The sequence below is a fragment of the Oncorhynchus clarkii genome, chromosome 1 (genome assembly GCF_045791955.1).
Source record: "Oncorhynchus clarkii lewisi isolate Uvic-CL-2024 chromosome 1, UVic_Ocla_1.0, whole genome shotgun sequence".
Lineage (NCBI taxonomy): Eukaryota > Metazoa > Chordata > Actinopteri > Salmoniformes > Salmonidae > Oncorhynchus > Oncorhynchus clarkii.
Window position 1 is genome coordinate 15,887,678 of NC_092147.1, and position 68,139 is coordinate 15,955,816.

Below are 68,139 nucleotides of genomic sequence, written 5' to 3' on the forward strand. Positions count from 1 at the left end.
CACTATTATTCTACAATGTAGAAATAGTACAAATAAAGAAAAGCACCTTCTATGAGTAGCTGTGTCTAAACGTTTGACTGGTTCTGTATGCCAATGGCACACTTTTCCACTAATTTATGTGAATTTTAAAAGTTGGCATTTTAGCCAACATTATTGGGTCTTTGCTGACTCAGTAGTGTAAATTGTTTGATAACATGCTTTGTTATTCTTATTCCTGGCATCGCATCCGGAGAATGCATTCCATCGTGAAATTGTAGCATTTACGTCAACATATTGGATACAAATCTGTCCATTCATCACAGGAATTCTGTTGACTGTGATGTCAGTCAGTAACATTTGTATTATCATGGGGTCTTGTGCCCTCTACTGGTATAATATGATTGCATGAATTCTGAGTATAGGAATTCTTTGCTCTGATATCTTAAGTTCAACTGAGTGCTGGCTATGCTGCCTTATCAGGCTATTTGGTAAGTCTACATATTATAATTAAGTCCAAAACATGAAAAACAAGACTACTTTGTACAGTATAAAAGCGTTTGCATAGGACCAAGTTGTGGTAGCACAGATCATTGTTTTTTCCCCCCCAATTTAAATCAAGCCTGGATGCTTCATGGATAATTTTATGACAAGTGTAGACACCATAGTGTAGACAGCCAGACACTTATGAGATAGTAGCTATCAGAAGGTCAGAGTTTGCTATGAATGCAGCATCAGAGACCACTCTATAGATAGTATAGGGTAGCGTAGGCGCCTATGAGCCAGACGCCTATGAGATAGTGAATAGCAGATGGTCTCAACATGCTTCAAATGCAGCATCATAGACAGGGGCTATACAATATGTGATGTTTCAGCGAGTGGCAGGCTCCTGGAAGCAATGTTACGAGCCAAATGAGATGGTGCAACTGCTGTTTGTATATGAGATGCACACTACATTACGGTAGTCATGAAATAAAGAACACTTCAATATTGTAACAGCACAAACTTGTATTTTTGTCATTGAATTCCACATGTTCAGTAGATTTGGTAATGTTCACAATTTAACATTGACACCATATTCCCTTTTTGTTATATTACACAAACTACTGCATAATAGTTGTTGTATTCTCACAATTGAAAAACAAAGTAAAAATACATGTAAACCAAGTAAACAGTACTTTCCAGAACAGTGTTTGGTGGATGCATAATAAAAAAAAGAACACAAATAAAACGATTAAATAAATTCCAAAAACAAGCAACACTTTGGGTGTTTTTCTAAAATTACAATACCTTCATGACAACGCAAACCTTATTGGTCGGTTTGGAAACACAAGGTTGCCTTCTAAGCAAAGAATAAAAACATCAGCTCAAAAATACTCTTATAGTACTTTTCAAAATTTACACTCAAGTCAAATGTTTGTAGTTGTTGTTTTTTTGTAACTTTGGTGCCATCTCTGATACAACATTTCTCACCACAAACGCAATAAATCCACTAATTCAGTTCTATACTACCTAGAAATAGGAGTGAGGACAAACTGACCCGACACTTTCCAAATGAACCTGAGGTACTAAACCTTTAAAAATAATAAATATATTAATCATCAAGTACGGAATTGCTATTCGTATTGTATTGCTTTGTAATAACGAAAGTTACAGCTTTTTTTTCCTTTTTGTTTTGCAAGCCTGGAGTCAATACAACGCAATCCACACATTAAACATATATACTGTAACTAAAATGTATTTACAGTTTGTTTCATAGAAAGGAAGACCGCATTGGAAAGGAGGAGGACAGTTTACAGAGTGGGATCTCTGGATACTACTGAGAACTCACAGCCATGTGGTATAGAAAATTATGTTGAAAATGTATACTGAACTGCAAGGTACTCAAGTTCACGATGATCCGATACTGTTGTTATTGTAATTGTTACTACAGTAGTATTATCCCTATTATTAGTGTTACACACTTACCATTATTGTCCCACATCAAAACTTTGGTGGGACTCAATGAAGTATAAATTTGACCTCTTCATCTATTGAGGATGATTGAAAGACCTGTGTAACTGTTTCGCACTCATCCGTTCTCTAGTAAAGGCCATTGAAACAACCATTGGTATAATATAATGAAAGGCTTAAGGGAGATAGTGGTTTCGATCACATACAATTAGTAATATATTCTCTCATTTAGATGGAAACGTGCCTGGAGTGAGACCTTGGACTGAATAACCAATTCACAGACAAGAGGCAAAAGGTCATTCATATTTTTCATCCCTAAATGAAAGTTTACTAAATAGCATTTTTTTTAAAAACCTGTTATTGTACAGGATGTGTGATAGTATGATTTCTCTTTTTAATCTTATCTCACTTGTGCACTCATTTAGCCTATTTCAAGTCATATGGAGGCAAGTATTGCCTCTGATGTAACATGCACACTGCAATTCATTATTTCTCCCAAATATTTGAAACAAGATAATTGAAACAGATGTAAACGGTGAACGATGCTGACACACTGCAGCTATAGTATGCTCTGCTTTTGTGGCTTCAGCCTTTTTCCATGCAAACTAGCATTCATCTTTACTGCTATTAGTGAGTGTATTTGTACATATCTGAGGGGCTAGTAGGAGCTGAGAAGTTATGTTTAAATGGGCTAAAGGGGGGTGACAATGAAATTAATTAAACAATACATAAATGGATCCAGAGAAAATATACAACATTGATCTCTCATTTTTGATACATCTTCATAGATATTTTCTTTATACTAAAAGAAAAATACATTTTTTGAAATGTATACCATAGATATCTTGTAGTGCACATTATTTACATAAACATTTAAAACAAAAATAAATAAAGAGGTGTCTCTGTGTTTTTTTAACTCATCTATAATTTGTTCGTTATTCCCTTACAGGTTTTTTTTATGTACGAAAAGCTTTAAAAAAAAAGAAAGAGGTACCAGTATACAAAAATAAAAGCTGATTGGACAAAAAATTTGAGACTGGAATAAGGAATGGTGTTAAAAAAATCTGTTGTTTCCTTTTTGGAGGCCAGGAAGAGGAGCCTCTGCCTCAGCAGCAGCTATTTGGGGATTCTAATAAATACACACAACAACAAAAAACAATGACTGATGTAAATGAAATATGTTTACTTATATTTCGCACAGAGAGGAGGGACAAGACCAGTATATATGTACTAGGCTTCAATATCAACACAATGTTTCCAAATTATTGACCTTTTTATGACAACACATAGTTTAATATGGCATTCCCATCAGTCCCCAACAAAGGCTGATATCAGAAAAGCATTCATCTGAGAGAAAAAAAGGCAAACAATGATAAGGATTTGGGACAGACTCTGGATAGAGAACTCCATCATGACCACAATCAGGAGAAGAGTAAAGAGTTGTCACTAGTTGTCACTGTCATCCATTCTATTGGCCAACATGCAATCATTGGAAAATAAAATCGATGACCTACGAGCAAGATGAAACTACCAACGGGACATTAAAAATGGTAATATCTTATGTTTCACCGAGTCGTGGCTGAACGACAACATAAATAACATACAGCTGGCGGATTTTACACTGTATCAGCAGGATAGAACAGCAGCCTCTGGTAAGACAAGGGGTGGCGATGTATGTATATTTGTAAACAACAGCTGGTGCACAATATCTAAGAAAGTCTTAAGGTTTTGCTCGACAACACTATCTACCTAGAGTTTTCATCTGAATTTTTCATAGCTGTCTACATACCACCACAGACAAATGATGGCACTAAGACCACACTCAAAGAGCTGTATACCGCCATAAGCAATCAGGAAAACGCTCATCTAGAGGCGGAGCTGCTAGTGGTCAGGGATTTTAATGCAGTGAAACTTAAATCCGTTTGACCAAATTTCTACCAGCATGTTAAATGTGCAACCAGAGGGAAAAAAAACTCTAGACCACCTTTACTCCACAAACAGAGATGCGTACAAAGCTCTCCCTCGACCTCCATTTGGCAAATCTGACCATAATTCTATTCTCCTGACTCTTGCTTACAAGCAAAAATTAAAGCAGGAAGCACTAGTGACCCAGTCAATAAAAAAGTGGTCAGATGAAGCAGAGCTAAGCTGTTTTGCTAGCACAGACTGGAATATGTTCCGGGATTGAGGAGTACACCACATCAGTCACTGGCTTCATCAATAAGTGCATCGATGACGTCGTCCCCACAGTGACTGTGCGTACATACCCCAACCAGAAGCCATGGATTACAGGGAACATCCGCACTGAGCTAAAGGTTAGAGCTGCCGCTTTCAAGGAGCGGGAAGCTTATAAGAAATCCCGCTATGCCCTCCGACGAACCATCAAACAGGCAAAGCGTCAATACAGGACAAAGATCGAATCGTACTACACCGGCTCCGACACTCATCAGATGTGGCAGGGCTTGCAAACTATTACAGATTACAAAGGGAAGAACAGCCGAGAGCTGCCCAGTGACATGAGCCTACCAGACAAGCTAAATAACTTCAATGCTCGCTTCGAGGCAAGTAACACTGAAACATGCATGAGAGCATCAGCTGTTCCGGACGAATGTGTGATCATGCTCTCCGCAGCCAATGTGAGTAAGACCTTTAAACAGGTTAACATTCACAAGGCCGCAGGGCCAGGCGGATTACCAAGACATGTACTCAGAGCATGCGCTGACCAACTGGCAAGTGTCTTTACTGACATTTTCAACCTCTCCCTGTCGGAATCTGTAATACCAACATGTTTCAAGCAGACCACCATAGTCCCTGTGCCCACAAACACTAAGGTAACCTGCCTAAATGACAACCGACCCATAGTGCTCACGTCTGTAGCCATGAAGTGCTTTGAAAGGCTGTTCATGGCTCACATCAACACCATTATCCCAGAAACCCTAGACCCACTCCAATTTGCATACCACCCTAACAGATCCACAGATGATGCAATCTCTATTGCACTCCACACTGCCCTTTCCCACCTGGACAAAAGGAACACCTATGTGAGAATGCTATTCATTGACTACAGCTCAGCGTACAACACCATAGTGCTCTCAAAGCTCAACACTAAGCTAAGGGCCCTGGGACTAAACACCTCCCTCTGCAACTGGATCCTGGACTTCTTGATGGGCCGCCCCCATGTGGTAAGGGTAGGTAACAACACATCTGCCTCGCTGATCCTCAACACGGGAGCCTCTCAGGGGTGCGTGCTCAATCCCCTCCTGTACTCCCTGTTCACTCATGACTGCACGGCCAGGCACGACTCCAACACCATCATTAAGTTTGCCGATGACACAACAGTGGTAGGCCTGATCACTGACAACAACGAGACAGCCTATAGGGAGGAGGTCAGAGACCTGACCGTGTGGTGCCAGGACAACAACCTCTCCCTCAACGTGATCAAGACAAAGGAGATGATTGTGGACTACAGGAAAAGGAGGACTAAGCACACCCTCATTATTAGGGGCTGTAGTGGAGCAGGTTGAGAGCTTCAAGTTCCTTGGTGTCCACATCAACAACAAACTAACATGGTCCAAGCATACCAAGACAGTTGTGAACAGGGCACAACAAAACCTATTCCCCTCAGGAGACTGAAAAGATTTGGCATGGGTCCTCAGATCCTCAAAAGGTTCTACAGCTGCACCATCGAGAGCATCCTGACTGATTGCATCACGGCCTGGTATGGCAACTGCCTGGCCTGCGACCGCAAGGCACTACAGAGGGTAGTGCGTACGGCCCAGTACATCACTGGGGCCAAGCTTCCTGCCATCCAGGACCTCTATACCAGGCGGTGTCAGAGGCAGACCCTAAAAATTGTCAAAGACTTCAGCCACCCTAGTCATAGACTGTTCTCTCTGCTACCGCATAGCAAGCGGTACTGGAGTGTCAAGTCTAGGTCCAAGAGGCTTCTAAACAGCTTCTACCCCAAAGCCATAATATCCCAGAACATCTAATCTAATGGCTATCCAGACTATTTGCATTGGCCCCCCCATACGCTGCTGCTACTCTTTGTTATTATCCATGCATATTCACTTTAATAACTCTACCTACATGTACATATTACCTCAATTACCTCGACTAACCGGTGCCCCCGCACATTGACTCTGTACCGGTACCCCCTGTATACAGCCTCGCTATTGTTATTTTACTGCTGCTCTTTAATTATTTATTACTTTTATTTCTTATTCTTCTTTTTTTTAGGTATTTTTTTTACTGCATTGTTGGTTAAGGGCTTGTAAGTAAGCATTTACTATAAGGTCTACACCCGTTTTCGGCGCATGTGACAAATAAAATTAGATTTGATTTAGTTACCACAGTCACAAAGACAAAATTGGCTAATAAAATGTATGATTGTTTTTTTTTTAAGCTTTTTGGTCTTAATTTAAGGTTTGAGTTAAGCATAAGGTTAGCAGTGTGGTTAAGGTTAGGTTAAAAATCAGATTTGAAGAATTTACATTGTAGAAATAAGTGGGGTTTAGCCATAATTATGACTTTGTGTCTGTGGTAACTAGTGACAACCAGAGTAAAGGGTGCAGAGGGCACAAGAGGATCATGGGAAAAACAGAGTGAACTTCGCCCATTCACCCATATGGAGTGATAGGTTCATTCGGGGGGAGATGGGTGAGTGGGGGTTGTGAGGGTGAGGGGACCTGAGGATGGGTTGATGTGGGGGGTCGTTAAGCTTTAGCATGCACAGTCCTGTTGGGGGGCTGCGGGCTGCTCGGTAAGCTGGGGCCCTTGTTTGGCCCCGGTGATGGCCGGGTCGGCGGCGTCCAAGCTCTCAGACATCTTTTCGCAGATGATGTCCACCAACCGCTCGAACGTCTGCTTCACATTGATGTTGTCCTTGGCACTCGCCTCAAAGAACTCGAACCCTGGAACATGGTGTCAGAATTTGGATCATAATGTGGTGGAGGTAGTTTGTCAAGCTAGCCTCATGTTTTATGTAATCTTGCCCATTGGCTTCTAAAGCTAATGTCTGGGATTAAGCTAAACAAGATAACTTTGTATTGCCATTGTGTCATCCCTGTATGACATTTGGTGTCAGATGTGAGATCTGTGTTCAACAAACAATTAGGCACAATTATAATTGTTTGTTTGCTTATGCCGCTGCTCCGGCATGCACTCTGGATAAAAGCAACTTCTACTAAGCGATTGCAACCAAATTATACATGTTATTGTTTAGCTGACAACTCAGACGATATAATCAAATCATCAGATAAGTTGCAGCATTAACATCACCAGTATCATTGAATGTACCTCATGTAATATCCATACATAGCTAATGTAGTTGTGGTGAGACCTGTGAGTTGGTGTTGTGTGATGTAAACTCACCCAAGTGTTCAGAGAGCTGCCTACCCCGGTCTGCTGCCACCACCCTCTCGTCCTCCATGTCACACTTGTTTCCCACCAGCAGGACCTGCGCGTTGTCCCAAGAGTAAGTCTTGATCTGGGTTGACCTGTGGCAGCCATACAATTTATTTTTATTTAAATGTACATTTAATTTGATTTAACCTTTATTTAACCAGGAAGGGCTCATTGAGATTTAAAATCTATTTTTCAAGAGTGGCAGCACCAAGTAATTACAAAAATTACAGACAGACAACATGAAAAACTACAAGTAATCTTGTAAAAACCATAGAATTCACAAGAGAATAACAAAATCAAAAACAGCAAATTAAAAACATCGACGGGTCAGGGAATCAGCCTCAAAATCCTTCATCAGTGATTTAAAAATACCAATCGGGACAAGTTCTTCCAGTTTAAAAGTATTTTGTAAGGCGTTCCAAGACGGTAGCGCAGAGTACATAAAAGCCCTTTTACCAAATTCAGTTGGGACATTTGGAACAGTTAGCAGGATAAAGTCCAGCGAACAAAGAGAGTACCCACCACATTTCTGAACAATAAAAATGCCCAAATAAAAAGGTAGCAAACCCAAAATGGCTTTGTAAATAAAAGTATACCAGTGCCTGAGCCTACGAGTGACTAGAGAAGGCCAGCCAACCCTGGTATACAAAGTGCAGTGGTGCGTAAGGGTTTTGCAGTTTAAAATAAATCTCAAAGTGCCATGTTAAAGGGTGTCAATTGATCTTAAACACTGAGCGGAAGCATTCATATATAAAATATCCTCATAGTGTAGTAAAGGCATACATGTAGCTGATACTAGCCTCCTTCTGGCTTCAAAAGAAAAACAGGCCTTATTCCTAAAATAAAATCCCAATTTCAGTTTAAATTTTTTTGTAAGTTGTTGAATATGCAATTTAAAAAGAGAGGTCGTCATCAATTAAAATTCCAAGATATTTATATGAGGTTACAACCTTAATCTCCCTGCCCTGACAGGTAGTAATAGGTGAAAGGTTCAGAGGTCTATTTCTTGCTTTTGAAAACACCATTAGTTTAGTTTTGTCAGTATTGAGGATAAGCTTCAATTGACACAAGGTATGTTGAACAGTATAAAAAGCAGTTTGCAAGTTCTGGAAAGCTTTTGTAAGAGACGAGGCACAACAGTAAATAACAGTATCATCAGCATAAAAATGAAGTTGCGCATTTTGGACATTTTTGTCTAAATCATTTATATAAATAGTGAATAAGAGAGGAGGACCAAGTACAGAGCCTTGGGGCACACCATTAAAAACAGACAATTTAACAGACCTAAGCCCATCAAATTGAGTGCACTGAGTTATATCAGACAGATAGTTAGCAAACCATGCAACTGCATGCTCTGAAAGACCTCCAGCTTTGAGATGGGCCTATAATTATTTAAAAGAGTTGGATCTCCCCCTTTTAAAAGTGGTAGGACAAATGCTGATTTCCAGATTTTCAGAATCTCATTTAATTCCAGGGTTAGATTGAACAGATATGTAAGTGGTTCAGCTATGAAATCAGCTGCCAGATTTAAAAAGCAGGGATCCAAAAGATCAAGACCTGCAGGCTTTCTCTGATCTAAGGATTTCAGGGCTTTATGCACCACCTGCACTGAGAATGGCAAAAAGCTAAAGGTTTGACCAGCTCTCACTGGTTCATCCACACAAGGTTGTATAGAGACAGAGGACACTGAATCAAACAGCCTACCAGATGATGCAAAGTGCTCATTGAAACAATTCAGCATTTCAGTTTTGTCATATACAGCAACAGAGTCCTTCAAAACACATGACGGTAATTCATTAACATTACTGTTACCAGACATAGACTTAATAGCCTTCCAAACTTTCTAGGGTCATTCAGGTTATCAGTGGTAACAGACATAAAATATTCAGACTTGGCCTTCCTGAGAAGAAAATAACACTTGTTTCGTAACTGCCAAAAAATAAGCCAATCAGCATCAGAACATAATTTCCTGGCTTTAGCCCAGGCTAGATTAGATTACGAAGACAGCTCAGAAGAAAACCATGGATTATCCGCCCTTTAACCCTGAACCTGCAGAATGGGGCATGTTTGTTTACTATTTGGGAAAAACCATCATGAAAGAATTTCCAGGCAGTTTCCACATCAGGGATAAGTTCAATCTTGCTCCAGTCAAAATAAAACAAATCATAAAAGAAAGCCTGCTCATTAAAACACTTCAAATTTCTCTTACGAATAAAACGTGGGTTTGTCTTAGGAACCTTAGTATTTCTAACAGCAACAACAGCACAATGGTCACTTAAATCATTACAAAAAACACCAACCACAGAATATTTATGTGGAACATTTGTCAATATCAAATCAATCAGGGTAGATTTATCTGGGTATTTAAGATTTGGGCGAGTGGGTGAGTTAATCAACTGGGTAAGATTCATAGAATTACAAAACATTTTTAAGTCATCAGACACCGGCTTTAACCATCACCAGTGGAGATCACCAATCAAGATCATTTCACTGTAAAGAAGTTTATGGTTAAAAAAATGGTTCACTATAAGAAAAGAACACACACACACACACACACACACACACACACACATCCAGTGGTTATGAGCAGGTGCGTGAGGGTCAAAGAGACCCAATGAAGACCTCAGGGTCTCAACATTGTTTTTAATAAACTACTATTAAGAGCATAGATCCAGTATGCAGTCTTCTTTTGTTTTCAGCAACCACACAGAAACAGAGATATGGTCCACTGTAGAGCCATAGATAACTTGGGTGACATTTTCACTGCACTGATTCACCTTTCAAGGGTTATCCAAAATGAGTTTGGAATACTGCAGCTTGTTCATTTTGGGTTATTGTGAGTAATAGTGTTTTTGCATAGGATTGGGGATAGTGATTAGGAGTAGAAAATGCCGCTTGGTGTCAACAGGGTCCCTGTTACAATCATGAATCTTAAACAAACTAGAAATATCTATGTGGCTCAAGTTCACTTGTTTTTATTTAGAAAAGGTCAACAAATTGTTATCACTCTGTTGTTCTTTCTGAAGGAAAGGTTGACAAACCAATTGAACCTCCTAGAGTCAGGCCTGTACTGTATCAAGGAATACTGATCTATTTTTGTCCACCACTGTTGTAGCCTACTATTAATTTGCCACATGGTCACATGACCACATTCCTGCGCAATCACTTACCAGTCCTGCACAGCGTTAAAGGACTCCTCATTGGTGATGTCATACATGAGGATGAAGCCCATGGCTCCGCGGTAGTAAGCGGTGGTGATAGTCCTGTACCTCTCCTGCCCTGCCGTATCCTAGAAACATGACACGCGCACGCACATACACACACACAAACACACACGTTGCATTACAATGAACACCACAGTTAAATTGACATGCACACCAATCATCTTGCACACCGATAACGACAGAACATTAAAACCTTCCAGTGATATCAAACAGTCTAGCGGCAGACTACTTTTGCTGCCAATTGATGATGATTGCACATCAGTAGCTTTTAGAGACCCTTTCGCATTTCCGCTGTGACTTGCCAAATATCTATTCCCCTCCTTGGTTGGCATGTCAGAAGGGGCAGATTGAGTTACGACCTAAGCTCTAATGAATGCTCATGGAATGAATTAGGCCTCCCTGATACCCAATACTACACCTCTCTGAGCTGTTGCGCAACATCAGCCTCTATCCCCATTACAGATGACAAAACTCGGCTGGTTAGGCTGTATGTTAGGTTTAGGCTGCACGTTATCTGTTAAAAAAGTCACATTTCTGCTTTGTTTATTTCTAGCGTGCATAATGAATCGGAATGCACATGTAAATATGTAAATTGGGTTAAATATGCACAGTATATTGTGTGAAACGAATGCTTTTATGTTTTAGGTCAGCCGTACTCTATAGGCGAATCGCGGTCTGGATCCGGACCCAGAATGGGGTCAATATGGACCACAGGTCCCAGCAACGTCAGCATAGCCAGCTTGTTCAATTTTACTACACTTGTGTGTGTGCTGAGCTAACTGTACGCTGTTCTGTGAAGAAGGGAATGGGGAGCAGTGAGTATGTATATGTAGGAGGTGAGGGTTATGCACTCAAGGGGAATGTGTAGTAATGGGGAAGGGTGCCCAATCAGTCATCACCCTCTGTGTTTTGATTGGCCAGCAGCCTTTCTCACTGAAGGCCTGGGAAAGGCTGACAACAGAACAAGCCTTCCCTCGTCACAGACACACACACCAACCCACTATAGCACTGTCTGATGTACAGTAGAGACTGTTCATGTTGACGTAAATGCAAACTCTACTGTACTGTACATGCCCACAATGATGTACTCCAACACATACACTGAATGCACACAACATTAGGAACATTTTCCCAATATTGAGTAGGCCAGCATTCCACAGGGATGCTGGCCCATGTTGGAATGCTGGCCTATGTTGACTCCAATGATTCCCACATTTGTGTTAAGTTGGCTGGATGTTCTTTGGGTGGCGGACCATTCTTAATACACATGGGAAACTGTTGAGCGTGAAAAACCCAGCAGCATTGCAGTTCTTGACACACTGATTGGAGTTAACACATGACATCAATAAGGGATCATAGCTTTCACCTGGATTCACCTGGTCAGTCTGTGTCATGGAAAGAGCAGGTGTTCCTAATATGTTGTCCACTCAAGGTAGAGTAAGAGATCTAAGCAATGATGTATTTCATCCTCATGCCTCTCAGAATGTACTATATTCAAGCTCTGTGGAACTGGAACTATGCCTTTTATTACACCTAGAGCAGTGATGGGCAACTCTAGTCCTCGGTAGCCGGAGTGGTGTCACACTCTTTCCCCATCCTAGAGATACACAGCTGATTAAACTAATTGCATTTTTAACTGAAGATCATGATTAGTTGACTATTGGAGTCAGGTGTGTTAGTTGGGGCTGGGGTAAAAATGTTACTCTAAACAGGCCCTCAAGGAATGGAGTTGCCCATCCCTGACCTAGGGGGTATAATTACCAGGTGAGCCTTACCATGGTTTTGGTAATGGTTACCAAAAGTGTCGTTTTTGTCAGGGGTCTTGTTACACGGACATATCAACCATATGAAAGGAGCCATCTCCAAATCTCACCCAGATCTGTAGCTTGATCCTCTTGTCATTCCTGTAGATCGTCTTCACCTTGAAGTCGATACCCACCGTGCTGACGAAGGCCGGCGTGAACGAGTCGTCAGCGTAGCGGAACAGGAAGCTGGTCTTGCCCACGCTGCTGTTTCCAATGATGAGGATCTTGAACATGTAGTCAAAGTTCTGGTCTGAGGACTCCTTCTGTCCATAGGTAGCTGTAGCTGAAGCCATCTGAAAGAGTAGAAAGAGTTTGTCAAACAACTGAAATTATCCCTTGTAATTGGAAATATCATGGAAACAGTGCCGATACTGATTCTTGGGTGATCACAGAGCAGTACTATTATTACATTGTGTTTCTATCAGTGGAGGCTGCTGAGGGGAAAACGGCTCATAAAAATGGCCAGAACGAAGCAAATGGAATGGCATCATACACTTGGAAACCATGTGTTTGTATTTGATACCATTCCACTGATTCCGCTCCAGTCATCACCATGAGCCTGTTCTCCACAATTAAGGTGCCACCATTCTTTGGTTTCTATAAATGGCCTCTGGCACATCAAAAAGGCATACTTCAAAAGTTCTAACCTAGGATAAGCAGTGAAGGCCATGTTAGAAGTACAGATGAAATGATACAGAATGCCAAATATCCACCCAATTGATTTAGCACCATCAAGGCCTGCTTAAGCCCTTGCCAAACACAACTAGCATTAGTGGGAGAAGTACCTAATCATCGTACTTCAGTAAAAGTAAAGGTATATTAATAGAAAAAGACGTGCGTGAGTTTAACAATTTTACTGTCCTGCTAAGCATTCAAAATGTAACGAGTACTTTTGGGTTTCAGAGAATACGTATGGAGTAAAAAATACATAATTTTCTTTAGGAATGTGTGAAGTAAAAGTTGTCAAAAATATAAATAGTAAATTAAAGTCCAGATACCCCAAAAAACTACTTATGTAGTACTTTAAAGTATTTTTACTTAAGTACTTTACACCACTAACAACTAGTACAAAAAAGGGAGCAACCTCATCCATCACCAAGTGCAATTCATCAGTGTTCACCAAGGAGGAGTGGAATTAATTGATCAGAAACTAAACTCTGGAACATCGATAAACCAGAGGCACAAGACTGCATTGCATCAAGAACCATTTCATCAGTTCCCATCAAATCAAATGTTATTTGTCACATGCTTCGTAAACAACAGGTTTAGACTAACTAACTAACTTACGGTGCCTTCCCAACAATGCAGTGAGAAAAAATAAATAGTCTAATAATAACACAAGGAATAAATACACAATGAGTAACGATAACTTGGCTATATACACAGCATACCAGTACCGAGCCGATGTGCAGGGGTACGAGGTAATTGAGGTATATATGTACATATAGGAAGGGATAAAGGGACTAAGCAAAAGGGAGAGATAATAAACAGTAACAGCAGCAAATGTGATTAGTCAAAAGACTTAGTGAAAAAAGGCTCAATGCAGCAATTCTGGGTAGCTGTTAACTATTTAACAAACAATTTAGCAGTATTATAGCTTGTAGGTAGAAGCTGTTCAGGGTCTTGTTTGTTCTAGACTTGGTGCATCAGTACCGCTTGCTGTGCGGTAGCAGAGAGAATAGTCTATGACGGGTGGCTGGAGTCTTTGACAATTTTTTTAACTTTCCTCTGACACTTCCTGGTATAGAGGTCCAGGATGGCAGGGAGCTAGGCCCCAGTGATGTACTGGCCAGTACGCAAAACCCTCTGTAGCGCCTTGAGGTCGGACACCATGCAATTGCCATACCAAGCGATGATGCAGCCAGTCAAGATGGTCTCAATAGTGCAGCTGTATAACTTTTTGAGGTTCTGAGGGCTCATGTCGAATCTTTTCATCCAACTGAGGGGAAAGAGGTGTTGTTGTGCCCTCTTCACGATTGTGTTGATGTGTGTGGACCATGATAGTTCCTTAGTGATGTGGACACAGAGGAACTTGAACCTCTCGACCTGCTCCACAACAGCCCCGTTGATATGGATGCTGGCGTGCTCAGCCCTCCTTTTTCTGTAGTCCACAATCAGCTCCTTTGTCTTGCTGAAGTTGAGGGAGAGGTTGTTGTCCTGGCACCACACTGCCAAGTCTCTGACCACCTCCCCATAGGCTGTCTCATCATCGTCGGTGGTCAGGCCTACCACCGTCATGTCGTCTACAAACTTAATGATGGTGTTGGAGTCGTGCACTGCCACGCAGTTGTGGGTGAACAGGGAGTACAGGAGGGGACTAAACACGCACCCCTGAGGGGCCCACATGTTGAGAGTCATTGTGGCGGATGTGTTGTTGCCTACCCTTTCCACCTGGGTGCGGAGCGTCAGGAAGTCCATGATCCAGTTGCAGAGGGAAGTGTTTAATTCCAGGATTCTTAGCTTAGTGATGAGTTTGGAGGGCACAATGGTGTTGAACGCTGAGCTGTAGTCAATGAACAGCATTCTAACGTAGGTGTTCCTTTTGTCTTGGTGGGAAAGGGAAGTGTGGTGTGGAATAGAGATTGCATCATCTGTGGATCTGTTGGGGTGGTATGCAAATTGGAGTGGATCCAGGGTGTCTGGGATGATGGTGTTGATGTGAGCCATGAACAGCCTTTCAAAGCATTTCATTGCTACAGATGTGAGTGTTGTTAATTTAGACAGGTTACCTTGGTGTTCTTGGGCACAGGGACTATGGTCGTCTGCTTGAAACATATAGACTACAGACTGGGTCAGGGAGACGTTGAAAATGTCAGTGAAGACACTTGCCGGATGGTCAGCATCGGTTCAATGTGACAACAAGATATTCCTTGGCGAGGAAATAGTCCACTGACGATTCTCTGGCACCTGACAGGTATCAAAGCTTTTTACACAAAGTGGAACATTCGGAACTCCCTTATACTTACAACACCTATTTAATGATGGGTTGCTGGTTTTACATACCAATCATTCTGTCTCTCAAAAGATGGGAGCCATTGTCTATAATTTATTCAGCTCTCAACAGTGCATTCTAGAAAGATAGAGAAGTCTGTGCCACATGCAACAAAAATGACTTCAAATGAATGTGACTGGGGCAGACGGATTGACTGACAGGTCACTCGTCCTCTCAGGACATCTTCCCCTGTGGTAGAACAGTAGTGGGACTGTGATTGGTCATATCTGAGCAGAAGGTTACTCTGTAAGAACTTTTGGCGGGGTCACTTCTAATCTTTAGGGCAGCCCATCAGGAGTCGAGGTCCCTAAGGCTCTGTCTATATTTGGACTGCTATCTCTACTTGGCTGCTGCATTGGAACACTAAAACTCCCTGAGATAACGTGTAAACAAGACATGCCCCGTATAATAGGTGCTCCGACAGATCGGTTTACAGAAAACACAGGGATGCTCTCTTTAATAATGGAACATGTTATTTTTCATGAGTCATGATTCTATTTTTTACACAAGAACCCTGAGCTGCTGGTAATAGTACTTGATTTGGATCTAAGTACCTAATAAGGACTTGGCATTCATCATAATTGCCATGTGTTAAATTTGATACAAGTTACAGGGAAACAGGCAAAGGACAAGAAGAATGTCCTGCACATTCTTCTTCCCTGTTTCACTGTATCAGGGCGAGCACACTGCACATTTTTAACCTTAGTGCACCTGTCCCCATAATGTCATTAAAACAAAAAGGCAATAATACTCTTGTTTTGAAGATCTACTGAGGCACTGTTCATATTCAACAAGGGTCTCATGGAAAACGGATTCAGCTTTTCAACACAGGACTCTTGTAATGAAAAAAGGAAGCACAAATAAGGTCAAGAGCGAAAGCATGCCAGGTATTTATATGCAACCTGATCAATACTGCAAACACAAAATACAATCTAAATAAGTATTGATAAATAAACTGACAAAATGGACTATCCAACCTTCAGTATAATACATCACAAATGGCCGGAATCTGATAGATGCTGGTTTAAGTGTAATCCCTAACAGGTTTTGGTTAAAGTGTAATCCCTGACAGGTTCTGGTTTAAATGTAATCCCTGACAGGTTCTGGTTTAAATGTAATCCCTGACAGGTTCTGGTTTAAATGTAATCCCTGACAGGTTCTGGTTCAAAAATAATCCCTGACAGGTTCTGGTTCAAATATAATCCCTGACAGGTTCTGGTTTAAATGTAATCCCTGACAGGTTCTGGTTTAAATGTAATCCCTGACAGGTTCTGGTTTAAGTGTAATCCCTGACAGGTTCTGGTTTAAATGTAATCCCTGACAGATTCTGGTTCAAGTGTAATCAAACACTTTTATCTTTGAACACCTTGGTTATGAGTGAAACAAGCTTGCGTTTGGATTTGTAGACTGAACACTAGTGTCCACAACATTCAAGCCATGTGGTTTTTACTTTTATTTCTGAGAAACATGATTTAGATGACAGGATGATAGGCCTAGACCGACCAGTAGGCCATAATTTCTCGATCTTACAAAGGCCTTATTGGAGGTGTGTAAACCCAATCATCGTTATTGAAGCCTCCCTTTCAAGAGATTGAGCAATTAGTCTAAATGTAATTAACAAATGCTTTCTAATCAACTATTGACTGAAATATGCTTCTTGCAATGTCATGCCAGGACTTAATGCTCCCTAGACTCCCTATGCCTTTCTAAGGACACAAGTCTAGCTGACCAGGAGAACTAATCACACAACTTGGACACAAAAAGATGATATTCATCATGATGATCGTACTGTATGTTAGATGAGAGATGCAGATTCAAAATAACTCCAATCAACACCATTAACCATATACTTTTCAACCTCTACCAACTGAGGACAGGAAGAGGAGTAGCTGCCTGACTAAAGACAATCATGTTTGTTCCTACATGGTTTGATCCCTTGTCTTTGAGAACACAGAGCGACACAGAGCGACCTGTGTCTGACGGGAAGAGGAGTATCTGTGGCATCAACTTGTGTCACTTGTTTTATCAGCCTAAAGAGATTGACAACATAACAACAGGTGTACAACTGGGATGATGCTCTGTGGCTACTCTGTACTGTACTCCACTCAATATTTATTTTTGTTTGAACTACATTGCTTGTAATGACTATACGCTGTCTTCTTATAATATGTACCATATTCTATTTTTTCATTTTTGTATATGCGAGTTAAGTTGTTTTTTGTCCTCTACATTTGGGATTCCATTAAAACACTACAGTGAATGTTAATGTTTGTCTCTTCGTATTGGAAAATAATAAACAGATTATAAAAAATAAAAAACAGTTGTGTAATGTCAGCCGGGCCTAGACTGTGTCGGTGCACTATGAGTCAAACACCATTGATTAGTCTTTTGGATAGGTTCCCGGTGGCAGCTCGTTAATCCAGTTTTATTCCAGGATGATCCCAGAAAACCTGAGAGTCAGACCTGGGCATGTATTCATATAGCGTCTCAGAGTAGGTGTGCTGATCGATGATCAGGTCGTCCATGTAATCTTATTCATTACTCTTACTCTGAGACTCTTTATGAATACAGGCCCTGATCCAAACACCTTGAGATTAGGCAAGCTAATGAGAAAGGCAGCTGCAGTTTACCTCAGCTTAATCTGGCCCAAATGAAACAAAACAAGATTTTAGTGAAAGAAAATTGGGCAGCGCTATACATTACGTGGGCATTATTCCAGGGTAACTATAAGGGAATAACTTCCGTGAGTTAGTCAAGTTAAGTACAGGCTGTTAGCACTTATTTTCTTACATTAAAATAAAGCACCTAGTGTGTAAAAATCATCTATCCTCGGTTGCAACACTCACTACCAAGTTCCAAACTGCCTCTGGAAGCAAAGGAAATGGGTTCCCATGGCTGAACAGCCGCACGCACACAAGCCTAAGATCCCCATGTGCAATGCCAAGCGTCGGCTGGAGTGGTGTAAAACTCGCCACCATTGGACTCTGGATTAGTGGAAACTGGAACAATGGTCGGAGGCTGTTTTTCATGGTTCAAACTAGGCCCCTTAGTTCCAGTGAAGGAAAATCTTAATGCTACAGCATACAATAACATGCTAGACGATTCTGTGCTTCCAACTTTGTGGCAATAGTTTGGCGAAGGTCCTTTCCTGTTTCAGCATGACAATGCCCCTGTGCACAAAGCGACGTCCATACAGAAATAGTTTGTTGAGATCGTGTGTAAGAACTTGCCTAGCCTGCACAGAGCCCTGACATCAACCCCATCAAACACCTTTGGGATGAATTGGAAAGCCTACTGCGAGCTAAGCTAAGCTAATCGCCCAACATCAGTGAACAACCTCACTAATGCTCTTGTGGCTGAATGGAAGCAAGTGTCCGCAGCAATGTTCCAGCATCTAGTGGAAAGCCGTCCAAGAAGAGTGGAGGCTGTTATAGCAGCATATTAATGCCCATGATGCCCATGATTTTGGAATGAGATGTTTGACGAGCAGGTGTAAACATACTTTTGGTCATGTAGTGTTTATATTAAAAAAAAGTGGTTCTGATATGAGGCCTATGTAATGTGAGGCAATATATAATCGACTTAAATGTTAGGACTTTAGAATGTCCATAATATTTTTAGAACCCGTCTACTAAAAACAATTAATCTATTGAAGTGAGATACTTTAATTGATTTTCCCAGCTAGGCAGCCTGAAGAAGAAGCCATTGTGCTTAAGTAGCATTAAACATTAATTTTCCAAACCTATATCATACCCCAGGTGAGCTATAAAGAGTTGCTTGGTTGATCTAATTGGTAACTATCCTCCTAATTTGCTAATTATTTTGGTCTGCAAATTATTTTGGATTGAATTTATTTTGATTACATTTATTTTCTTCCAAAATTAATAACATTTAGGAGTATTTAATGGTATTATAAGCAATTTTATATTACTTTTCATGATACAAATTGTTCATAATTATAAACCTTTAATTTGTTACATTCACTTCAAAAATGTTCTACATTTAATCTCCAAGATAATGTGAATTAATGGTGGTCCTCGGAATGGAAAAGGTTGTGGACCACTGCTCTACAGTCAACATATTGCATATTGCTCAAAAGAAATTATACTCCACAACAGACACACACAGCAGACATTTCCAAGTCAACTCCCTGCATTCTGCTTCAAGGATGAGTTGAATTAATGAAACAAAAAGTGATGCTTCATTACTTGTATTGGAAAACTAAGCATAAGAGGGGGAACATTTTTTTAAAATTGACAGTGGACTGAATTGGACTGAATCAAATGACATGATAATTCATAGTGAGACACAAACCAGGGTACCAAAACATCCTGATAGAAGATTGTCTAAGATGGCATTTTCCCCCATCCAATCACATTTCCCCTTTTCTAAGAAGAATAGGAGCTAAATATAGCATATTTTTAGAGCAGAAGATATTATAAACCTGCCAGAATCACAATGTAAGCCTGCAATTAAGAGAGTGGGGCTGGGAGTTGTTTTTCTTTTCATGGGATGGGAGGAAACAAAAATGGATGCAGTGTAATCTAATGGATATTGTAGGACAGGCAATTGTGGCCACTATTAAAATATTGAACATTGAAGATTCCTTAAGACTTTTTCTGGGATGCCTTTCCCACAGAGTCCAGCAATAACATTGGAGTATAATCTATTTAAAGTATTTACAAGGGAAATGCTCACACCAATTTAGACATGCCTGTATATAATATTGCCATGAGACTCAATAAATCACATTTGCAATAATATAGCCCTCCTGAAACATTGAATAGGCCAGCCACATCATATCTGTCATACAATCTGTATAGTAGGGCTAGTAGCCTAAATGCTCACAGGTTTCTTATCATATAGTGTGGTATATCTACTTTCTGGCATTCAATTTATGATTATTTCAAATGGTCCCAATCTAACATGCAAAATGCTCAAGTAGCCTGTTTTAAATCAGTATTTCTTATTAACTGTCAAATTTAACATAGCCTGCTGTCCTATGTTGACAATTCATATAAAATGTAGATTTTTTTTTTTTACATTGCATCATCATCGTCCGAAAAATCAACAATGGTGACTTGGGTGAGTGAGCTGTCCTGAGATAACATTCAATAGGTAACTGACAAAGAGGCCCCCACCGCTGCTTGCTGATGTGGTCGCATTCACACACAGCATTATGATTCTCTCTATAGGTTTTGTGCTGTCAAAGCTGTGGTTATATGAAGACATCAAGGATTTAAATAGCCTACAGAAAGAACATTGTAATGCCATTCAGCCTGTACGATCAAAGACGACCATGTTCGTTCCTGCATGGTTCGTTCTCTTTCTGAGCACAGAGCGACCCGTGTCCTATCTACAGCGCATTGGATTTTCCATATGGCATGCTTGATATCAATTCACGTAAACTATACATTGTTTCCTTGATGTAAGAATTCTCTCGCACTACAAATTAAGGATACATACAATATCGAGAACCAGACATGCTACTGTAACCGCTGGGCTATTTTAGGAATGCGGATGCTTTTATTTTTCTAGGCTTGAAGTGTCATGTATTACCGCATAATTGTAAGCAACCCATATGGAATATTATATTTCTATGCTACTGCAATTACATTTCTCTCTAAAGCAAGCATATTATGTCAAATTAAGGATATTGTTCCTCCTTTATTCTATTTTGTCAGCTATTTCCACATGAAATCCTTAACACGCGTAACTCTACACCAAGTATAACGTTAACGGAGAATAGCAGAATTTCCTTACCTTTAAATATTTATTTTAGACTCTTATTACACCAATGCACCACCGCGTCTAGCACCTGCAGAAACACCGACGTTATATGACTGGCTGACAGTTGACGACTGAGGTGGGCCGGACCTCAATTTTGGTGTGGGTTGATTGATATTTCAAGCCACTAATCCTGGACCACGTTCACCGAAACGTCCTAAAATATTCAAGATACGTTAAACCCAGACCTATTTATTATTTATCCTCCTAGCTTGACCTTCTCTATAATTTATTTCAAAATAGTGTCAGGAAATCATCAATCGAATGACTTTACATAGCCATGATCTTCAACAACAGCAGTTGATAATAACGAAAGCTTTTTGTTATCTCTCTTTCAATTTATTTGAATAATGATGTCTCTGGTGTAAATAGCTTTAGGTATTGGTTGGGTCTTATTATTACTTATTGTGTATTTGGATCATGTAGAGTCTACCACAGATTGCAATAATTGATTGTGGCCTTCACTGTTTATTGTGTTGTAATGGCTATGGATTGGATAGGGCTGCAGGTAGCCTAGTGGTTAAGAGCATTGGGACAGTCACTGAAAGGTCGCTGGTTTGAATCCCTGAGCCAACTAAGTGAAAAATCTGTTGATATGCACTTGAACAAGGCACTTAACCCTAATTGCTCCTGTAAATTCCTATGGATAAAAGTGTCTACTAAAATGTAAAACATTTCTAATTATTCTGAGCGGTGATGAGGAGAGAAACCGGTGGTGCTGTACCTCTGATTCCATAACTCCTCTGAACAATGATAGCAGGGATTTGATTTGGGACTGGGAGAGTGTCTGCCTCTGAATGGATGAGGAGCAGAGTGAAGGACAACTGTGGCTTTGCAAACCCAATCTGGGAACAAATTGGCAATGTAATTGCTGAATTGTAGATATGTTTGACCACAAACCCTTCCAGCCTGTGGTTAAATCATTGGATTAAACCCAAGGATGGTAGGTAATGGATTAATTTGCTTTACTACATTGCAGAATGTTACCCTTTAATATTGCACTAGAGCTCGCGTCAAATAGAACCCAATAGAATAGGTTCATTCGATTTTCTCTTGCGATCCCATTTTTCAATACGATATCCCATACGGAGACCGAAAGGGCCTGTTACATTTCACAGTTGATTTGTAGCTTCCCATGGTGACATATCGGAGGACACTCTATGCCCACTATCATAGAGGTCCAGGAGCAGTCTGGCTCTTCTGCCGTCTGTATAAAACTCTTCGGGGAGACAGAACAAGATTTAAAAAATGTTTTTGCCAAATGATGATGCTATACTTCATTTATCACCACAACACATTCAAATGTGCTCTCAAAACACGTTTTACATGTAAAAATGATTTTACTTTAGGCACTCTGTCCCACCCCAACCTATATAAAGACGCTAATCTATATCAATAGACCTTCGTGCACAGTAAGTCAAGTTAATTCACAGATTAAAAATATTATTGTATTGTTGAGCTGGCCACTAGCTAGCTGCAAGTGCAGTAGGGCCTGAAAACAACAAATGTAACTGTCAACACTAGGTGGCAGTGTGTGATTTCAGGACATCAAATCTGCCTGGAACACAGGGAAACTCTGTGGTAGTTACATCACTGAGGTATAAAGTTACATGTGCTGATGCGGAAGTGAGTCAGTTCTCATTCACTTTACTTACTATTTTAACTCAACTAGTGTGTCAGCTAAACTGCTACATCAGATGGGTTCGATTTCGATACTTTCAAAAGTAGATATTGATTAGCGTGTGATCAACATTTGCCAGGCATGCACGAGCCAGAGTTAGCTAGTTAATGCGTTGCAGATGACTGGTCTCCTGTATATTAATCATGGTAATTCCTCGAGGTAAAAATTTTCTTGTGCGGATTTCATTCTATTGGAAACCACTGTTACAAGGAAGATTGCTCATTTTAACAAACACCCTCAGTGGAGGTGTTATGTTGTCTCTGGGAGATATCATACAGCAAACCAGGGAAAAAATGAAAGATCCTCAGAAAATTCGTGACTGGAGTCGCACAGGTGAGAATATCCAATTGGGTACAGTTGCGGTCTAATATATTGGCACCATTCACTGTTTATTATAAAGAAAGTTGAAATGTAAAACTTTTGGTGTTCGTTCACACGTGTATTTGTTTTGAAAATAAATAAAATGGCAATTCAACCCCCAAAAAACAGCGTTCTTCTCCCTTTGCATTATGAAATTCAAGTGGTGCCAATATATTTGGCTGCATCAGTAGGCCGAGTGCAGCTACCACCTGTTCCATTAGCATTGGGCTCTTGGCACAATGTTTATTTTTATACTAGAGCTGACATCATACCCCATCCTTGATAGATGCATGTAGAAAATATTTTGAGGTACTTCTGTCAATAGTTTATTTTCTATTTTCCCTAGGGCATATGTTTGGAGTGGGTTGCTCTATGGGACCTGTCCTCCACTACTGGTATTCATGGCTGGATAAAATCTACATTGGCAAAGCCTTGCACACTGTAGGCAAGAAAGTCCTAGTGGACCAGCTAGTTTGCTCACCAATCCTTGGAGCTTGGTACTTTTTAGGTGAGAATGAAATGCAAAAGCTATTTTGGTTTACATTTATACAAGGTATAATTTATTTTTGCATTAAAATAACTTCAAATAACATTCTCATGTGCAATATTTGATTGTCTTAGTGCAAGAACAAATAGGCCTTCAGCCTTCCCTAGTTTTGTGTATCTATAGGACTTTTCACATTGGGATTAGGATGGGCTCGGGGGTGAAATGTTCTGAATGTGAAAGCATTGTGTGTGTTTACCTTAAGTGTGTGTGTGTGGAGTCAGTTTAATTGCATCAAGCCACTAGTGAGGTATAAGGGTTTGTGTACCGTACGTCAATACTAGATGTTAAAGAGTGGGTCAAAGTTTGCCAAGAATATGACAAATGACATTAAGGTAACAAATAACTGATATGGGTAACAAACCCTTACTATTGTGATTGGATGTTATCTGTAGCCTATGTGTTTCCATTTTTATACTGACTAAATACTGTTTAATCATTTGGTAGATATCCCAGACTTTCATGCAGTCAATGCACCCATCCTTCACCTTTGTTTATTGCAGGCATGGGAGTAATGGAGGGACATGGTCTATCAAAAGGCGCGCTGGAATTCAAAGAGAAGTTCTGGGAGTTCTATAAGGTAAGTACTACAGTCCTGTATGATGTAGAATGTATTCCTTGTTCAATTTTACCATCTTATATGTTATGCTGATGTATCTATGATGACACTAGAGAATACAGAGGGTTGATTTGACTGAGGTTATGATATTTTTAATTATTAATGTCTTTCTTACCGTAGGCTGATTGGTGTGTCTGGCCTGCCGCACAGCTGATCAACTTCTATTTCCTTTCACCCCAATACCGGGTCCTTTATGTGAACACAATAACCCTGGGTTGGGACACCTACCTGTCTTACCTCAAACACAGAGTAAGTCGGACTGTAGTCAGAGAGATATTGGAATCAATAGGGAAACATAGCTCCCTTTTGCCTGGCTACCCAAACTCCTTGCTCCGGGCCTCCAGCCTGTTCCCACGGAATACCCGGAAGGTAGTTTCTTCTCTGCAATGATTCTAGATCTGAGTACCTCCCAGACAATTTCTATTATGGAAATCCATTCTAGACCATCTGATTGGTCCCAGAAACCGATGGGTTGGACCAGAGCCAGAACACATGTAAAGCAGCATTTCGAAAATGTGTTTTTAGCTTTGACACACTGATTGGTTAGAGATTATTTAATTGCTGATGACCTTGGTTTTATACAACCCACCCCCTCATTTTGACGTCACTACAAACGACTTCAATGATGGCAGTCTCAGACCAAAATATGTAGCGAACAATAGAGCAACGGAAGAATTCAGTTTGACTCGTCAGGCAAAACCCCCTTAATTAACTTCTGTCAAATACATTAACGCATAAGGACAATACACTGATAGAATTCTAGTACATCCTGCGTGTATATTTTTAATCCATTCTAAGGGTCTTTTGACAGGAAGATGATCAACCAGGAGAGCTCGTTCTTGACAGTGGTGTCATAGAGGTGACCCAGGAGGCTGTTGGGCCCATCGCTCCAGCTAAACGGTTTGAGGAGTAGGTTTAGGCCTAGTACTGAACTCAATACTGAACTCCAAATACACTGCTCAAAAAAATAAAGGGAACACTAAAACAACACAATGTAACTCCAAGTCAATCACACTTCTGTGAAATCAAACTGTCCACTTAGGAAGCAACACTGATTGACAATAAATTTCACACGCTGTTGTGCAAATGGAATAGACAACAGGTGGAAATTATAGGCAATTAGCAAGACACCCCCAATAAAGGAGTGGTTCTGCAGGTGGGGACCACAGACCACTTCTCAGTTCCTATGCTTCCTGGCTGATGTTTTGGTCACTTTTGAATGCTGGCGGTGCTTTCACTCTAGTGGTAGCATGAGACGGAGTCTACAACCCACACAAGTGGCTCAGGTAATGCAGCTCATCCAGGATGGAACATCAATGCGAGCTGTGGCAAGAAGGTTTGCTGTGTCTGTCAGCGTAGTGTCCAGAGCATGGAGGCGCTACCAGGAGACAGGCCAGTACATCAGGAGACGTGGAGGAGGCCTTAGGAGGGCAACAACCCAGCAGCAGGACTGCTACCTCCGCCTTTGTGCAAGGAGTAGCAGGAGGAGCACTACCAGAGCACTGCAAAATGACCTCCAGCAGGCCACAAATGTGCATGTGTCTGCTCAAACGGTCAGAAACAGACTCCATGAGGGTGGTATGAGGGCCCGACGTCCACAGGTGGGGGTTGTGCTTACAGCCCAACACCGTGCAGGACGTTTTTCATTTGCCAGAGAACACCAAGATTGGCAAATTCGCCACTGGCGCCCTGTGCTCTTCACAGATGAAAGCAGGTTCACACTGAGGACATGTGACAGACGTGACAGTCTGGAGACGCCGTGGAGAACGTTCTGCTGCCTGCAACATCCTCCAGCATGACCGGTTTGGCGGAGGGTCAGTTATGGTGTGGGGTGGCTCCATGTGCTCGCCAGAGGTAGCCTGACTGCCATTAGGTACCGAGATGAGATCCTCAGACCCCTTGTGAGACCATATGCTGGTGCGGTTGGCCCTGGGTTCCTCCTAATGCAAGACCTCATGTGGCTGGAGTGTGTCAGCAGTTCCTGCAAGAGGAAGGCATTGGATTGGCCTGCCTGTTCCCCAGACCTGAATCCAATTGAGCACATCTGGGACATCATGTCTCGCTCCATCCACCAACGCCACGTTGCACCACAGACTGTCCAGGAGTTGGCGGATGCTTTAGTCAAGGTCTGGGAGGAGATCCTTCAGGAGACCATCCGCCACCTCATCAGGAGCATGCCCAGGCGTTGTAGGGAGGTCATACAGGCACGTGGAGGCCACACACACTACTGAGCCTCATTTTGACTTGTTTTAAGGACATGACATCAAAGTTGGATCAGCCTGTAGTGTGGTTTTCCACTTTAATTTTGAGTGTGACTCCAAATCCAGACCTCCATGGGTTGATAAATTTGATTTCCATTGATAATTTTTGTGTGATTTTGTTGTAAGCACATTCAACTATGTAAAGAAAAAAGTATTTAATAAGAATATTTAATTCATTCAGATCTAGGATGTGTTTTTTTTGTGTTCCCTTTTTTTGAGCAGTGTAGTTGAAGATCAATGTTTCATTCTTGGAACAGTTGTCTCTTGCGCACTGGAAGGTGTATAATTTCATGCGTGTATAATTAGTTATGTGTCATGTAACTTTTCTGGTTTAATTATTTCCAGCCACATTAACTATAATCAAATACTGTTATCCTACTGTTTAAGGTACCAATCTTGCCTTAAAAGTGATTCACTACTGCCTAATATTTGTCTCAGGATTTCAAATGGACCAATAAGTTTATCTGAATAATGAAAGATATCAATTACTCCAGTATTCAATGTTTTACTGCAAGATGATTGTTCTAGTGACCTCTATGGTTAGTCACAGAGATGTAGATGTTTTTCACAACAATTTAAAACTTGAAGCAATGATGGTTAAATACATGTTCTATTACTTTTGAAAGGATTTACATATTCAACAGTTAAATGAAGAATGCTATGTATTTATTTACATATTTGGTAAGTTATGGCAAATGTGTTGAATGGAAACGATAGATTGTGCACAGTCCGTTCATAATACATATCAATCTATGATCTCTTATTTGCATAGGTGGGTGGAAAAAAATCTGTAAAATGTTGTGATTAACATGTTTAATGTTTGTTTGTTTTTTAAATACAACATTTTAAAATGTGTGTAGTTGTCTGACCTGATTACTCTTAAATAATACATTACAACTGTGCTTTTTAAAAAAAATGTAAAAAAATATTGAAAGGGATCAAAGGATATGTGACACAGGTTTTTTTTTTAATGACATTTTTGCAGTAGTGCAAAGTACTTAAGTTGTACTTGAAAGTATTTTTACTCAAGTAGTTTTTTGGGTCTCTACTATACTATTTATATTTTTGACAACTTTTACTTTTCCTTCACTACATTCCTAAGGAAAATAAATGTCCTTTTTTTGCTCCATACATTTTCCCTGACACACAAAAGTACTTGTTACATTTTGAATGCTTAGCAGGACAGAAAATGGTCCAATTCACATATTTATCCAGAGAACATCCTGGTCTTCCCTACTGCCTCTGATCTAGTGGACTCACTAAACACAAATGCTTCATTTGTAAATGCCTTGAGTTTTGGAATATGCCCCTAGCGATCTGTAAATAAGAATATAAGAACATTGTGGCTACTGGTTTGCTTAATATAAAGTATTTAAAATGATTATTTTAGTTTTGATACTTAAGTATATTTAAAACCAAAGGCTTTTAGACTTTTACTCAAGTATTTTACTGGGTGACTTTCACTTTTACTTGAGTCATTTTCTATTAAGGTGTCTTTACTTTTAGTCAAGTATGACAATGGGGTACTTTTTCCACTATTGCGTTTTTGGTAGATAAGTGGTTATACATTCAGTATTATAAAATATTACCCATAAACACTTGTGTGTAGTGAGGAATTCCTCCCACTGTTGATTTAAGAATACCGACAGAGGCTTAACTTTGCATCCAATTTGCAACAGATTTTAATTTAAAATCTGCATAAAACAATATGGACATTTTCCCACCAGAGATGTTTCCATCAAACGGACTTATTGTGCATGAAAGGCTGCGCGTGTTGAAGTGTAAAGAACAGGAAGGCCCGCACACTGATTATGCACATTAAACGTTAAAATATTTCACCTCACATGACCATTTTGCACATGACGCATCGTTGGTGTGGAAACAATTCTATTCACTTTTGCATAGTCAATCATAATTAATCACAGAGGTACATATGGTCATAAAGGGTTATATACATACAAATAGTCCAAGTTAACCTAGGTAACTATAAAAAAAAGATCACGTTGGAAACTGTTGGAATACCCGTCCAAAAGACAATTACTCGTTACAGTGACCTATTTCAAAAACAACTTGTAATTAATATCAATGAGATGGACACATGTAGGGCCTAGTAGTTACAGAAAATCTAATATGTACAACATGACAAAGTGGGGACCTGGATGGCAGGACAAATCAACTTAACATGTAAGATATGGTCTGATATCAAACTATTGGTTCAGACCTTTAGGAAACTCGGTGGACAAACGGTGAATCCAATACAATTCTATGCTCAGTAGAATGTATCTCAGAAAGTTGATGTTGTGACGAGCCGCCATGACATGCGCAGCCACAGGGTTTCTATGGTCAAGAGTCCTGATATTACTCCTGTGTTCTGCTATCCTTGTTTTCAGAGCTCGTTTCGTTTTTCCTACATAGCGTAGACCACAAATACAATTGATCAGGAATAGTACATTTTTTTGTGGCTCACACAATGGTGGCCTTAATCTTAATGGCCTTGCCCGTGATAGGGCGATTGAACAATGTGCATTTGTTCGTAAAGTGACACTGGATACATCGGCCACATCTGTAATTATCGTAGGTCACATTGTCTAGAAAGGTGCTATGTGGCACTGCTGGAAGATCAGACCTCACCACCATGTGACTGATGTTGGGGGGCGTCTGAAGACCTACCCGCGGGGCTTCTTTCAACGTCTTTTCCTGTTGTGGATCAGTGCTCAAGATGTGCCAGTGTTTTTTAATGATATGGTCGAACTGTTTGCCAAGTGGGGAGTATTGAAGGAAGCATTAAACTCGTGTGTCAGGGGGCGGGGTGATTTGGGCTTGAGGCTGTCATCCTGGTTCATATTCTTGTAACGGTCCCTTGCGTCATGAAGCCATTCCTCTGGGTAACCCCGCTGTCTGAAACGCCCATCCACACAGTCGGCTTGTTTGTCATAGTCACTGTGGACTAAAGATATTGCGTACGCGACTGTATTGGCTGACAGGGAGGTTCTTTTTCAGGGATGTAGGGTGGAAGCTATCTCTGCTTAACAGGGAATTCCTGTCTTTCGGCTACCTGCATATGTCCATGTGTGTTACTATCTATGTTGGCCTGGTATGGTTCCCAGTCAGAGGCAGCTGTTAATCGTTGTCTCTGATTGGGGATCATATTTAGGCAGCCATTTCCCCACTGTGTTTTGTGGGATCTTGATTTGAGTTAGTGCATGTCGAACCTCTTACGTTACGTTTCGTTGTTTGTTTCCTTTTAGTTTTGTAAGTTTCAAAAAAATAAAGATGTGGAACTCAGAGCACGCTGCGCCTTGGTCCATCTCTCCACACAGCCATGACAGTACACCTGGCGACCGTGTCAGAGTGCACTGCGCACGGCCCGCCACAGGAGTCGCTAGTGTGCGATGAGACATGGATATCCCTGTCGGCCAAACCCTCCCTATCCCGGATGACGCTGGGCCAATTGTGCGCCGCCCCATGGGCCTCCCGGTCGCGGCCGACTGCAACAGAGCCTGGACTCCCAGAATTCCTAGTGGCACAGCTAGCACTGCGATGTAGTGCCTCAGACCACTGCGCCACTCGGGAGGCCCGGATATAGATACTTTTGTACCTGTTTCCTCCAGCATCTTCACAAGGTCCTTTGCTGTTGTTCTGGGATTGATTTGCACTTTACTTTCATCTCTAGGAGACAGAACGCGTCTCCTTCCTGAGTGGTATGATGGCTGCGTGGTCCCATGGTGTTTACACTTGCGTACTATTGTTTGTACAGATGAACGTGGTACCTTCAGGTGTTTGGAAATTACTCCCAAGGATGAACCAGACTTGTGGAGGTCTACAATTTTTTTTCTCTTGGCTGATTTCTTTTGATTTTACTGTGATGTCAAGCAAAGCGGCACTGAGTATGAAGGTAGGCCTTGAAATACATCCACAGATACACCTCTAATTGACTCAAATTATGTCAATTAGCCTATCAGAAGCTTCTAAAGCCTTGACATAATTTTTAGAAAATGTACAAACTTTTTAAATGCACAGTCAACTTTCTGTATGTAAACTTCTGACCCACTGGAATTGTGATACAGTGAATTATAAGTGAAATAATCTGTCTGTAAACAATTGTTGGAAAAATTACTTGTGTCATGCACAAAGTAGATATACTAACCGACTTGCCAGAACTATAGTTTGTTAACAAGCAATTTGTGGAGTGATTGAAATACGAGTTTTAGGTAGAGTGTTGGAATACAACCTAAGTGTATGTAAATGTCCGAATTCAACTGTACCTAATAACCATCATATCGAAGTAAATTTGGAGTCACGCGATGATATGGTGTGTGGTCCTCCCACGATGACTTGTTAAACCATACAGTTTATTTGGCTACAGATGAAATAAATTATGATGAACTTCACAGGGTGTTGGAAGTGCACTGTGATCTTGATGCACCTTTTCAATATCAATCAACGGTCTTATTCTGGTGACATGATGATCAATGCTTGAATGCCGTTTGACAAATAAACCTATTATTTCAAGCTTGCGTCCATAATAATCTCATCATAGACTAGCCTACCCACACAACCTACCTGCACTCTATCTGCCACCTGTTAGCTAATGAGCGTACATGCCAGGACCAGATATGTAGGCACATTCAGTGGCGATTTTAGCATGTAAATCTAAAAAAAATACAAGTGGGATGCATGCCAGCAAAGCCACTACACAACACAACACAAAACAATACATTAATTGCACTATAACGGTGACAAACCGTGCCCACAAACTGTCAGAGCTACATACATTTCTCCCAACATCTTATCACTGCTACACCTGGCTATCAGCGGTTCTGACTTGGTGTACAAGGAGAACACTGTAAGAACAGCACATGTTCTGAAGTCTGTCTCTGTACATTTCAAAAGTGCAGCAAAACAGTCTGGAAGCGAAACAGTTCATTCAACCTTATTTACTGCCTTTTTTAAAACATAGCTGATATGGCTGACTTGCTTAAACATACTGTATGTGGTTTCTAATGACAATTGAGATGTAAAAACTATGGCATTAAGGGACGATAAACGAATAAGAGGCAATCCGTAATTTCTTTTAAGACATTAATGAGTGAGCTAGGACGGACGTAGTCAATATAACTAGTTGTTTAGCACTTTTGTATTCGGTGCATGTGACAAATACAATTTTATTTTATTTGAGCATACAATACATTTTTGGACTCACATTGTTGTGCTGTGCTCACTTCAACAGGAAGGTGGTGCCGCGGTCCTTCGTGGACAAATTTTGTCATCAAAGTCTTGCATTCTCTGGATTTATGGTACTTTCAAAACAACTGGGAACTCGGAAAACATCAAGGTCAAATCATGATGACATCATTGATCTTCAGGTCTTACCTCGTTTATTCCCGACTTCCCAGTTGTCTTGAACTCACTGAAGACAAGTTTTTGCAGTTCCGAGTTAACAGTTGTTTTGAGTGCGGCACAAATCATACTTCATTGACAACATGGCCAATGTTGAATGTTTATAATTTTAAACTTGGAAAAGAGCCCCTTAATCCCAGTTTTGGGACCACACAGCCATTGCCACTGATTCCTTCCTAACCACTCATTTTTGCATTTCCGATTTCCAACTTGAGCACGGATATGTTTTATCTATAATTTCTCTTCATTATTTTTCTTCATATGACAAGTATTTGCCAGAGATGTAACCTCTCTTATCATCACTCAGTGCCTGGGCTTACCTCCACTGTAGCAACACCCCACCATACCCCTGTCTGCACATTATACCATGAATCTATTCTACCACACCCAGAAATCTGCTCCTTTTATTCTCTATCCCCAACACACTAGACGACCAGTTTTGCTAGCCTTTAGCCGTACCCTAATCCTACCCCTCCTCTGTTCCTCGGGTGATGTGGAGGCTAACCCAGGCCCTGTGTGTCCCCAGGCACTCTCATTTGTTGACTTCTATAATCGAAAAAGCCTTGGTTTCATGCATGTTAACATCAGAAGCCTCCTCCCTAAGTTTGTTTTACTCACTGCTTTAGCCCACTCCGCCAACCCTGATGTCCTTGCCGTGTCTGAATCCTGGCTTAGGAAGGCCACCAAAAATTCTGAAATTTCCATACCCAACTACAACATTTTCCGTCAAGATAGAACTGCCAAAGGGGGAGGAGTTGCAATCTACTGCCCAAACAGTTCGAGCTTCTAATTTAAAAAATGAATCTATCCAGAAATAAGTCTCTCACTATTGCCACCTGTCATAGACCCCCCTCAGATCCCAGCTATGCCCTGGACATCATATGTGAATTGATTGAACCCTATCTATCTTCAGAGTTCGTTCTGTTAGGTGACCTACACTGGGATATGCTTAACACCCCCAGCAGTCCTACAATCTAAGCTAGATGCCCTCAATATCACACAAATTATCAAGGAAACCACCAGGTACATCCTGAAATCCGTAAACATGGGCACCCTCATAGATATTATCCTGACCAACTTGCCCTCCAAATACACCTCTGCTGTTTTCAATCAGGATCTCAGCAATCACTGCCTCATTTCCTGCATCCGCTATGGGTCCGCAGTGAAACGACCACCCCTCATCACTGTCAAACGCTCCCTAAAACACTTCTGCGAACAGGCCTTTCTAATCGACCTGATAGCAGATGTTCTGAAAGAGCTGCAAAACCTGGACCGGTACAAATCAGCTGGGCTAGACAATCTGGAACCTCTCTTTCTAAAATGATCCTCCACCGTTGTTGCAATCCCTATTACCAGTCTATTCAACCTCTCTTTCGTATTATCCAAGATCCCTGCACCAAGATCCCTCTTCAAAGGGGGTGACACTCTAGACCCAAACTGTTATAGACCTATATCCATCCTGCCCTGCCTTTCTAAAGTCCTCGAAAGCCAAGTTAATAAACAGATCACTGACCATTTAGAATCCCACCGTACCTTCTCCTCTGTGCAATCCGGTTTCCGAGCTGGTCATGGGTGCACCTCAGCCACGCTCAAGGTACTAAACAATATCATAACCGCCATCGATAAAAGACAGTACTGTGCAGCCGTCTTCATCGACCTGGGCCAAGGCTTTCGACTCTGTCCTATCACTGTATTCGTATCGGCAGACTCAATAGCCTTGGTTTCTCAAATGACTGCATAGCGTGGTTCACTAACTACTTCACAGACAGAGTTCAGTGTGTCAAATCGGAGGGCCTGTTGTCCAGACCTCTGGCCGTCTCTATGGGGGTACCACAGGGTTCAATTCTTGGGCCGACTCTTTTCTCTGTATATATCAACGATGTCGCTCTTGCTGCGGGTGATTCCATGATCCACCTCTACGCAGATGACACCATTCTGTATACATCTGTATACATCTGGCCCTTCTTTGTTAACTAACCTCCAAACGAGCTTCAATGTCATACAACACTCCTTCCGTGGCCTCCAACTGCTCTTAAACGCTAGTAAAACTAAAAGCATGCTTTTCATCCGTTTGCTGCCCGCACCCGCCCGCCCGACTAGCACTACTCTGGACGGTTCTGACCTAGAATACGTGGAGAACTACAAATACCTAGGTGTCTGTCTAGACTGTAAACTCTCCTTCCAGAATCATATCAAACATCTCCAATCCAAAATCAAATCTAGAATCGGCTTTCTATTTCGCAACAAAGCCTCTTTCACTCACGCCGCCAAACTTACCCTAGTAAAACTGACTATCCTACCGATCCTCGACTTCAGCGATGTCATCTACAAAATAGCTTCCAACACTCTACTCAGCAAATTGGATGTAGTCTATCACAGTGCCATCTCTTTTGTTACCAAAGCTCCTTATACCACCCACCACTACGACCTATATGCTCTAGTAAGCTGGCCCTCGCTTCATATTCATCGCCAGACCCACTGGCTCCAGGTCATCTATAAGTGTATGCTAGGTAAAGCTCCACCTTATCTCAGCTCACTGTTCACGATAACAACACCCACCCGTAGCACGCGCTCCAGCAGGTATATCTCACTGGTCATCCCCAAAGCCAACACCTGTTTGGCCGCCTTTCCTTCTAGTTCTCTGCTGCCAGTGACTGGAACGAATGACAAAAATTGCTGAAGCTGGAGACTTACATTTTCCTCACTAACTTTAAACATCAGCTATCTGAGAAGCTAACCAATCGCTGTACACAGTCCATCTGTAAATAGCCCACCCAATCTACCTACCTCATCCCCCATATTGTTTTAATTTACTTTACTGCTCTTTTGCACACCAGTATCACTACTTACACACCATCATCTGCTCATCATCATCTGCTCATCTATCACTCCAGTGTTAATCTGCTAAATTGTAATTACTTTGCTACTATGGCCTATTTATTGCCTTACCTCCTCATGCCATTTGCACACAATGTATATAGACTTTCTTTTTTTTCTATTGTGTTATTGTACTTTTGTTTATTCCATGTGTAACTCTGTGTTTTTGTTTCTGTTGCACTGCTTTGCTTTATCTTGGCCAGGTCAAAGTTGCTTACCTGGTTAAATAAAGGTGAAATAAATTTTAAAAAACAATAAAAAAAGATTGTCGACTTGATTCATGATGATGACTGCTAGCTAATATTCAGAAAGTATAACGTTGACATGATCAGTCCAATCAAAGCTACTGTACATATAACGTATTTGACGTCATTTTATTTGTGGCCAATGACCTTGATCCTTCTTGGAAGGGCACTTCTAATGTAACTCTATGGAAGCACCCAAGGGGTGAGAATTTTCGAGGTCCAGTGGTGACCCGTCATTCATGGCAGGTGGGGGGGAAAAGGTATACATGTTGTTTTTTGGGGGGCTTGCCTGTTTACATGTTATTTTGGCATTAATACGTGTCACATATCAGTTTGCAAACAATGTAAAAAATATATATATCATTGAGTTAATAAAGCCGCATACAAACAGGCAGCTCCAGAATGCAGGTGTTTCAGCCTAGCTCAGTGCTTTCTGTGGTGGTGGGGCAGGCTAGCAGAAAATAGGAGCATTGCACCATGATTGGCTCAGCATTGCACCGTGATTGGCTCCCTGTTCTCTCACTCATGGGGACACTACATCACCCGCCTTTAGTAAGGATAAACATCAAGAATATGAGCCCTTTGGGTGCTGCCATGGAGTTACATTAGAAGTGCCCTTCCAATAAGGCTCAAGATCATTGGCCACAGATAAAATGACGTCAAATCACATTATATCTACAGTAGCTTTGATTAGACTGATCATGTCAACATCTTACTTTCAAAATCTTAGCTAGCAGTCATCATGATAAACCAAGTAGACAATCTACTGGCAAATCCTTTTTAATCCTTGTCATATGAAGAGAAATAATGATGATAAATAATAGATCAAACGTATCAATGCTCAACCGCCATTGGACATAAATATTACACAATTAGTTGGAAATCGCAAATTCAACAATGAGTTGTAAGGAAGGAATCGGTGACAGTGGCAAATCGCAAGCATTACAACTGGGATGTCAGACTTGGAAAATACGTTTTGAACAGTCATCCAACGCGGAATTGTAAATCTCTTTCATTGATGACAAAATTTGCCAACTGAAGGACCGCCGCGCACACAAGGTGAGTCCAAAAATGTCTTATATGCTGCTGCATAAATTATGTAATATGCCAGGGAGATATGGTCAGCCATATCAGCTATGTTTTTTAAAAAGGCAGTAAACGAAGCTGAATGAATTGAACGTAGTGTCCCCATTAGTGACAAAACACTGAGCCAATAATGGCCAAATTGGTCCATAGTTTCTGCTGGCTTGCCCCACCACCACAGAAAGCACAGAGCTAGGCTGAAACACCTGCATTTTGAAGCTGCCTTACTCAAGAAAACAAAAAAGAAACCATGTTTGTATGCGGCTTTTTTAACTCAATTATATATTTTTTACATTGTTTCCAAACTGATTTGTGACATGTACTAATGCCAAAATAACATGCAAAACAGGCATGCCCCCACCCAAAACAATAACATATATTTTATTTTTTGTTAACAATATGGGGCTCAAAACAGGCGGGGCCCTGAATGACGGTTCGCCACTGGGCACGTTTGCTGTTTAACGCAACAGTTTTTGTAGAGTTCGTTAGAGTTGAAAATACACTGAACTGTTTTTTATTCCGTACTTGAAAATGTATTCTTTATGCAGATTTTTTAATATTCGCATGAGAATCTGTCGCCAATTGGATGGAAACCTAGCTCGTGATTATTTTCTCAGACAATGCTGCTTTATTTAGGTATGTTGTCTGTATTTTTAGGAATTCAATTGATGTTTTTCAAACAATTTTAAACAGTAGATATTAAACAATAGCTGACACATTAAGAAAGTTGTGAATGGATGTTTGAAGGATTTTAATTGTTTTGTAGAATAATTATATCACGCTCGCTATCCTCAAACTCCCTGTCATAAATCGACCAAGTCGCAGCGTGCATGTAGTTCCACATCTTTTAATGAAAGTGAAACCGAAACAACCAAAAAACAAACAGGTAAACAGCAAAGAACGTGACGTAACTGAGGTGCACACAAACGGAAAAATAATTACCCACAAAACATAGGTGGGAAAAGGCTACCTAAGTATGGTTCTCAATCAGAGACAACGACAGACAGCTGTCCCTGATTGAGAACCATACCCGGCCAAAAACAAATAAATACATAAATATACATAGAATGCCCTAGTCACACCCCGTCCTAACCAAAATAGAGAATAAAAAGCCTCTATGGCCAGGGCGTGACAGTACCCCCCCCCCCCCCCCCCAAAGGTGCGGACTCAGACCGCAAAACTTGACTCTAAAGGGGAGGGTCCGGGTGGGCCTTCTTTACGGTGGCGGCTCGGGTGCGGGACGTGGACCCCGCTCCACCTGTCTTGGCCCACTTAGGTGGCGCCTCTGGAGCGGGGACCCTCACAGCGGGCCCCGGACTGAAGACCCTCATAGAGGGTGCCTCTGGACTGAGGGGCTGCGATTCTGGCAGCTCCGGAGTGAAGGGCGGCTCCGGTGTGAAGGACGGCTCTGGCGGCTCCGGACTGGAGGGCGGCTCTGGCACCCTTTTAATGGCACCCTTTTAATGAAAGTGAAACCGAAACAACCAAAAAAACAAACAGGTAAACAGCAAAGAATGTGACGCAACCGAGGTGCACACAAACACACACGGAAAACGAATTACCCACAAAACACAGGTGGGAAAAGGCTACCTAAGTATAGTTCTCAATCAGAGACAAAACCTAGAAAAAAGAACATAGAATGCCCACCCTAGTCACACCCTGGCCTCACCAAAATAGAGAATAAAAAGCCTCTCTATGGCCAGGGCGTGACAAATTAATCCCACCGTGAAGCCTCGAGGCTGTTGCCTGCCATTCAATTCCCGACACTTTGAGGGTGGTAAATTTGAGCGGCGCATTTTATTATTGAGCTAACATACTTGTTCAAACAATGACTCGCCAGCCCCAGCCATTGAATATGCACTGAAAAAATAAGCACACCTCCCTGGCCATTTACCAACATCCTGCTTTCAAGGATGTAATAATGTGGACGTGTTGTTGAGTTGAGTGTCTTTACCTCTAGGGCAACATGGCAGGTGTAATGGGTGTCACTATATTTATATCATTTGTTTCGGTAGCCGTCGCTCTTGGTAAGTCAATATTTTACATTTTCTTCGTGAAACCTGTTTACTTGGAGAATAATTTACCTAAACTGGATGGAGGGCTCATTTTATATGCAAATTATGGAACAATTGAGGTTAGGGTCATACCGTAAATATAAAACATGACTAGGAAATACCTGTTTAACACAATACAGGACATGGTTTCAGGTCAAGTGATATAGGTTTATTTTTGTATTACATACAAGCAGCTACAAAGTATTCTATAAAAAGGTCTGAATTTAATCCAGGGTTTTTTCTAAGGTCATAGGGCATTAGGTTACTAATGAAGAACGTTCCAGTGAAACCTAAAAGGCCAGGGGCATGCCTCCAAGCAAATATGAGTTTGGGATTAGTTTAATCTGTAGTAGTCTGTTAATATAATGGCACCTTCTGGGTTATTTACATCTACCATTTTAGATATTGCAAAATGTAGTATTACTTACATAATATGCAAATCATGTGAAGTCTTGTTCTTCATTAGCAAAACAGACATTACGTTTCTCTTTTACACTCCAGCTCTACATGTAACCTTGTCAATCGACCCAGTTGTGCTACCCAAATGCTAATCTCAGCACCCAGTACAGAACCAAATGTTGCGTGGGCACTGGCCAGTAACAGTCTATCACAGGGATGAGCAACTTTGATGGGGGTGGGGGGCCACAAAAAATCTGAACTGATCATGAGTGCTTCCCTCACCACCACATTGCAAGCAAAACGTTTTATTGGCAATCTTGACAATTAAAAAAAAAGGGTTAATTTTGTGCAATTCTACACATTTGGGGTGTAGAGAAAATGTCACAGCTTTAAAGCAAGTTTTCTATGGAAGGGAGAGAAATGTTTGCAGTTTTTAATATGATACACTATATATACAAAAGTATGTGGACACCGCTTCAAATTAGTGGATACGGCTATTTCAGCCACACCCGTTGCTGACAGGTGTATGAAATCGAGCACACAGCCGGTCAACTGTCAGTACTGCTATTGTGAAGTGGAAACATCTAAGAGCAACAACAGCTCAGCAGCGAAGTGGTAGGCCACACAAGCTCACTGAACGGGACCGCCGAGTGCTGTCCTTGTCTGTCCTCGGTTGCAACACTCACTACTGCATTCCAAACTGCCTCTCGAAGCAACGTCAGCACAACAACTGTTTGTTGGGAGCTTCATGAAATAGATCACCATGTGCAATGCCAAGCATCGGCTGGAATGGTGTAAAGCTCACCGCAATTGGACTCCGGAGCAGTGGAAATGCGTTATCTGGAGTGATGAATCACTCTTCACCATCTGGCAGTCCAACGGACAAATCTGAGTTTGGCGGATGACAATGTCCCCGTGCACAAAGCGAGGTCCATACAGAAATGGTTTGTCGAGATTGATGTGGAAGAAATTGACTGGCCTCCACAGAGCCTTGAACTCAACTACATTGAACACCATTGGGATGAATTGGAAGGCCGACTGCGGGCCAGGCCTAACCGCCCAACATCAGCGCCCAACCTCATTAATGCTCTTGTGGCTGAATGGAGTCCCTGCAGCAATGTTCCAACATCTAGTGGAAAGCCTTCCCAGAAGAGTGGAGGCTGTTACTACAGCAAAGTGGGGACCAACTCCATATTTATGCCCATGATTTTGGAATGAGATGTTTGACGAGCAAGTGTCCACATACTTTTGGTCATTTAGTGTATCAGAGTGAGTCTGATAACAAGCTTAGATAGTTTAGCGGCGAGCTAACTTATTGATCTAAAAAATATTGACTGACATAAAAAGAGAAACTGTTGATGCACAACCAAATTTCAAAATTGCACCTTGTGTATTCTACTATTCTAACTCTCAACAGTAAGTTGAGACCCCCCTTCCCATCCCTGGTTTATCACAATAGACTACCCAAATGCATATCAGGTTTTGGCTCAATTTGTTTTACCACAAACAAATTGTCTCAAAACATTGGACTCAGATGCAGATTTGTTATCGAGGATGACCCAGGTACAGATCATAACAAGATATGAATATGCCTGTATGTAAATATGAAATGATCCAATACTAACACTCCTTTAATGCAGGGTCCTCTGGAGCCCTATCATCAACCTTGACAGTGACTCCAATGAAGGCAACCACCAGGAATACCCCAACATTGTCTGTCACCATCCCCACAGTGGCCCCTGCCATGCTTACCAGTAGGACAAGTTCATCAGTCAGTGAAGCACCTAATACAGATCCTACTGGTGACACTAGAGTCCCAATGGAATCATCCCCTTCATCACCTGCAACTGAGCCTTCCCAATACTCTCAGCCACTGACTCCATCACAATCATCCAATGGCAGCACCACCACACAAACCTCTACAGGTTTTACAGCTGACACTACTATGAATCAGACCCTAACTGGAATAGTTGGTCATGACTCAACATCCTCAATCTTCTCATCAACTTTGTCGCCAAGCTCTGATTTTACGACAGGGAACATGAGCTCAAGCACAGGTGTGTGTTTCACATGAAAATAATTTATATATTATTGAATTAATCAAATTAAATAATCCTTGCAGACAATGAGTCTTAGTGGTAAAGCAAACTGTTACCAGTGGACACATAGGTTCTGTTGTAATTAACCTTTCAAGAGAACAGAATGTTCATGTTTCAGAAATGCCACCTGATTTAATAGATTCAATTTACTTTTAAGAGAACTGATTTATATATTTTTGTAACCATACTTTATCACTATTATTCATTCTTTAGCCTTAGAAAGTGATGGGAGACATGTCTTATCAAGGAGTCCGGGCCTCGTAGCAGTCCTCTGCATATTCTGCATCTGTCTGGGTCTTCTGCTGGCTGTTGGAATTGCAAAGCTCATTACTCCCAGAGGTTCAACATTTCAGAGGCTTGAAGATGTGCCATTGGTGAATTGATTTTGTATTGGTGGTATAGATATTGCATGCAAAAGAGCTTCCTGTTCAATGAACAGGACAGTCGGATATAGAAGTGACAGAAGAAAAGCTGTTTAACGCACAAGAAAACAAAGTCATGTAAGCCAATATGTATTCTTTAACACGTGAGAATTAGGCCAGTTTATCAGATAATTGACGTTGATGATCAATTCTATGCAAAGATGGTTTCTTTTTTAAATTATGTGCTTTACACACTTTGTGCTCCAGTCTTTTGTCTCAAATACAATGCATTCAAAAGGTACAAATCTTTGAATCCAAATTAATTGTAAATCTTCCTTTTAATTCCTATTTTCAGGGCAAAATAAATGAAGAGTCTCCATTTGCCCGTTACCCTGAAAAACAATTCTGAAAGAAAACACATCATGAGAGAAGGTATTCTATTTGGGGTTCAGTCAATATTGTTCATGAGGACGTGTCACCCACCATCATGTTTATGTTCCTGTTTTTGTTTGTTTATTTTGTCTGGCTGCTGGAAAGTGACGTGTGTTTGAAGGAAGTCAGTATACGCACTAAAAGCAATCCTGTGATGTGGTAAAGAATATCTCCTCCCAGGTTGGTCAGCAGCATACTGAAGTCGATCGTTGGTACTGTTCATTCACAGGTGGATGGATGCATCAAGGAACTGAATACAGAAGATGCACAGACAATGTCTACGTTTACACAGGTAGCCCAATTCTGATCTTTTGCCAAATTTTTAGCGAAAGATCTGATTTGTAAAAAATACAAATTATTGGCACAATATCAGAATTGGTCTGCCTTTATAAACACAGCTAATGTGTCAGGTATCACTAGAAATAAAGCTATTAAAAAAGCTATAATAAAGCCAAATTCTCTGTTTCTTGAAAAGACTATGAGAAACAGGCCTAATTTTTATGTGGGTTGAAATAAATAAATGATTGCATTGAATTGTGTTCTCTTTTTCTCCAGATGAGATGTGTTATATATTGGATCAAGATACACTGAGTATAAAAACATTAAGAACACCTGCTCTTTCCATTACATAGACTGACCAGGTGAAAGCTATTATTGATGTCACTTGTCAGTGTAGATGAAGGGGAGGAGACAAGTTAAAGAAGGATTTTTTAAGTCTTGAGACACTAGAGACATGGATTGTGTATGTGTGAGGGTGAATGGGGAAGACAAAAGATTTGTGTCTTTGAATGGGGTACGGTAGAAGCTGCCAGGCTCACCGGTTTGTGTCAAGAACTGCAATGTTGCTTATTTTTTCATGCTTAAGTTTCCCATGTGTATCAAGAAAGGTCCACCACCCAAAGGACACCCAGCCAACTTGACAACTGTGGGAAGCATTGGAGTAAACATGGGCCAGCATCCCTGTGGAACACTTTCAACACCTTGTGTAGTCCATGCTGTTCTGAGGGCAAAAAGTGTGTTCATAATGTTTGGTATACTCAGTGTATGTCAATTCAGCTAGTAAATTAGTTATCCGGATTGTCACAGCGGTCTAAGGCACTGCATCTCAGTACAAGAGGCGTCAGTATAGTACCTGGTTCGAATCCAGGCTGTATCACATCTGGCGTGATTGGGAGTTCCATAGGGCAGCGCACAATTGGCCCAGCGTTGTCTGGGTTTGGCCTGAGTAGGCCGTCATAGTAAATAAGGATTTGTTCTTAAACTGACTTGCCTAGTTAAATAAAGGTAGAAATATCAATCAAATGTATTTATAAAGCCCTTTTTACATCAGCTGATGTCACAAAGTGCTCTATATATATTCTCTTATGATTAGTGGTAGGGTTATATTATTTTAAGATCATTTTTAGTGAACCACATAAACAGTCAGGCAGTAGGCTTATTTTTAGACTTGTTTACCTGTAAACTAAAGTAGGTCGGATGCCAGCCGGGAAAATTGACAATAATAGACCACTTTCTCAATAAACTCCAGGCTTGTCATTGACAAGACAGTGAAATTAAAGAGAAAAAATAATTAGTTGAACTCGTCACTACGCAACAAAGTTCTCACTTTTCAGCTACTGTACATAATTTGCAACAAAGTTCCCCTCCCAGCCTCCCATCATTTGGCTGAACAGCGTGTCCCGCTTGGTTGCACGCAATGACATATAAACCCTGCCTTGCTTTCGATATATGTTGGCCATTAATAGGCTTTGAAGCCGCCAGTCGGCCATATTGCCACTCCCCAGTAGGAGCAGTCCTCCATAGGAATTAATGGAATTCTACAGTATTTAAATTAAATGTTTCAAGGACAAAATTACATGTATTTAAGTAACTATCTTTTTTGTTGAATTGGGGACAGTAACATTAGTAATGTACATAAAATTATACTTTAACGATTTAAAAAAAATGTTTAGCTCACATAATATACTTTAAAAGTATACATTAAGTTGTCTGTAATATAATACATGTGTAAAAAACGAATGTAGACAGTAATACGTGCATTTCTGTAGCTTCAAAAATATATTTTTTTATACCGGTGGGGGAGTGCCAAGATGGAGGCGCAGTGGCCTCAACCCAGAGCCCCAAAATAGTTATCTAGTATATATATAAATCATTGGTTGCACGCTTACATTGTTTACATCCACAAACATTTCCTGGCATGTGACTAAATCAACGTCATTCGCAACGAAAGCAGCATTCACGGAGTTTGAAGTCTAAGTAAAAGCAATAAAATGTATGATAAAGACAACGACCTTCAATGAAGAGACCAGAACTAAATATTCCTTCATAACTTGCAATTGCCGTGGGTTTCCTTCTCTAAATACTCAAAAAGTCGAGCGACCAAAGGTAAGAAAGTGAAACTTTTCAAAGATGTTTCTCGACGGCGCGAGACTTTAAAAAGTAACACCTACATTTCGAAAACAGGCAGTGAAATGTGTGATTTGTATTCGATAAGGAACTAAATCAAATGGGTATTGAATATACTTTTTATTTTTTTTTAAATGATTTTACTTCAAGTGTATGGGGAATTAGCTCCACAATGGCTGTTTTTAAACACTTCATTTCAAAATATGTCTTCCACTCACTGAAGATTAGCCTACTTGCCTTAATCAATTCTGGCAGGTGGAGTTACTTATGTGTCTTGTTTTCTTTATCCAGTTGTTTATATTTAATCAACATTCTCATGGTATTTTAATAAGATTGTAATATGGATATATAGGTCCAATAATTCATTCGTATCTTTATATATACACACACACACGATTATTTCTTGGTGTACGGCTAGTTATACATTAATTACGCATCAGTGGTCGTATATTTATAGCAGCCTAGTGAAATCTAATTTATTTCGAAACTAGTCTTCAGAAAACTTATCCTTTCATATCTGTCTCTTCCATGTAACTTGGGCCACATTATTGGCCAGGCTACTTTAATTTAAGAGATTCTGTTAAATTCAGAGACTTTAGATTGTGCTAGCATAATTAACATGGATGATTATATTTGGCAATATGGTTGTTTGAAGACTGTTTAGATTGTGTACTGAACGTAATACATTTTTATGAACAGCTCATAAGTGCTTTTTTGAAATCAGACATTACCATATGAATTTGGAATGCATTTCTCAAAAACATTTATACATTCTCCCACTCCTCTTTATCTTCCTGTCTTTCTGTTCAACTGTCTGCTTCCTTTTGATCTCTATTTCCCTCTGTCGTTCTCTTGCTCCATCTTGTCCTCACTCACTCACTCACTCACATTGTAGTAATCTTATCGAGAGTGACTTAGTTAGTGCTGCATTCATCTTAAGATACTTTATTGAGGAAAAATGTACTTACGACCAGCAAAGTCAGAGCTGGGGGGCGAGTGTTAGTTCACAAAATTTCTGCGGATTGAGTATAAACAGAAGGTCCTTAGCCTCTGCTGGAGTTTGTATGCAGTGCAAAGAAACTAAAGCCAACATTTGTAACCTATTGTAACCCTGTGTCCCATTCAGGATATTTTATTGTAGCTATTCTGATCATTTTGTGATGGGTATGCAGTGTGGGCAGCATGGTCTGTGGTATGTCCCTGTGCATCCTGTAGAAACATTTCACATTGGGTCACATACAGTTGAAGTTGGACGTTTACACACACCTTAGCCAAATACATTTAAACTCATTTTTTCACAATTCCTGACATATAAATTCCCTGTCTTAGGTCAGTTAGGATCACCACTTTATTTTAAGAATGTGAAATGTCAGAATAATAGTAGAGAGAGTGATTATATTTCAGCTTTTATTTCTTTCATCACGTTTCCAGTGGGTCAGAAGTTTACATACAGTCAATTAGTATTTGGTAGCCTTTAAATTGTTTAACTTGGGTCAAACGTTTTGGGTAGCCTTCCACAAGCTTCCCACAATATGTTGGGTGAATTTTGTCCCATTCCTCCTGACAGGGCTGGTGTAACTGAGTCAGGTTTGCAGGCCTCCTTGCTCGCACACGCTTTTTCAGTTCTGCCCACAAAATTTCTATAGGTATGAGGTCAGGGCTTTGTGAGGGCCACTCCAAAACCTTGACTCTATAAGCCATTTTGCCACAACTTTGGAAGTACAAAAAAAATTGTGCACAGATGCACCTTGTGCTCAGTACAAAAGGCCACTAAAATGTGCAGTTTTGTCACACAGTACAATGCCACAAATGTCTCAAGTTTTGAGGGAGTGTGAAATTGGTATGCTGACTGCAGGAATGTCCACCAGAGCTGTTGCCAGAGAATTGAATGTTCATTTCTCCACCATAAGCCGCCTCCAACGTCATTTTAGAGAATTTGGCAGTACGTCCAACCAGCCTTACAACCGCTGACCACTTGTAACTACGCCAGCCCAGGGACCTCCATATCTATCTTCTTCACCTGTGGGATCATCTAAGGGGGGTTGGTATTTCTGTCTGTAATAAATGTATTTTGTGGGAAAAACAACTCATTCTGATTGGCTGGGACTGGCTCCCCAGTGTGTGGGCCTGGCTGCTACGTGCCCTCCCAGGACCACCCATGGCTGCACCCCTGCCCAGTCATGTGAAATCCATAGATTAAGGCCTAATCAATTTATTTCAAATGACTGATTTCATTATGTGAACTGTAACTCAGTATAATCTTTGAAATTGTTGCATGTTTGTTTTATATTTTTGTTCAGTAAAGGATGCACAGTATATGGTAGTCTTCTGAGAAAGACTACTGACGTTGACTCGGTACCAGCACTCCTTGATTTGAAAGATTACCTTGTGTGTCCTTTAGATGGGGGGCTACTACTACTTTTCAACAGATTTTCCCATTAACCGTCAAACAAAAGATGCAGTCTGAGCTTAACTGCTTGCTTAGTGGATATTTGCAAAACTGATGCCCAAATATGCGCTGTTTGTAGTTTGGCAACCTGTGTGACAGTCTAGATGTTTAATAAAGAGATAAATGTATTTGGTTTCACCATCATTGGAGTTACAGTATCAGATGCCGTTAGCAGACAGACACTATTTGGAAATTCATGTCAAACACAAAACTGCAGGCTTTAATTTGATACAGAGATGTAATGTTGGAAACTAAACAATATACAGTGACTACAGAAAGTATTCACACCCCTTTTTCAAAATTTAGTTGTATTACAGCCTGAATTGAAAATGTATTATATTTAGATTGTGTCACTGGCCTACACACAGTACCCCATAATTACAGTGGAATTATGTTTTTAGAAAGTTTTACAAATGAATATAAAATGAAAAGCTGAAATGTCTTAGGTCAATAAGTATTCAAACCCATTTGTTATGGCACACCTAAATAAGTTCAGGAGTAAACATTTGCTTAACAAGTTACATAATAAGTTGCATAGACTAATAGTGTTTAACATTGTTTTTTTTTTAATCAATACCTAATCTCTGTACCCCACACATATAATTATCTGTAAACTCCCTCAGTCAAGTAGTGAATTTCAAACACAGATTCAACCACCAGGGAGGTTTTCCAATGCCTTGCAAAGAAGGCACCAATTGGTAGATGGATTTTAAAAACAGACATTGAATATCCATTTGAGCATGGTGGAGTTATTAATTACACTTTGGATGGTGTATCAATACATCTATTCACAACAAAGATACAGGTGTCCTTCCTAACTCAGTTTCCAGAAATGAAGTAAACCGCTCAGGGATTACACCGAGGCCAATGGTGACTTTAAAACATTTATAGAGTTTAATGGCTGTGATAAGAGTAAACAACAATGTAGTTACTCCACAATACTAACCTAAATGAGAGAGTGAAAAGAAGGAAGCCTGTACAGAATACAAATATTCACAAACATCCATCCTGTTTCCAACAAGGCACTAAAGTAAAACTGCCCAAAAATTTGGCAAATAAATTAATTTTATGTCCTGAATACTAAGTGTTATGTTTGGGGCAAATCCAAAACAGCACATCACTTAGTACTGCCCTTCATATTTTCATGCAGGTGGTGGCTGCATCATGTTATGGGTATGCTTGTCATTGGCAAGGGAGTTTTTTTTAGGATGAAACTAAATTGAGCTAAACACAGGCAAAATCCTAGAGGAAAACCTCATTGTCTGCTATCCAACATACTGGGAGACAAATTAACTTTTCACAGGACAATAACCTAAAACACAAAGCCAAATATACACTGGAGTTGCTTACCAAGACGATATTGAATACAGTTTTGACCTAAATCGGCTTTAAAATCTATGGCTGTCGAGGAATGATCAACATCCAACTTGACAGAGCTTGACTTAAAAAAATCAAAAAATTAATGTGCAAACACAGGTGTGCAAAGCTCTTAGACTTACCCAGAAAGACTCACAACTGTAGGTGCTGACAAGGGTGTGAATACTTATGTCAATTAGGTATTTTGGTATTTATTTTTCTATATATTACAAATTCCTAAAAACATGTTTCACTGTCATTATGGGTATTGTGTGTGTGTAGATGATGGGAGAGGGGGGAAAAAACAAATTTTGAATTTAGGCTGTAACACAACAAATGTGGAATAAGTCAAGGGGTATGAACACTTTCTGAAGGCACTATAAATGCTAGGTACGATAACTTTATTTGACAACTTCCGTGGCATAGTATGGAGGGCACTGTTTAGAACATGGTAATTTCAGTGCCAATCTTAGGGTGTTGCTGCTTATGTTGTCTTATCACTATCTTTCACAGCCCAAACGTTATGATACACATGCATCTTTTGCTTAGGGACAATTCTATTTGACTTTAAACCTTAATGACATTGGGATTGGCTTGGCTAACTTAGTTCAACCAACATTTGTATCTATCCTTAGTAGTCATACAGTATCCAAAAAGGATGTTAATGTTTGTCCTGCTTATAAGTCAAGACATTGTGCATGTTTTGCAGTTCTTATCACCTTCTTCTAAAGGTTTGACATGCTGAGGTTAGCCCTGTTAGGAATTAACAAACATATCTGCTATGAAACAGTGGTGTGCGTCACTACGCAGAGAACTTCAAAAGAGTTCCTTTGTGTATTTTTATGACACCTGATTGTGGATGTTAATATGGGACCTGTGCAGTTGTTATAAGGGGTAAAGAGAGAGCATGGTTAATATTTAAGAGTGTGTTCAGTGAAGGGATGGGCACGAGTACTCGAACGGACGTCAAAGCTCGATCTTTAACCATCTTTAATACTTCACTATTTGGTGAAATGTGCTTTGTGGCTGCCTGACCTGGCAAGTGAAATTTTGTCTTGAAGACAACATTTATTTGCATCGACTCTAGTGTTCCATTTGTACTTGTTGATTTGTGGGTCACAACAAAAGAAGCCAAGCATCACACATATCCTCTCCTTAAAATCCCTTTCCCCTCCATGTCTCATTTACTCAATTGTGTTCCGACTGCGCACACACAAGCTCCAAGGCCTACAGAAATAAATGTCTATAAAAAAGTATCAAACTGATGGGATACACAAGCTACATTCTTTGCTAAATGACAACAGTTTTATCAGAAATTCAAAATGGACTGGTTGATTGAAGTAGGAAAATGTCTTCCAACAACAAACTGCAGTTTTTTAATAATTGCGGGAAGTCTATTTTTCGATGTCATGGCAGTAATTCATCATCATGCAGTGTACAATGTGGAATTGTTAATCCATTTAGAAAATTCCAAAGAACCGGCAGAATAAACTCAATTCAAAGTCTCTATATCGAAAAGAAGAAGGATTTTAGTTTGTAACCCTGAATTTTTTTCTTTCTTTCAACTCGCCAAATTGATCAAGTGATCACTCTTTGAGAATAACTGTTCCAGACTCGAGATGCGCGTCACTTCGCAGTGGCAACTTTTTTCATTTGGAAAAATATTTTGTTCTATTTTATTCTGATACATTACATAATGTTTTTTTTACTATAAAATGTATGTTTTGACTATGATAAGTGCTCCGGAAATCAGATCGTCTTGTCTGCTAAATTAATAAAGCAAGGCTATGCCATTGCACAGCCATAGGCTTCTACAAGAAACCACCTCCGTGTAGCCATGAAAGGATGCACCTGGTCAGCAACAATGTTCAGATACGCTGTGGCATTCAAATGTTACTCAATTGGTATCAAGGGACCTAACGTGTGTCAGAAAAACATATCAACGCCACCAGCCTGTACCCTTGACAGCAGGCAGGATGGGGCCATGGACTCATGCTGCTGACGCCAAATCCTCACTCTGCAATCAGCATGACGTAACAGGAACCGAGATTTGTCAGAACAGGCAATCATTTTCCACTCCTCAATTGTACAGTGTTGGTGATCGCGTGCTGACTAGAGCCACTTTTCTTGTTTTTAGCTGATAGGGGTGGAACCTGGTGTGGCCGTCTGATGATCTGTGACAAGGACCGCCGAGTTGTGGGTTCCGAGATGTCATTCTGCACACCACTGTCGTACTACGCCGTTAATTTCCTGTTGTGGCCCGCCTGTTAGCTTGCACGATTCTTGCCATTCTCCTTTGAGTTCTCGCTTTAACGAGCTGTTTTTGCCAAAAGGACTGCTGCTGACTGGATTTTTTTTGTTTGTCACACCATTCTCTAGACACTGTTGTGTGTGAAAAGACCAGGAGGCTGGCCGTCTCTGAGATACTAGAACCGGCTTGCCTGACACCGACGATCATACCATGGTCCAAGCTTCTTAGGTAATTCGTTTTGCCCATTCTAACGTTCAATCAAACAGTAACCGAATTCCTCGATGCCGTTCTGCCTGTTAGAAGAATGGAGCCGGAGGTGATGGCTGCCGTTTTTACGTGCTCCTATGTTGTACATAATGTTTCTGCTACCGGCTCTTATGACCGAAAAGAGCTTCTGGGTATCAGAACAGCAATTACTCACCTCGGACGGGTTTAAGACTTTTTCTTTATTGAGTCTGACGCTAAATATTTACTGCTGCTCCTGGACCATGCCCAAATCCCTGTCCTTTGCATGAAGAGAAGACGGGGATACAGAGACCACGGATCTGGTTGATGGGTGAGAATAAGTTGGGTAACCCGCCTCTACCATCCGTCATATTGGCCAACATGCAATCACTGGAGAATAAACTGGATGAGCTCCGTTCCAGACTATCCTACCAACGGGACATTAAACTGTAATATCTTATGTTTTACTGAGCTGTGGCTGAACAACGACATGGATAATATACAGTTGGCTGGGTTTTCTGTGCATCGGGAAGACGAGGGGGGATGTCTATTTGTCAATAATAGCTGGTGCGCAATCTCTAATATTAAAAGTCTAGAGGTTTTGCTCGCCTGAGGTAGTGTGGTACTATATCTACCAAGAGAGTTCTCATCTATATTTTTTTGTAGCTGTCTATTTACCACAAGAAACTGATGCTGGCACTAAGACCGCACTCAACGAGCTGTATAAGGTCATAAGCAAACAAGAAAAGGCTAATCCAGAAGTGGCGCTCCTAGTGGCCAGGGACTTCAATGCAGGGAAAGTTAAATCTGTTTTACCTCATTTCTACCAGCATGTCACATGTGCAACCAGAGTAAAAAAAACTTGAGGCAACCTTTACTCCACACACAGAGACACGTACAAAGCTCTGCCTTGCCCTCCATTTGGCATATCTGACCATAAATTATATCCTCCTGCTTAGAAGCAAAAACTAAAGCAGGACGTACCAGTGACTTGCTCAATATGGAAGTGGTCAGATGATGCGAATGCTAAGCTACAGGACTGTTTTGCCAGCACATACTGGAATATGTTCTGGGATTCATCCAGTAGCCTTGAGGAGCATACCACATCAGTCACCGGCTTCATTAATAAGTGCATCGATGATGTCATCCCCATAGTGACCATACGTACATACCCCAACCAGAAGTCATGAATTTCAGGCAAGAGGCAACTCCGTGATGCTGGCCTAATAGGCAGGGTTGCAAAGAAAAAAACATATCTCAGACTGGCCAATAAAAATGTAATATTAAGATGGGCAAAAGCGCACAGACACTGGACAGGGGAACTCTGCCTAGAAGGCCAGTATCCCGGAGTCACCTCTTCACTGTTGATGTTGAGACTGGTGTTTTGCGGGTGCTATTTAATGAAGCTGCCAGTTGAGGACTTGTGAGCCATCTGTTTCTCAAACTAGACAATTTAATGTACTTGTCCTCTTGCTCAGTTGTGCACCGGGGCCTCCCACTCTTTCTATTCCGGTTCGTGCCAGTTTGCGCTGTTCTGTGAAGGGAGTAGTACACAGCGTTGAACGAGATCTTCAGTTTCTTGGCAATTTCTCACATGGAATAGCCTTCATTTATCAGAACAAGAATAGACTGACGAGTTTCAGAAGAAAGATCTTTGTTTCTGGCCATTTTGAGCCTGTAATCAAACTCACAAATGCTGATGCTCCAGATACTCAAATAGTGTAAAAAAGAACAGTTGTATTGCTTCTTTAATCAGAACAACAGTTTTCAGCTGTGCTAACATAATTGCAAATGTGTTTTCTAATGATCAATTAGCCTTTTTAAATTATACTAGGATCAGCTAACACAACGTGCCATTGGAACACAGGAGAGATGGTTGCTGATAATAAGCCTCTGTACGTCTATGTAGATATTCCATTAAAAATCAGCCATTTCCAGCTACAATAGTCATTTACAACATTAACAGTGTCTACACTGTATTTCTGATCAATGCTATGCTATTTTAATGGACAAAAAATTAGCTTTTCTTTCAAAAACAAGGACATTTCTAAGGACCCCAAACATTTGAACAGTATTGTACGTTTCAAGCAAACCACCACAGTTCCTGTGCCCAAGAACGCTAAGATAACCTGCCTAAATGACTCTCACCACGTCTTTAGCCATGAAGTGCTTTGAAAGGCTGGTCATGGCTCACATCAACACCATCATCCCAGAAACCCTAGATCCATTCCAATTCGCATATCGCCCCGACACATTCTGTCGCACTCAACCCTGCCCTTTCCCACCTGGGCAAAAGGAACACCTATGTGAGAATGTTATTAATTTACTACAGCGCAGCATTCAGCACCATAGTGCCCACAAAGCTCATCACTAAGCTAAGGACCTTGGGACTAAACACCTCCCTCTGCAACTGGATCTTGGACCGCCCCCAGGTGGTAAGGGTAGGCAACAACACATCTGCCATGCTGATTCTCAACACTGGTTCCGCTCAGGGATGTATGCTTAGTCCTCTCCTGTACTCCCTGTTCAGCCACGACTGTGTGGCCAAGCATGACTCCAACACCCACCATTAAGTTTGCCAACGACACAACAGTGGTAGGCCTGATCACCGACAACGATGAGAGCCTATAGGGAGGAGGTCGGAGACCTGGCCGTGTGGTTCCAGGACAACAACCTCTCTCTCAATGTGAGCAAGATAAAGGAGCTGATCGTGGACTACAGGAAAAGGAGGGCCTAACACACCCCCATTCACATCGACTGGGCTGTAGTGGAATCGGTTGAGAGCTTCAAGTCCCTTGGTATCCACATCACCAACATACTATCATGGTCCGAAAACACCAAGACAGTTGTGAAGAGGGCACGACAATGCCTATTTCCCTCTCAGGAGACTGAAAAGATTTAGCATAGTTCCCCAGATCCTCAAAGTTCTACAGCTGTACCATCGCGGGCATCCTGACTTGTTGCATCACCTCCTGGTATGGCAACTGCTCAGCATTTGGCATTATAGCCACCCAAGCCTCTTCTACCACACGGAAGACGGTACCGGAGCGCCAAGTCTGGGTCCAAAAGGCTCCTTAACAGCTTCCACCACAAGTCATTAGACTGCTGAACAATTAATCAAACCCCTACTATTAGCTTAAAAAAAAAAGTATTCCCGCAGTTGCTACTTGCTGTGTTTTTTATTTTTATCTATGCATAGTCACTTTCCCCCTACCAACATGTACATATGACCTTTAACTAGCCTGTACCCCTGTACATTGACTAGGCACCGGTACCCCCTTTTTATATAGCCTTGTTATTGTAACTTTTTTTTAACTTGAGTTTATTTAGTAAATATTTTCTTAACCAACAATGCAATTAAGAAAAATAACAGTGAAGGGCTTGTATGTAAGCATTTCACGGTAACACCTGTTGTATTTGTATGTGTTGTATTTGGTGCATTGTTTTTTTTTTATAGCAGGCCACGGCCCCGTGACTCACTGTCTGGAGGAGCAAACCATTTTCGTGAACGGGATGGTGTACCTAACAAAGCCTAAATGCTAAATTTCCCCATATACAGTCAATGGCCAGTTTGTTATCTGTAATGCTTTGATAAATTAGGCATTGTTGCTCACTGTTGGTATAGGCCTTTAGATAAATGTGCACTTATTTTTTTCCCAGTGCGTATGGACCTTTTTGTGTTGTAAAAAAAAATGTTTTTTGAGTACTCGGAAATAAATCATGCGAGTACTGGAACAGTCAAAAAATGTCATGCCCTTCCCTAGTTCATTATTAGGCATTAACTGTATTGTATTATTTAAAAGACAAGGACAGACCTTCAAAATAGATAGGCCTAGATGTCTTGTAATAAGTTGGTCTGCGTTTTGAATTCACAGTATATATGTATTTTTTTAAGGAGTGGGGCAGTCCCATTTTTTGTAAATTGTTTTTGCTTTATTGAAGAGATAATAAAATGTTGGAAAGACCTGGGAGGATGAGTCAAACGTCAGTGGGCTGGATTTGAACCCATACCGAACTCTGGCATACATATGTTCCGGGGTCAGCGGCTGTAACCGCCGAACCACACAAGCCACATGGGATTTGCAGGTTGTCATATTGACTCTCATTCCAAGGAGCAATCAAATCAATGCATATTATGAATCATGGACAATATTTACAGGATAACATATTGACTCACATTCCAAGGAGCAATCAAATCAATGCATATCATGAATCATAGACATTATTATCATTATCATTCACTGTTATGGAAACAAACCACATAGGTCCTATTGAAAGAGAATATTCAACTTTTTTTCATGAGGTATGTTGCGCTTTTATAAAATATGGATTTTCTTTTATTTCTGTATAAGTAAAGCATGACATATGGGACTAGAAAATGTAACCCAACTCTGTTTGCCTCCCTCAGCTGCAGTCCTACCACACCGGGTGAAGGTATCCCAGAGCTTCTGCGTCAATGGCTAGGCCGTCGACAGAGGTAATTATGAGTCAAAGCTGTATTCCCTCTCATCAACCCCCCCCCCCCTACCTTATTGCCCTGAGAGGCTCCTTGTGCGATAATCTTGGGCGATAATCATAAAACATGAATCACAGCCGATTGTGCTGTTTGCTCTTTATTGCATCACTGGCTGTGAATTGTCTATGTGTTAATGCATTACTATCTCCGTCAAAAGTCTTGCTCAAGTATGTGTGCGATTTGTGATTGTGGGTGGACATGAAAGGCCACTGTCATAAAGCCTTATCTGTGCCTCCAGGGCATTCCTCACTCGTGACACAGGGCTCTGCGGTTCCAAACCACGCGCACACACAGCCCTCTGAACCTCTGGGGTGCAGGGTGAAATGATTTCACGAGACTAAAAGGCTCTTATGTCATCTTTGAGGTGTCAAGGAGGTTTGTGTCCTCCCATGGAGGAAAATTAAGTTATTCTATTCATTCTCTTATAATTGAATGGAAAAGAGAGGATGAGAGCTGTGAATTAATTAGGTTGAATTCATTAAGAGTTGAATTTCCTTAAGTAAATAATGGTGTTTGCACATGTAACACTAATGAGACCTCTTGACGCCACAGCTCATGTTCTCATTCTGTCGGGTTTTTCCATTCCTGCTAATAGAATCAATTATTTTGATTATGACATTTAGTCAAGGGACCTCCTGCTGATTTCCTTAGGAGGTGGAGCTGTAAGAAAGAGTGATACAAACACACACTTAAAATAGCAACAGTATATGATCATTTACAGTGCGTTTAGAAAGTATTCACTCCCCCAGACTTATTTGACCTATTTTGTTGTTACAGCCTGAATTTAAAATGGATTAAGTTGAAGGAAAAAAAATTGTCCCTGACCCACACGCTATCCCATAATGTCAGTGGTATTATGTTTTGGGGAATTTTTACAAATGTAATAAAAATGAGAAGCTGTAATGTCTTGAGTTAGCCCGTATTCAAAACCTTTGTTATGGCAAGCCTAAATAAGTTCAGGAATAAAGATTTCCTTAATAAGTTGCATGGAATTAATTACTGTGTGTAATAATAGTGTTTAACATACTCATGAAAAAATGTACTAATCTCTGTACCCCACATACAATTATCTGTAAGGTCCTTCAGTCGAGCAGTGAATTTCAAACACATCTTCAACCACAACGACCAGGGGGGTTTTCCAATGCCTAGCAAAGAAGGGCACCTATTGGTAGATGGGGGAAAATTTCAAAAAAGCAGACCTTGAATATCCCTTTGAGCATGGTGAAGTTATTAATTACACTTTGGGTGTATTGATACACCATCCAGTCACAACAAAGATACAGGCGTCCTTCTTAACTCAGTTGCCGGAGAGGAAGGAAACCGATCAGGAATTTCACCTAGAGATCAATCGTGACTTAAAAAGAGTTTAATGGCTGTGATAGGAGTAAACTGAGGATGGATCAACAACACTGTAGTTACTGCACAATACTTGCCTAATTGACAGAGTGAAATGAAAGCCTGTATAGTTAAAATATTCCAAAACATGCATCCTGCTGCAACAAAAGTAACAATGTGACAAAGCAATTAACTTTTTTGTCCTGAATACAAAGTGTTATGTTTGGGGCAAATCCAATACCGAGTTCCATTTTTTTTTCCTTAAATCTACTTGAAAATCCAGAACATGGTTGTCTAGCAAAGATCAACAACTAAATTGACAGAGCTTGAAGAAATGCTCCACAATCCAGTTGTGGAAAGCTATTAGAGACTTAGCCAGCAATTACGGATGTGAGTCTTTCTGTGTAAGGTGCTAATACAAATATTGACTCGGGTTTGAGTACTTATTTCTGTATTACATTTTTTACATTTCAATAGATTTGCATTTTTTTATATACATTTTCACTTTGTGTGTAGATGGGTGAGAGAAAATCAATTGAATACATTTTGAATTCAGGCTGTAACACAACAAAATGTGGAATAAGTGAATAATACTTTCTCAAGGCACTGTATGTAAATCCTGCCATTCGAAACATAGCTACCCTCAGAATGCAACAGTGGTTACAAATGCAGGTGAAGGTGCTTGCATCCTTCTGAACAGTACGGTAAGCAAATGGTTCTTATCAACCTCACTAGTGGCTGGAGGTAATTATTGTGGAGCCCACAGGTGATCTTATCTCTCGTAACGTGTGATGACTTTATGAATCAATATTTATTTTCTGAATAAAAAGTCAGTTTCACACTCGATTACTCCTGTGGTAATGTCATCAGAAATTCAGCTGGGGGAAAACAACCTAATAAATTCAATGACTTTGCTTTAAGGTGTTTGGTTTTGATAATAAATGGGGTGGGTGTGGGTTATTTGACTCTCGGCCTATCTCGGTCTCAACCTCTCTTTTTGCATGTGGGTGGCTGTAGTGTTGTCACGATACCAGTATAACAATACCATATTTTACTAGTAAAAAAAAAAACTACAAAGCAGACTAAACTCTAGTCCTTTTATTACCTACTTTGTAAAATATTGTTTGCTATAGCTTGCTAAATAAACGGGACTCTGGGTGAAATTCAGTCCGCTTCATGTTTTGTTTCCTGTGCTTCCTAAGTGACAACACTATGTATGGGTGTGCATGTGTGTCTTATTGACGGTGTGTACGTTTGTATTGTTTGTACATTACTGGGCAGATGGGTGCACAGTCAGTCCTCAGTGCCACTCTGTGCATAGCACTTCCCAGTGGGCCCACATGGTTTAAAGTCTCTCTGTTGTCACAAAGCCACGGCACATCAAGGGAAGTCTCACTGTCTGTACTTCCCTATCTGAGCCAAAAACATGCACTGTTACCAAGATCCGACAGAATGGCATACAGTGAAGCATCTGGTGTCCTCCATTACCCTGAACCATGATCTTATTATTGCCCCCACAATATATATTAATTGATTGAAGCTCAATGTTAAATTCAAATCTCCCTACCATCATATCTAAGCCAATATGACACACATCTCTATGACAATTTGCAAATTAACTTGATTGGAAGTGAACAACACACTCCTCGCCTCTCATCATGAGCATTCCGGCCGTTACCGACAACCACATACCAGATTTTTTTTTAACAGGGTCATCAGCAATTTATGTTTAAGAGTATTTATTGCGCTGACCTACCTCAATCTAGACGTCAGATTAAAATGAGACTATAGCATCCATAAAGTTCCCATTGGACTTTAAAAAATGCCAGATTGACAAAATTTGTAGGTGCAACAGATTTTATTACATTTATATTTTATCGCTCTCACATGCTAATTTATGTCCGCACCAACTATGTGCTTCCTTTTTGTAGCATTTCTGACCATGCTAACAGTTTTTAACCGAAACTCAGTTTTAGTTTGATTGCTCGGCAACAACACAGCTGCATGCTGCCACTGCCAGTCATAAGATGTGTATGCGAACAAACCCAGGCTACTGTATATAGCTAGCTATATGGTGTTATTCATGCTGGGATTAATCAGTAAATGCAGACAGATATTTTGATTAGCTAGCTAACGTAAAGTTATACCAGTCACATGAGAGCTAACGTTGGCTAGGTAGCAAACCAACAAGCAAGGAAAGCTAGCTGTGTGTGCGTGTACTTGCTACCGGTCAAAAGTTTTTTGAACACTTACTCATTCAAGGGTTTTTCTTTATTTTCACAATTTTCTACATTGTAGAATAAAAGGGAAGACATCAAAACAATGAAATAACACATATGGAATCATGTAGTAACCAAAAAAGTGTTTTATATTTGAGATTCTTCAAATAGCCTTGATGACAGCTTTGCGCACTCTTAGCATTCTCTCAACCAGCATCACCTGAAATGCTTTTCCAACAGTCTTGAAGGAGTTCCCACATATGCTGAGCACTTGTTGGCTGCTTTTTCTTAACTCTGCGGTCCAACTCATCCAACCCATCTCAATTGGGTTGAGGTTGGGTGATTGTGGAGGCCAGGTCATCTGATGCAGCACTCCATCACTCTCCTTTTTGGTAAAATAGCCCTTACACAGCCTGGAGGTGTGTTGGGTCAATGTCATGTTGAAAAACAAATGATAGTCTCACTCGGGGCGAACCAGATGGGATGGCGTATCGCTCAAGGGACACACCGGTCTAATGTTCATTGCTCATGTTTCTTAGCCCAAGCAAGTCTCTTCTTCTTATTTGTGTCCTTTAGTAATGGTTTCTTTGCAGCAATTCGACCATGAAGGCCTGATTCACCCATTCTCCACTGAGTACTTGACGTTGAGATGTGTCTGCTATTTGAACTCTGTGAAGCATTTATTTGGGCTGCAATCTGAGGTGCAGTTATTGTAATGAACTTATCCTCTGCAGCAGAGGGAACTCTGGGACTTCCTGCCCTGTGGCGGTCCTCATGAGAGACAGTTTCATCATAGCGCTTGATGGCTTTTGTGACTGCACTTTAAGAAACTTTCAAAGTTCTTGAAATTTCTGGATTGACTGACCTTCATGTCTTAGTCAGTTTTCTTTGCTTATTTGAGCTGTTCTTGCCATAATATGGACTTGGTCTTTTACCAAATAGGGCTATCTTCTCTATAACACCCTTACCTTGTCATAACACAACTGATTTGCTCAAACGCATGAAAAAGGAAAGAAATTCCATAAATGAACTTGTAAAAAGTCACACCTGTTAATTGAATTGCGTTCCAGGTGACTTCCTCATGAAGCTGGTTGAGAAAATGCCAAGAGTGTGCAAAGATGTCATTAAGGTAAGGGGTGGCTACTTTGAAGAATCTCAAATATAACATATTTTGCTTTGTTTGAATACTTTTTTGGGGTCACTACATGTTTCCATGTGTGTTATTTCATAGTTTTGATGTCTTCACTATTATTCTACAATGTAGAAAATAGTAAAAATAAAGAACCCTGGAATGAGTAGGTGTGTCAACTTTTGACTGGTACTGTATATATGTGATGGGATGTATAGACATTATGGACATTATGTGGATAGAATATGTAGTATAGAATATGTAGTATATCTGAAGAATACGTAGGATATAATAGAATATGTACAGCAATAGCTGAATAGGATGACCTTAACTAGAATACAGTAAGTAAACATTATTCAAGTGACCAGTGTTCCATTTAATAATGTGACTAGTGTTCCATGTCTATGTAAATAGGGCAGCAGGCTCTAAGCTGCATGGTTGAGTAACCGGGTGGTAGCCGGCTAGTGACTAAGTTCAGGGCAGGGTACGTGTCAACACACACAAATCATATGGTCCAGACGGCTTCAGCAGCAAGGCACTTCAGGCATGCGCATACCAGCTCGCATTACCGTTCCAGAAGCTGTTCCAGCTATCACTGAACAGTGGGATAGTTCCAGACTTATGGAAGAAGTGGCTGAATGTCCCAGTACCTAAAAACAACAGGCCAAAAGAAAATAACGACTTACGCCCTGTAGCCCTGACATCTGTACCTAATGAAATGTTTTGAAAAAATAATTAAACATTCTCTCTGGTCTCTCATCCCAATTAGATCCAAACCAATTGGCCTACCATGCCTCCAGGGCTGTTGTATATTGAGTTATTGGTCATTCTGAACAACATCTACGAACATTTAGAAAAGGAAAATAGCCTAGTGAAAATTGTATTTATTGACTTCAGTAGCGAGTTTATCATCCTATCCATCTACTGGTGGATAAGCTGGTGAATTTGGATGTCAACTCTCTACTGATCACGTGGATTAACAGTTTCCTTGTGAACCGTACTCAACAAGTGAAGTTTCACTCCACCATCTCTACATCTGGAATGGTGAATACAAGAGCCCCTCAAGGTTGCGTACTTTCACCGATACTGTACACAAACAATTGTCAAGCCTCTGACTCAGCCCACAAATTCTTTAAATATGCATATGACACTGCTGTTTTGGGTTTCCTTCACCCAGACCAAGCCTCTCTTCAAGGTTTTGACAGAGAACCTTTCAACAAATAAATGTTAAGAAAACTAAAGCGCTGGAATTTTTTTTTAACACAAACTGAACCGTTTTAATGTCCACCACCATATCTTACAAATGTTCTATAAATCTGCTCTGCAGAGTGTGCTGTCCTTTGGTATGATATTCAAGTTTGTAAACATGCGAGTACAAGACCAAGTCAAACTTCAGCGTTTAATTAAGACGGCGGGAAGTATAACTGGTATAGATCAAGAATCAGCCACCAACCTGTGTACATAACTCATCTTCCTAAAACTTGAAAGCATTTTTACAGGACAGTACTCATCCCCTTAACTCAAAACTCAGTCGCAGCAGCTGGACAAAGGGAAAGAGACTTCAAAAGAACATCAAAACAGTCTGTTTGTCCGTCAAGTATAAAGCATATTGCACTTTAAATGGGTTGCTATAGCACTGTTAATGAATTATTTGATGTAGTTTCTGAATCTGGAGGCCGCTAGTGATTGCTATTTAACAGTCTGATTGCCTTGAGATAGAAATTGTTTTTCAGTCTCTCGGTCCAAGCTTTGATGCACCTGTACTGACCTCACCTTCTGGACCTCACTTTCTGGCTCGGGTGGCTTAGATCATACGGATTGCAATTTGTAACATGTCATACAAATTGTAAATGGTAAATATAATTTTAAATGGATTATGGACAACCACAAATGAATGCATACCATACGAAACATAACATACTAAATGGTTTATTTAGATTGCACCTAAATCAACCATTTATCAGATCATCAAGAACTTCAAGGAGAGTGGTTCAATTGTTGTGAAGAAGGCTTCAGGGCACCCAAGAAAGTCCAGCAAGTGCCAGGACCGTTTCCTAAAGTTGATTCAGCTGCGGGATCGGGGCACCACCAGTACAGAGCTTGCTCAGGAATGGCTGCAGGCAGGTGTGAGTGCATCTGCACGCACAGTGAGGCGAATACTTTTGGAGGATGGCCTGGTTTCAAGAAGGGCAGCAAAGAAGCCACTTCTCTCCAGGAAAAGCATCAGGGACAGACTGATATTCTGCAAAAGGTCCAGGGATTGGACTGCTGAGGACTGGGGTAAAGTCATTTTCTCTGAATCCCATTTCCGATTGTTTGGGGCATCCGGAAAAAAGCTTGTCCGGAGAAGACAAGGTGAGCTCTACCGTCAGTCTTCTGTCATGCCAACAGTAAAGAATCCTGAGACCATTCATGTGTGGGGTTGCTTCTCAGCCAAGGGAGTCCATGGCCAGGAAACCCCCCAGACCTTAATCCCATTGAGAACTTGTGGTCAATCCTCAGAGGCGGGTGGACAAACAAAACGCCAAAAATTCTGACAAACTCCAAGCATTGATTATGCAAGAATGGGCTGCCATCAGTCAGGATGTGGCCCAGAAGTTAATTGACACCATGCCAGGGCAGATTGCAGAGGTCTTGAAAAAGGAGGGTCAATACTGCAGATATTGACTCTTTGCATCAACTTCATGTAATTGTCAATAAAAGCCTTTGACACTTATGAAATGTTTGTAATTATACTTCAGTATTCCATAGTAACATCTGACACAAATATCTAAAGACACTGAAATTAATATTTGTGTCATTCTCAAAACTTTTGGCCACGACTGTACGTGTGGACACGGTATGCTCCTTCTCCTGTCTTGTCATTTTAGTCCACGTGTGCTGATAAACAGTGCCAAACTAACAACTCTGCCATCCACACCTGTGCGAAGCGAGCCACAATAACGATTTAAAATAAAATAAAATGTTATTAGTCACATGAGCCAAATACAACAGGTGTAGTAGACCTTTCAGTGAAATGCTTAGTTACGAGTCCCTAAGCAACAATGCAGTTAAATAAAAATATATGAATAAGAAATAAAAGTAAGGAGTAAATAAAGAGCAGCAGTAAAATAACAATAGCGAGACTACATATGGGGAGGGGGGGGGGTGTACCGGTACAGAGTCAATGTGTTGAGGTAATTGAGGTAATATGTACACGTAGGTAGAGTTATTAAAGTGACTGTGCATAGATAATAACAGAGTAGCAGCAGTTTTAAAATAGTCATTTGATGTAGCCATTTGATTTAGATGTTCAGGAGTCTTATGGTTTGGGGGTAGAAGCTGTTTAGAAGCCTCTTGGACCTAGACTTGGTGCTCTGATACCGCTTGCCGTGTGGTATCAGAGAGAACAGAATATGATTAGGGTGGCTAGAGTCTTTGACCATTTCTAGGGCCCTTCTCTGACACCGCCTGGTATAGAGGTCCTGGATGGCAGGAAGCTTGGCCCTGGTGATGTACTGGGCCGTATGCACTACCCTCTGCTCGGCCTCCGACGAAAAGGCACTACAGTTGCCATACCAGGCAGTGATGCAACCCATCAGGATGCTCTCAACAGGTTTTTAGAAATGTTTGCAAATGTAATAAAAATAAACTGAAATATTAAATTTACATAAGTATTCAGACCCTTTACTCAGTACTTTGGCAGCGATTACAGCCTCGTATTCTTGGTTACGACGTTATAAGCTTGTCGCACTTGTATTTGTGCAGTTTCTCCCATTTCCTCTTTGCAGATCCTCTCAAGGTCAGTGAGGTTGGATGGGGAGCGTCGCAGCACAGCTATTTTCAGGTCTCTCCAGAGATGTTCGATCAGGTTCAAGTCTGTGCTCTGGCGGGGGTACTCAAGGACATTCAGAGACTTGTCCCGAAGCCCAAGTCTGCTGCAGAAATGTTTTGGTACACTTCCCCAGATCTGTGCCTCGACAAAAACCTTCTGGGGCTCCCAAGTGGCGCAGCGGTCTAAGGCACTGCATCTCAGTGCTAGAGACGTCACTACAGACCCTGGTTTGATTCCAAGCTGTATCACAACATGCCGTGATTGGGAGTCCCATAGGGTGGCGCACAATTGGCACAGCGTCGTCCAGGTTAGGGTTTGGCCGTCATTGTAAATAATAATTTGTTCTTAACTGACTTGCCTAGTAATGGAAACAGGATGCACTTGAGCTCAGTTTCGAGTCTCATAGCGAAATGTCTTATTACTTATGGAAATACGTTTTTTTAAATTATTTTTTTTAAACATTATACAATCCTGTTTTCACTTTTTCATTATTGGGTATTATGTGTAGATTGATAAGGAATGTGTTTTTATTTAATCCATTTTAGAATAAGGCTGTAATGTAACAAAATGTGAGGTCTGAATACTTTCCGAAGGCACTGTATCTACTCATTTTGCCACAGGCGGGTCAGAAGCTAAATATGCAATTGAGGCTGTCTGTGTTTTTGCTTTGTAGCCATCATCCAGGCCTGGCTGTTTCATATTGCTGTCCATGTTGTTTCATTTGACATCCACGTTTCATCTTGTCATCCATGTTTTTTCATATTACCATCCATGTTGTTTCATATTACCATAGATGTTTCAGATTGCTGTCCATGTTTTTTCATATTGCCAGCTAGCGCACCACAGTATAGTAGAGCTCAGAGTAAGGAAGTCCTGTGTCACGCAGAGAGATGGATTGCCAATCCTCTTTACATTCCATCGAGTGGGTATCGTCAGTTTGCAATACCGAACAAGTTGTGAGCTTCAGAATATTCAATGAGTGTTGAGCATTCGTAAATTCATCAGTTCTTCTGCGCTGTGGAACACTCGGACGAGAGTGCTCTGGAATCTGAGTAGATAGCCAGAGGGAATTTACGAACACACCCTTAGAACACAAGGAGACCAGTCAAGCATGGTTTGGGTTGGTGGCTTGTTGCACTCAATAACATTTAGAAAATAGATGTCTGGAGCTCCACTTTGTCAATCTGGTAATTGTGTTTTTGGCAGTGGGTGTTTGTGTGAGGCTTTTTGTAGTGAACTTATTTCACCCTTTACAAATGGTCTGACATTGTTTTCGACCATGTATACACAGTTACATATTACAGTCACTGGTTCCTGTTGAGGTGATACCTTGAACCCTTGCAGTTATTGCCCTGTTGTGAGAATCCATTCTAACTGCTCAGTGACTGAATGTCTTCATACTATTTGTCAAAAGGCTGTAACTACACTGAACAGAAATATAAACGCAACATGCAACAATTTGAAAGATTTTACTGAGTTAAAGTTCATATAAGGAAATCAGCAAATTCATTAGGCCCTAATCTATAGATTTCACATGACTGGGAATACAGATATGCATCTGTTGGTCACAGATACCTTAAAAAAGGTATGGGTGGATCAGAAAACCAGTCAGTATCTAGTGTGACCACCATTTGCCTCATGCAGTGTGACTTCTCCTTTGCATAGAGTTGATCAGGCGGTTGATTGTGGCCTGTGGAATATTGTCCCGCTTAAGGCTGTGGCGGTCACGAAATTTCGTTAGCTGGTGATTGTCAAGCAAATAACTTTCGGTCTCACGGTAATTTACCGTTAATTAACAAACAGCAGCTCCTGGCTTCCACACAGCCTACAAGCCACTGATGCAGACCTTTGGAACATCTACATTTTAAAAAGTCTAATAAATCCATGTAATATAGTCTACACCTTCAGAAAAAATCCATTGTTTATTTTAGACAGGTTTAAAGATTTGTAATACCTTGTAAGGCTCAATGATGAGACTAATGATGATTTTTTTTTAAGTCACTTGAAAGTCATGAGCTCTGTATTGGTTTTTTTGTGCAGGCTGTACACAATTCATTAGTCACTCATTCACAATTTGACAAGCACTTGATATGCCTTGAAATTGACGGCGGCATCCCCTTTGTGGCCATAATTGCACCTTAAAAAATCCTTGCCTTTTGCGGCCAGTGGCCATTATTTGGCCACTTCATTTGTGATACAAACCTTACTAAAACATATAGGCCTATGGGCTAGGCTACATGAGGTGTGCAACAATGATTAGAAAAAGTCGCAAAAAAAAGGCATTGTCTCATGCCTTACGCTGGGCATAATTTACAAGTGATAATATATTATTCACAAGTGATAGGCTAATATTGTCACCCATCAGACTATTCTTGATTTAATCATATATGTGTATATGTGACATTTGTTTTGATTTAGAATGGACCATTATTGCACCTGTATCGGGGCAGGGGAAAAAATACTTGTCATCTATGTACTTAAATAGCGAATGGAGAACTGCTTTTCCCTTTTTTCATTTTCATGCCAGCCAGGTAGGCTATACTCCTGTTGTAAAGAGAAGCAATGTGCTTAATATTAGGAAAGTTGAGAAATAAATATAGTAGGCCTAGCCTATAGAAGGCTGATGGGATCCTCTTTTTAATAGAGGCCATCACCCTGTTTTCTCCAGCAGTTGAATAGCCTATAGAAATGTTGCGCAACATGAGCTCATGGGCCCTCATGAAGTGTTTGATTTAGATTTTCGATTACATTTGCATTGATGTCAGTGTGATTAGAGGGACAGGAGAGTGCTGAGTACCAGGCAGTTAGCAAGTTTGGTAAGCCATCAGCAGCATCAGAGCTTTGAGAAGCCTAATTTACAGTGACTAAACGGTCACGTGAAATTTGACTGCCTTCATGTCTCGTGTCCGCCGGTGTGACTGTAATACAGTCACTGCAACAGCTGTAGTCCCACTCCTCTTCAATGGTTGTGAGAAGTTGCTGGATGTAGGCGGAAACTGGAACACGTTGTTGTACATGTTGATCCAGAGCATCCCAAATGTCTGAGTATGCCGACCACGAAAGAAGCCGCAGTGGGGGACTCGGTTCAAAATGTTGACATTAGCAAACCGCTCGCACACACGACGCCCTCTACCTGGTACAGTTGAAACCCGGGATTCATCCGTGAAGAGCACTCTTCTCCAGTGTGCCAGTGGCCATCAAAGGTGAGCATTTGCCCCCCTGAAGTGAGTTACAACACTGAACTGCAGTCAGGTCAAGACCCTGGTGAGGACGATGAGCACACAGATGAGCTTCCCTGAGACTGTTTCTGACAATTTGTGAATAAATTCTTTGGTTGTGCAAACCCACAGTTTCATTAGCTGTCCAGGTGGCTGGTCTCAGACGATCCCGCAGGTGAAGAAGCTGGATCTGGAGTTCCTAGGCTGGTATGGTAACACGTGGTCTGCGGTTGTGAGGGCAGTTGGATGTATTGCCAAATTCTCTTGAACGACGTTGGGGGTGGTTTATGGTAGGGAAATTAACATAAAATGATCTAGCAACAGCTCTGGTGCACATTTCTGCAGTCAGTATGCCAATTTGGAAGCTCCCTCAACTTGAGACATCTGTGACATTGTCTTGTGTGACAAAACTGCACATTTTAGAGTGGCCTTTTATTGTTCCCAGCACAAGGTGCCCCTGTGTAATGATCATGCTGTTTAATCAGCATCTTGATATGCCACACCTGTCAGATGGCTGTATTATCTTGGCAAAAGTGAAATGCTCACTAACAGGGATGTAAACAAATTTGTGCACAGAATTTGAGATAAATAAGCTTTTTGTGCATATAGACTATTTCTGGGATCTTTTATTTCAGCTCATCTTGCGTTTTTATATTTTTGTTCAGTGTATATATAATTAATTGATCATAATACCTGTCCTCTGATTAGTAGCGTTTTGTTTCCTCCACAGAGTCGGCGGGACTCTCTCCCCCTGGCCAACCCCAGCTATGCATTGCGTCGGCGTTTCTCAGGGACGGTGTTGCTGCCCCCGCTGTCCCGGCGCCACTCCACCTACGCCCAGGACAACCGCAGGCTTCTACACCTGGAAGCTCTCTATAGGAAGGCCCTGGCTGGCGTAGAGGCCACAAGCCTGGAAACCATCGACGACTGCAAGTCAGTGGAGCAGCTTGTTAATCTTTCAACTATCTCTCTCTAATTCTCTCTCACACACTTTGTTTTTTGTCTCATTTACTGTCAACTCTCAAGTGAGCTGCCTCTCTTTATTTCTCACTCTGTCCCTCAAGTGCTCACAATCTCTTGTTTCTCTCCCTCTTTTTCTCCCCTCCATGAGAGGTCCCCTCCCCTCTCAACAAGCCATGAGAGGTCCACAGTGTGATTAATTGAGAAGGCTACTGTGTGATATTGATGTCTTATGCTGGGGTTTGAATTTACTCCACACTTCAGGAAAATATGATGTAATCTCAGAAGGACAGACTGTCAACTGACTTTTTGTCAAATTTCACCTGTGACATTTGGTTTTCGAATCTATCTATTCTTGCAGCCAAGCCTGAGGGAGCAGAGTCTGAATAACTTTTGTGGATGTGTGTGGGCGTGGCCGGTGTCTGTTTGTCCCCAGATGTCTGTGTGTTTATGCACTCACTCACACAGCGTCTTCCCATCACGCCTGCCTGCACCTACTTCTCTAAGTACGTGCTCATCGACCTTCATGTTCTTGGCTGCGCTTTAATCTCTCTGAATCTCGCATCTCTCTAGGCCCAGAGGGGGTTAAGAAAAGCCTTCTGTCTGACGACTGCTCCTCTCAGTCCTCTGTGTTCTCTTTTTAGTTGTCTCATCTCTATACCTTTATTTTATATCGCTCTCTTTCGGCACGTTTTGCTGTTG

General features: G+C 40.9%; 2 protein-coding genes and 2 long non-coding RNA genes across 4 annotated transcripts; 3 read left to right on the forward strand and 1 right to left on the reverse strand.

Moving 5' to 3' along the window:
- Positions 1–1,633: 1,633 nt before the first annotated feature.
- Positions 1,634–21,219, reverse strand: LOC139370247 (ras-related protein Rab-3A). The gene is made up of 5 exons (XM_071109645.1): positions 21,120–21,219; positions 12,433–12,657; positions 10,506–10,624; positions 7,303–7,427; positions 1,634–6,842 (listed from the first exon to the last, which is right to left on the reverse strand). Exons 2-5 carry the CDS (start codon positions 12,655–12,657, stop codon positions 6,652–6,654), a joined length of 660 nt encoding a protein of 219 aa, XP_070965746.1. The 5' UTR covers positions 21,120–21,219; the 3' UTR covers positions 1,634–6,651.
- A 1,502-nt stretch (positions 21,220–22,721) lies between these two features.
- Positions 22,722–27,463, forward strand: LOC139370325 (mpv17-like protein 2). Its single transcript, XM_071109772.1, has 5 exons — positions 22,722–23,157; positions 23,531–23,692; positions 24,232–24,308; positions 24,468–24,596; positions 25,159–27,463. Exons 1-5 carry the CDS (start codon positions 22,968–22,970, stop codon positions 25,258–25,260), a joined length of 660 nt encoding a protein of 219 aa, XP_070965873.1. The 5' UTR covers positions 22,722–22,967; the 3' UTR covers positions 25,261–27,463.
- Positions 27,464–38,150: 10,687 nt separating this feature from the next.
- On the forward strand, positions 38,151–42,093 carry LOC139415297 (uncharacterized). Its single transcript, XR_011634955.1, has 4 exons — positions 38,151–38,240; positions 40,307–40,723; positions 40,979–41,139; positions 41,483–42,093. It is a non-coding gene; the product is annotated as an uncharacterized lncRNA (long non-coding RNA).
- A 1,667-nt stretch (positions 42,094–43,760) lies between these two features.
- On the forward strand, positions 43,761–67,446 carry LOC139375754 (uncharacterized). Its single transcript, XR_011627845.1, has 3 exons — positions 43,761–43,944; positions 54,655–54,723; positions 67,208–67,446. It is a non-coding gene; the product is annotated as an uncharacterized lncRNA (long non-coding RNA).
- The last annotated feature ends 693 nt before the right edge of the window (positions 67,447–68,139 follow it).

Excerpts from the sequence above, each read along its gene's own strand:
- LOC139370247 (XM_071109645.1), bottom strand. The coding sequence starts at position 12,657 with ATGGCTTCAGCTACAGCTACCTATGGACAGAAGGAGTCCTCAGACCAG. Across the intron at positions 10,625-12,432 it reads GGATCAAGCTACAGATCTGG|GATACGGCAGGGCAGGAGAG; the intron begins GTGAGATTTGGA and ends TCATGTTTCTAG. Across the intron at positions 7,428-10,505 it reads TTTAACGCTGTGCAGGACTG|GTCAACCCAGATCAAGACTT; the intron begins GTAAGTGATTGC and ends TGGCTGCCACAG.
- LOC139370325 (XM_071109772.1), top strand. The coding sequence starts at position 22,968 with ATGGTAATTCCTCGAGGTAAAAATTTTCTTGTGCGGATTTCATTCTAT. Across the intron at positions 23,158-23,530 it reads TCGTGACTGGAGTCGCACAG|GGCATATGTTTGGAGTGGGT; the intron begins GTGAGAATATCC and ends TATTTTCCCTAG. Across the intron at positions 24,309-24,467 it reads AGTTCTGGGAGTTCTATAAG|GCTGATTGGTGTGTCTGGCC; the intron begins GTAAGTACTACA and ends TTCTTACCGTAG.